Source organism: Mauremys mutica, chromosome 13 (genome assembly GCF_020497125.1).
Source record: "Mauremys mutica isolate MM-2020 ecotype Southern chromosome 13, ASM2049712v1, whole genome shotgun sequence".
Lineage (NCBI taxonomy): Eukaryota > Metazoa > Chordata > Testudines > Geoemydidae > Mauremys > Mauremys mutica.
This window is the reverse complement of record NC_059084.1, coordinates 39,324,931-39,397,019: the sequence shown is the minus strand read 5'-3', so window position 1 is coordinate 39,397,019 and position 72,089 is coordinate 39,324,931. Positions and strand designations below refer to the sequence as shown.

The 72,089-nt window shown below is 44.7% G+C and overlaps 3 protein-coding genes across 3 annotated transcripts; 2 read left to right on the top strand and 1 right to left on the bottom strand.

The window, feature by feature from the left end:
* Nucleotides 1–12,896: 12,896 nt before the first annotated feature.
* LOC123348399 (olfactory receptor 2G3-like) lies at nucleotides 12,897–13,853 on the bottom strand. Its single transcript, XM_044985919.1, has one exon. The coding sequence runs from the start codon at nucleotides 13,851–13,853 to the stop codon at nucleotides 12,897–12,899; it is 957 nt and encodes a 318-aa protein (XP_044841854.1).
* A 19,081-nt stretch (nucleotides 13,854–32,934) lies between these two features.
* Nucleotides 32,935–33,888, top strand: LOC123348398 (olfactory receptor 6C74-like). The gene has a single exon (XM_044985918.1). It carries the CDS (start codon nucleotides 32,935–32,937, stop codon nucleotides 33,886–33,888), a length of 954 nt encoding a protein of 317 aa, XP_044841853.1.
* Nucleotides 33,889–49,317: 15,429 nt separating this feature from the next.
* LOC123348397 (olfactory receptor 4D2-like) lies at nucleotides 49,318–50,265 on the top strand. Its single transcript, XM_044985917.1, has one exon. It carries the CDS (start codon nucleotides 49,318–49,320, stop codon nucleotides 50,263–50,265), a length of 948 nt encoding a protein of 315 aa, XP_044841852.1.
* Nucleotides 50,266–72,089: the final 21,824 nt, after the last annotated feature.

Genomic DNA, 72,089 nt, shown 5'->3' with positions numbered 1-72,089 from the left:
TGGGTGTGCTTGTCCTGGCTTGTTCTTCCAAAGTTCTGTAATAAGGTTATTTTAGTGAAAGGGTATATGTGGCATACATTGAATGATAATACTTCTGTACTGTATGACAGTACTGTTTATGTGTTCATGATATGAAAAAGGTGTATAATTGAAGAGTAAAAGTTTCCTTTGTAGGTTAAAAAAGCCAAGTAGAGAATGGCTAACATGCGCTGGCCCCAGTCAAGGACACCGCTTGGCTGCCTACCAAGAGAAGGGGGGGGGGGAATGCTTGCTGCAGTTACACGAGATTGGTGTGCAGCCCACTCTCCTCCTTGGGACCTTTTGTAAATATTCAGATTGATTTTATTTAAATGTCTAAATGTTGTGGTTATGAATATGTATTAGTTTTAGTTGATGTATTTACCACTTGGGTTGAAGCTTTTCCCTGCAGGACAGTAGATGTCTTTGCTTACAGATTTTGTACCATGTTTTGGCATCCCTGTGACTATCAACAGTGGTCGTGGAACTCACTTTACTGGACAGATTGTAAAGGAGTTATGTGCAACTCACTGCCCTCACCACCCACAGTCTGCTGGGACAGTGGAAGGCCGGAACGGGACTTAAAAAAAATGAACTGGCCAAGATTTGTGCTGAGACACACTTAAAGTGGCCAGATGCCCTTCCTTTGGCACTGATGTGTATGAGAGCCATTCCCAATCGCACGACTGGACTCAGCCCTCATGAAATTTGACAGAACACCCAATGCTGACTACCAACTGCACCCCCACTAACCCCAGCTCAGATGGACATTCATTTGCTGGATAACATAATGCTTAAATATTGTCAGGCACTAATGAAATGTGTTAAGTCTTTTTATACACAGGTGATGGAAGCACTACCAAAGGATCCTGTGCAACCTTGCCACTCGTTGGAACCAGGAGCCTGGGTCTACATAAAGATCCATCAGCGAAAGACTGCCTTGGCTCCATGCTGGAAAGGCCCTTTCCAAGTCCTGCTGACTACCGACACCGCTGTGAAGTGCCACAGACTGACTGCTTGGACCCAGGATTCTCACTGCAAAAAGACCCCTCCACATCAGAAGAATTTTCCTATTGATGATTAGCCTATTCTTTCTTCTAGTTCTACTGTGCTTCTGGACAGCAGGGAAAAAGCTCCCTTGTCCACTGACAGACCAACTGTGCCTTTAGACTTTTCTAGAAAAAGCACAGCTATTACAGGGTGATATGTGCTGGAAACCTCTCCCCTGTAGGATGCTAAACCTTGATTGTTTTGGGAAAGAAGAAGAAGCACTCACTCCACTGACATTGCCAAAGTCCAGGAATTCCTGACTGAAAAGGACATTGAGAACTGACCCTGGTGAAGAAACAAAGAATTACATACTGGCAGGAAGAAATTTGTGGGACCCATGCTTGGGACTGTGGTATTAATTGGATTTTGGGGTTTATTCTACAGGCTGCGCCCTGTGTTCTGGATAAATCCTTCAGTATGTATTGCCCTCCCTAATTGGATTTTAACTGACATTGCCCTTATCCAGTTTTCTACATACCCAGATTGCTCACAAGGGGCTGCCATTAGATTAGCACAATAAAAGGCATGGGTTATTTCCTCTGGACAAAAAGGGAATTGACCAGATCCCTGTGGGCTGGAGCCAATAGTGTAGTAGCCATTTGGACTATTCTTAAAGGCCAAGAACATGATAAGAAATTGGGGCAACTAGAAAAGGCCACTAGTCTTATTTTTGGAGCTCAGCTATCTTAAGTACAGGCTGAAGTTGGTGAGTTACATGTCATTTCCACCCTTAGTTCTATGACCCAGAAGGATACTGACAGAGATGGTATTGAATATCACTGAGGCTGGGAAGGCATTGCAGTGGGATCTGGACCAGACTTGGCCCACTGCCCTTACAGACACGTCAGGAGTACCATCTGATCTGTGGTCATGAAGACATACTTGGACACTTTCTGGATGGAAGTGTGGACATTCACAGTGCTCCTTCCAAGCATATGGACCAGTTAGGGGGTGTGGGCTCCCACATACCGAATCCTGCTGGGTCCATGGGGAGGATGCATGTGGAACTGAATTATTTACCGAGACATCTGGGAAATTAGACCACCTGGTATACCTACATGATTTATAGACAGTACCCCTAGAATAACACCTGACAAGATATACATATTGATCTTACCACTGCTGCAGGCAATTATATCATTTACTGGCCTGCAGATAGAATATAGATAGAATACAGATAGAATGCAGATAGAATACAGATAGAAAGCGAGAACTGAGTTTTTCTTCGACAGTAATCTCAAACTGCTTTAACATTTTATATTTACTTATTGCTTCATTGATTTTAAAATAAAAGGTCTTGATTGACTAGGTCTGTCTCAGTGTAATTTCCTGTCAGATATATCCCAATCTCCTTGTATAAATTCTGTGAAGCCTGATTCAAGACGAACTGTATCTTCTGATCACACATATTAGTGAGCCATACCCATATTATAATATCTATTAATTATTATTAATATTATTAATTAATTAGAAAATTAATTATTAAATAAAACTAAATTAAGTGGATAAAATCCACTGTCCCTACTAACCCTCCCCAAATCAGGCTACAACTTGATATTGCTGCTGATGTTGCACAATTTGTGGGGGTTCAGAAGGTTTCAGCAGATCAAAGCAAGTGTGCAGCTGTCGTCCCATCATTAGAAAGGCCGGGGATGCCTGGGTCGTAGCATGAGTTCTGTTTCTGTAGGAAAGTAAGAAGGTATCCAGACACTTTTGAATGGAGTGTTGTCCCCTTGCTGATTTCAAAGCGTGTTTCATTGTCTGCACAAATCTTTCAGCTAATCCGTTGGTGGATGGATGATATGGTGCTGACGTGATGTGGTGTATCCCATTTGCCTTCATAAAATTTTGAAACTCCTGAGAGACGAACTGCGGTTCGTTGTCGCTCACAAGTTGTTCTGGCAGACCAAAACGACTAAAGAGTCCTCGTAGTTTTTGGATAGTACTCTCTGCAGTAGTGGACTGCATTATAGAGACTTCTGGCCATTTAGAATGGGCATCTACTGCCACCAAGAACATACTTCCTTCAAGGGGGCCAGCGAAATCAATGTGAATAAGTTGCCACGGGTTTTCAGGCCAGTCCCATGGGTGTAGGGGTGCCCACTGCGGTGCATTCCTCACACCCTGACACGACATACAAGCTTTTGCCTTCTCTTCAATAGCACTGTCCAATCCAGGCCACCAAAAATAGCTTAGTGCAATTTCCTTCATGCGCACTATTCCACAGTGACCGGAATGTAGCTGTTCTAACATCTGTGATCTCAGTGGTGGTGGAATAATGACACGTCTCCCCCACAACAAACAACCAGATTGGACCGATAACTCCATCCTCCTGGACATGTAGGTAACAAGGTCGGGTGAGACCGGAGAGGTTTGTCGAGATTTTCCATGCATCACCAGGTCCATAACTTGGGAGAATACAGTGTCAACGCGAGTTGCCTTCTTTATCTGAGTAGCAGTGATGGGTGTATTCTCTACCTGTTCAAAGTAGAAGATTTCCTTTTGGGCACTATCTTGATATTTGACCAGCAAAGGCAACCTTGAGAGGCCATCTGCACTGCTGTGCAGAGTGGATTTCCGATATTTGATTTCATATGTGTGTGCTGAAAGTAACAATGCCCAACATTGCATACAACTAGCAGCTAATGGGGGAATGCCTGTGTAGGGTCCAAAAATTGACGTCAGAGGTCGATGGTCTGTGAGAAGAGTAAACTTTCGCCCAAACAGGTACTAATGAAATTTCCGAATTCCAAAAACAATTCCTAATGCCTCACGTTCGATTTGGGCGTAGTTAGTTTCTGCTTTGCTTAGAGTGTGTGAAGCAAAAGCAATAGGTCTCTCTTCTCCCGAAGGCATAATGTGTGACACGACTGCTCCCACTCCATAAGGGGAGGCATCGCAGGCCAATTGTAGGGGTAAGGATATTTCAAAATGCGTTAGAACTTCAGAATTTAGCAATGCATCCTTAGCTTTGCTAAATGCAATATCACAGGCTTCAGTCCACTTCTAGGCCTTGTTCTGCCCAAGGAGCTCATGAAGTGGTTTTAGCAGTGTGGCTAACTGTGAGATGAACTTTCCATAATAGTTCAGTAGTCCTAGAAATGAGCGCAGCTGGCTTACATTTCGAGGTGGGGGAGCCTCCACAATAGCTTTAACTTTTGCAGGGGCCTTATGAAGACCTGCAGAATCAATGATGTATCCCAAATATTCAACAGAGGGCTTGAAGAATTCACACTTGTCTTTGTGAACTTGTAGGCCATACTCTTCCAGTCTTTGTAGGGTAGCCTCTAAATTCTTTAAGTGATCCTCTTCATTTCTTCCAGTGACCAGGATATCATCCAGATTGCACTTAATTCCTGACAAGCCACACAAGATCTGGTCCATAGCCCTCTGGAACAGGGCGGGAGCAGACATTATTCCGAAGGGTAGGTGACAGTATCTATATAGCCCCTTATGAGTCACAATAGTTAACAGCACTTGGGACTTTTCATCAACGTGCATCTGTAAATATGTTTGACTCAGATCAATCTTACTGAACTTTTGTCCCCCAGCCAGGCCTGCGAAGAGGTCATCGATGCGGGGAAGCGGGTATTGCTCTGCACACAACACTGGGTTGACAGTGACTTTAAAATCACCGCAAATCCGGAGAGAGCCATCTTTCTTCACTATTGGAATGATAGGAGTGGCCCATGAGCTATGGGTAATTGGTATTAGGACTCCATTGGTGACCAGGCGCTCCAGGTCTGCTTCAACTTTTGGCCTGATGGCATATGGCACAGTTCGGGCTTTCAGATATTTTGGTGGACTGCCAGGTTTAATGTTCAATGTCACAGTGATTCTCTTCATACTTCCCAAATCATCTCCAAAAACAGCAGCATGTTTCCTTAGTATAGGGGTTAGACTGGTTTCTTCTTTAGTCATCCGGTGCACTTCTGCCCAGTTCAGTTGAATCTTCCCAAGCCATGACCTACCCATTAAGGCTGGGTAGTTACCTCTCACCACAAACAGTGGCAATTTAGCAGCCTGTCCATTAAGCTCCACCTTAACATCAATAGTGCCCAACATGGGCACAGCTTCTCCCGTATACGTCTTCAGAACATTTTTTGTTGCCTTAAGCGGAAGATGCTGTAGCTTTTCTTTATACACAGTCTCGGAGACCAGCGAGACGGCGGCACCGGTGTCCAGTTCCATGCGTATAGGATTGCCATCCAAAAACAGGGTTACCCAGTATTCATGTGAGCCCACTGCCAAAGACAAAACATGCAGTGGCACTTCCTCTTGCGATGAGGTGTCACCTTGATCATCCTGTGTCTGCTCTAGGGTATGCAGGGTTCCTCTTTTTGTCGGCCAGACCACAGGCCTCTTTTTCTTTTGTTTACAGGCACACTCAAGGTGTCCCTTTTTGCCACAGTGTCAACACACCAGGTCCATACACCAGCATTCTGATGCCTGGTGTCCCGGCTTACCACAGCGGTAACATTCTTGACTCTGCACAGTTTTGTGGGTCGGTTCTTGTGACACTTTTTGCACCCTAGGGGATGCACCGATGTATTGCACCTCCCTTGTAGCCAGTTCCATGGAGACAGCAATATCAACAGCCTTCTGTAATGTAAGCTGAGCCTTTGTCAGTAGGTGCTTCCGTATAGCTTCACTGTAGAGGCCACACACTAACCTGTCACGCAGGGCATCATTTAACATCTCTTTAAATTTACAGTGTTCTGCTAGCTTTTTTAAAATTGCTACAAATTGTACAACTGTTTCATCTTCCTTTTGGTCTCTTTTGTGGAACCTATATCTTTCAGCAGTTACCAGTGGTTTTGGGGAAAAATGGGACCCCAGGATTTCCACAATATTACTGTAAGATTTAGTCTCAGGCTTAACAGGGTGTAGTAAGCTGCATAGCAGGGAGTAGGTTTTAGCCCCTACAACACTTAAGAATATTGGCACCTTCTTCGCTTCTGTAATGTCATTTGCAATAACAAAAAGCTCAAAACGCTCAGTATACACATGCCACTGCTCTATACTCTCATCAAAAGGTTCCAGTGGCCTGGTCAGAGTAGCCATGATTTTTAGTTTCACTTTCACAGTCAGTACAAACAAGCAGTATTTTTGTTTGTTTGTTCTTTACCTTGACTTCTACTTCCTTCTGTTACTGGAGCAGCACCAGGATCCCATCCATTGTCGCCACTTGTTATATCCTTGGGGGCAGCCGGTTTAGGAAGAAATCACTTGAGGCCAGACAGCAGACAGGTAACAAAACTACCATTTTATTTACAGACACAGAGCTCACTCAACCGGCCGAAGCTGGCTGGGCTATCCCCTAATAATATAACTCAGTTGCCATAGGAACAAAAACCATGACAACCAAATACACAACAGTAATAGAAATGCTTCATCGTGAATAGGAAGAGGGGGCAGATTAGACTGTAAACTCTTGGAGACAGGGACTGGTTTTTTATTCTGTTTTTGTACAGCATCTACAGCAATGTGGGTTCATTAGGTTGAATGAGGTTGGTTTCATTACATTGGTCAGGGATGTAAAAAATCCACTCTGTGGAGCAGCATTATTAAACCAGCCTCAGTCCCCATGTAGACAGCACAAGATTAATGGAAGAATTGTTCAGTCAATGTAGTTGCCTTCACTCGGGGAGTTGGATTACCTAGGAGGATGGGAGAATACCTCCCAGCAGTGTAGTGGTTACACTGAAGTGGTACAGCTACAGCAGCACAGCTCTGCCACTGTAGCATTTTAAGTGGAGACAAGCCCATAGACTATGTTCAGGGCTGGGTTTAAAAAAATGAATAAAATAAAATACCAAAAAAATCTGATTTTTTTCTCCCCTTAATTTTGAAATGTCATTGAAATGTTGAAGTCTGAACATTTTCTACGAGCCCTTTCCTGCTGCTTTACTCATTGAAACAAATGGCAAAGGTGTTGGTGAATTTCACCTGTATGCAGAGAAACCTCAAAACGCCTATGCACCACTTTTGTCTCCTTTTGATGATTAAATCTAACAGAAGTGTTATTTTGAGGATTTTACACTGATTGAACTGTTGAGTTGCCCAGCTGCAAAGAAGCAAATTTAATCCTCTGTAGATTCACTAGGAACAAGGCATGTGGGGAGGCAGCAGGGAGAAGGGATGATCGGGGGGAGATCCCGGAGAGGCAGAGAGAGTCAGGGATGATGGTGGGGGGAGCCTCGGGAGGCAGCAGGGGCCAGCAACACCAAAATACAAGTTCACGAAGGGTGCCATTTTCCCTAAGGCCTGCTCAGCCACTGCCCCTCACTCACAAACAGTTCACAAACACCTACAACTCCCCAACAGACCACACTGTAAATTTTAAGCAAGCTAAAAGAAAAAACAAATAGGCAAACAAGCTCACCCATTCACCCCAAGAATTAGTGCTTGCTCCTTCTTCAGCAGGGGATCTCCCTCTCAAACTCCCTTGAAACAATTGGCTGAAAAATGCCAGATAAATTATTGTTTTTCAGCAAAACACTTACAAGTAAACAAATAAAAATCAGTTGTTTCAGCTACACATTTTCAAATTTGGAATTATGGGATGTCTGAGGAAAAACTGAAAACATTAATGGCAAATGCAATTGAATTGAAAACCCAAATTTGTCTGTTGAAAAAAATCTTGCATAGCTGTGGAAAAGTATTTCTTTCTGGTCATGTATTGAGAAGCCATGTGTGTGTGTATATGGGAGCGGGGGTGGGGACTGGACTATGAAGCCCATCTATTCCCCACACAATTCAGGGAGCTCCTATCATTGAACCTGCCTATTGTTTCTTGCCTATTTCCCAGTGTCACAATCCTGTGCAGCAGAACATACCTAAGAGCCTTGAACACCTGGAAGATGACAGACCCTGCTGTAGACTTGCCAGCATCCAAACTAGTGGCCCCCTGACTAATAGCAATCCAAGGTTGCAAGATTCCAGAGCACGCTCAGCACCCATTTCTCTGCTGTCAAACAGCCCTTATTTTGGTGTCCGAGCTCTGCAGAGCTGTGGCAGGCTGGACACACAACTACAGGAAAGTGGCCTTCCACATCTAAAACTTCTGCAGCCACTGCTGGCCACCACAGCTTTGCATCTTGATGCCATCCCACCAATCACTGCTGATTAAACAGGCCCAGAAGCCCATGTGAATGCCACCTGGAGATTTTGCATTCTCTGCCCCCATCATTCATTTCTTCTCCCGCCTTTCAGTTTCCTTATTTTTGCTGCTGTGGTAGCTGCTGAAGTTCCCCAGTACAAAAGAATCAGGCACCCTGTCTGCAAAACAGATAAGAGAGCTCTGGAGAGCTGTTTGGTATCTGTGCTTCTGCCTGTAGTGTGGTGGAGATAGAAAACAGCATGATGAACTGTAGGTATTTTTTTTAATAAACTGAAAAAAAATGATTATGGGATGGAGCAGAGGGAATTGTGGGAACTTAACCCCAGCCTCCCACAATTTGCTGGGGAGAGCACAGGTAGCCTACAATGCACTTCAAAATATCCCACAAGGCAGTGTGCTGGATGGTGTCGTAGGACACCCTGGGATGTCAACCCACAGCTATGCAGTGTGTCTTTTGCCAGTGCAACATCTCAGAGTGGAGAGGCAGCAACAACAGAGGCAGCCAAGTGTGCACGTGTTATAGTGACATTACAGTGTCAACAGCTGTATGCTCATAAAAACCAGGGCTGGCTCTAGGCATCAGCAAAGCAAGCAGGTGCTTGGGGCGGCACATTTTCAGGGGCAGCAGGGATCCAGCATGGGAGCTGAGAACGAACAGTGGGCCCTGAGAGCTGTAGTTCCTTGGTTATCTCCCTGCCTATAGAGCCAGCCCTGGAGCAGAGAAAGAACTACATTTCCCAGCATTCCCTTGGCAGCTATAAACAGGAAAGGGAGGGGCAGGGAGTGAGGTGCTGCCGCTTGCTGTGCATGGACAGCTCACTGCTAGAATGGGGTGGCACTGGGAACAGTAGGGATACCATATTGTAACATTCAAAAAAGAAGACATTCCATTGGGGGTAGCCCCGCCCCCTATCCACTCCCTCTCACATCCCATACCCTGACTTCCCCCCACAGAAACCCCAACCCATCCAACCCCGCCTCCTCCTTGTCCCCTGATCGCCACTTTCTGGGACCCCTGCCCCTAACTGCCCCCCTGGACCCCACCCCCATCCAAGCCTCCCATCTCCTTGTCCCCAACTGCCCCCTCCTGAGACCCCCTGACCCTAACTGACCCCCTAGGACCTCACCCCCCTACCTGTCCCCTGGCTGCCCTGACTCCTATCCACACCCCTGCCCCCTGACAGACACCTGGGCTCCCATGCCTATCAAACCGCTGCCTGTCCCCTGACTGCCCCCCAATAACCCCTAACCCATGTAACCCCCACTGCTCCTCGCCCCAGACTGCCCCCTGAACATCTGCCCCATCCAACCCCCCCACTCCCTGTCCCCTGACTGCCCCACCCCCTCTATACACCCCTGCCTCTGACAGCCCCCCCAGAACCCTCAACCCATCCAACCCCCTGCTCCCTGTCCCTTGACTGCCCCAACCCCAGGGGAAGGCAGGGGAAACCCAGAGAGAAAGGGGTTACTGCTAGGGGGCAGCACCCCATGTAAGAGGGCACCGGGTCAAGGGAGGGACACGGGGGGCCTGAAGACAGGTGAATCACTGGCCTGAAGAGGGCGCTCTGGACTGGAACTGAGCTAATTCCCAGAGTCACCAGCAGAAGGCGCTGCAGGGGTGAGTCCGACCCATCTACACGTGGTGGAGAATGCGGGTATAGCAGTCCGCCCCTGATACAAGGGGCCAGGGCAAGGACTGTGGACTATTGCCTGAACTGGAGTGACCCAGGGGATGATGGATCCTGGGTACACAGGGGTCTTCTATGCAGAGGCCCCAGATGCAGTCCCTGGTTGGGGCCCGATGTCAGTGCCCTCGAGAAAGGGGACTGATCACCTGCAGGGGATCCGGGAGGCCCAACAGGACATGTGGGAGGTGCAGGAGGCCCTCCGGGAACAGTTGGGCCAGCTGGTACAGGAACAGCGGGCCCTGGTAAACATCCTCAGGATGGAGTTCCAGAGGCATGGTGGAAACAGATTGGAGAGGCGGAGAACCAGGACCAGGAGGCCCGCGGCTGAGCGCCGGACATGTTATGCCTGTTTAAGGCAAGGACATATAAAGAGGGACTGTCCCTACTGGGTTGGAAGCAAGGTGCCTCACCCAGAGAAGGGGCAGCGGCAGGTCCCTCGGGCAGTATGCCGGGTGAGGGAACCCAGGCAGCTGCCAGCGTGTTGGACCTGTGGGCAGACGGGCCACTTCTGGAGGGACTGTCCAGGCCCAGAGAACATGGCGCAGGGCAGCCCAGGGAGGGCTAGTCCCACGAAGGGACGGAGAAGGCCCAAGGCAGCGAGGAGGCAAGAAGCCTGCTGGGGCTGCCAGAAGCCGGGCCACATTAGGAGGCACTGCCCCCTCAAGAGAGTTGAGGGTCGGCCAAGGGAGGTGTCTGGAGGTCCGGAAGGGGCCATGCTGGATCCAGAGAAGGTGACACCGGTGGAGATGGCAATTGTGGTGACCCCGCAGGAGGCTGGGACCCAGACCATCACCCCACAAGTCTTGGAGACAGGGACCCAGACGGAGTGGGCCCAGCAAGAGGCTGGGGCCCAGGAGAGACAGGTCCAAGAGACAAAATGGACCCAGGTGGTTGTGGGACAGGCCACCAAGGGAACCCAGACCCTGAGGGAAGAGGGCCTGGGGGACTCAAATCTGCGTTCACGGCTTGAAGCCACGGAGCGGGCCCTCCGCGAGTCTGAAGCGAGAGGGGTGGAACTCGCTAAGGACTATGCGGCCGTTTTGGAGGAGGAGGTCTGCTTGAGGAAGCTGTTGCAGGAATCGGAAAAGAAGCGAGTGGCACTGGAGGCACATGGGCGGCTGAGCCAGGCCAAGAAACCTCCCTATCCCCAGGGGTGGGGGTTTTAAGGGGGGAGGTGTGTAGCAGGGTGGACCTCTGCTCCTGGTTTTAAGGGTTTTGAAAGCGGCTTGGCAGGGCTTGAGAGCTGCTACTCTAAAAGCTGGGCTGATTGAGGGAGTGGCTGCAGCTGGGCCACACCCCAATCAGGCCACAGCTGGCCCCTATAAAAGGCTGTAAGCCAGAAGCCCAGACAGTCTCTCTCTGCCTTCAGAGAGACAAGGGCCTAGCTGCAGGGAGCTTGAGACTGGATACCTGAGTGAAGTAGGGCTGGGGAAAGGCTGAGGAGCTGGGGAGCTCCAGTCTGGAAAGCCCCAGGCTGCGGCCTAGCAGTGGGCCAACAGGTACTAGGGGTTGCAGAGGGCAGCCCAGGTGTTGGTGTCACTAGGCCTAAGTAAACCAAAGTTGTGACTGCAGGCCTGAGTGAACCAGAGGTCTTCCATGCTGTGAACTTTAACCAGCCTAAGATGCTAACAGACTGCAATCAAAATATGTAACTATCAGCTGTCTCAGCTTGCAAATGTAGGAGTTTAAAACAGCAGAAGCGGCGGGGAGGAGGGGGAGAGGGGGGAGGAAAATCTGTATGCGTTTGTGCTGTGAAGGCCATAGATAAGCTTGCGAATGGGAACTTTTCTAACATGCTGAGATGTAATGTTTAAAGTAACTGCTCTTGGGAAGGGAGGGGTGAGGGGGGAAAAACCAAACAAAAGGCTTACACAAACAACGGGGGTATAAATGCTGGGACCCCGCCTGCGCGCGGGTGTGCAGGATTTGAGAATGCTTTTTCTCCCTGGCACCTTATTTGGGCTCAAATAAACCTGGTTTTGCTTCTCCACCCTGGTGTGTCAATCAGTGCTACGCACACCGGGCAACGAACCCTGCTGTTGCTCCGCCTCAGGCTCTTTGAGCCGGCAGCCTAGGGGTAGGCCAAGGCAGCAGATCCAAACCCCTTTGCCTGTGATGAGTAGGCTGATACTGCAGACTGCCCCAGAGTGTGGGGCTAAACAATGACTGGCAGTAGCCAATACTGAGGCAAGGTGGGGCTAGAGGGTGGGGGTCCCCCAAGGAGGGGAGACCCAGAGAGAAAGGGGTTACTGCCAGGGGCAGCACCCCATGTAAAAGGGCACCGGGTCCAGGGTGGGTCACGGGGGCCTGAAGACAGGCGGATCACCAGCCTGCAGAGGGTGCTCCAGTGCTGGAAAACGAGCTAATTCCCGGAGTCACCAGCAGGAGGCGCCGCAGGGATGAGTCCGACCCGTCTACAATCCCATATATACTGATCCACTGTAACTTGCTGTAGAAAAAGTAGGATAAAATTGAGCAAGAAATGCTTCCCAGTGGTTATTAGGACTGGAATTACTATTTTCAACAGCCATTGCTTCTTTTTTTTTTTTTACGTTTTATTTGTTTAAAAGGAAGACAGCGATATTGCATTGGCAAATTCCCTATAGACACAAAGAGTGGAACAAAAGAATAATAAAGGCACCTCAACTTTTCCTCAAATATGTAGGGCAGTCTAATAATATGAATCCAGATATCCTTCAATCACACAAGCTGAAAATAGTTCCACTTCACTGCAGTTCTGTAGCCATATGGGAACCAATCCTGTCTGTGTTCTGTGTACATCCAAAATTCCTGCTGAATGACCCGCCCTAGGAGCGAGTTACCAGTGACCCAGGGCTGGGGTGGCAGGAGGGTGCAGTTATGCTGGGGAGCCCAGGGCTGAGGTGAGCGGGGGGCAGCCAAAAATCTAGAGCCAGCCTAGATAAAAACCCTACTGGTAAAACTTCCTAGTGTAAATGTGTTCATAGGAATTTAGGTGTAACTCCAATGAAGTCAAAGCAGTGTTCATCAGGCCTCAGCTAAGCAGTGGTTGGTTGCTTGCAGTTTAGGATTATAGAATTTTGAAGTATCATTCTCCTCAGGGCTTTATGGATATCTTTGCTTCTCAGGCTGTAGATGATGGGGTTCAATGTCGGGGTCACCACAGAGTAAAACAGAGCCAGATATTTATCCCTTTCGGGGGCATAGCTGGATTTGGGTCGCAGATACATGGCGCTGGCGGAGCCATAGAATAGAGTGATGACTATAAGGTGGGAGGAGCAGGTGGAGAAAGCTTTGTGTCTCTGCTGGGCTGATGTGATCTTCAGGACAGTAGAGACGATTTTACTGTAGGACACAAGGATCAGCATAGAAGGGATGAGCACTATTAAGACACAGGCTGCAGATACAGCGATTTCGTTCATGGACGTGTCTCCGCAGGCCAGGCTCAAGAGGGGAGTCACGTCACAGAAGAAATGGTTGAGCCGGTTGTCCCCACAGAAGGGCAGGGTGACTATCAGTGAGGTCTGCACCAAGGACAGCAGCAAACCACTGACCCATGAGCCAGTCACCAGCTGGACACACCGTCGATTGTTCATTACAATGACATAGCGCAAGGGATGGCAGATGGCTTTGAAGCGGTCGTAAGCCATGGCGGCAAGGAGGAAGCATTCAGTTGGCCCCAGGGCCATAAGAAAATACAGCTGGGCAGCACAGCCAGTGAATGAGATGGTTCTGTCCTCTGAAAGCAGGTTCACCAGCATCTTGGGGATGGTGACTGAGGTGTAACAGAGATCAACCAAAGACAGATTGGAGATGAAGTAGTACATGGGGCTGTGAAGGGCAGGACTGAGCCTAACTATTATGCCTATGAGGATATTCCCCATCAGAGATGTGATGTACATGATTGAAATCACCACAAAGAGCAAGCCCTGCAGCCTGGGTTGGTTGGAAATTGTCACAAAGACAAACTCAGTGGTTTGGTTTTTATCTGCCATGTGCACTGGACTCTCCGCCTGTGGAGATAACAAACAATGAGATATCAGTGGTGTGATCATGGGGCATGATTAGCTCAGACCCAAGCTCCATCTAACTCTGCATCCAGCCTTCAACAGTGGCTGGGACTGGACACTTCAGATGAAAGTGTAATAAACTCCAGAGTGGAAGATTACAAAATATTCTGCTCAAAGGAGAAGTTTCTTCCTAACTCGCCCACGAGTTAGAATTTATATTATGCCCGGAGGCCAGGGCCAGCTCCAGGCACCAGCATTCCAAGCAGGTGCTTGGGGCGGCAATCTGCAAGGGGTGCAATCCGTGTGTTTTTGCCCCCAAGGAGTGCACGGAATTGCTGCCATGGACGGCGGGGGCAGTCCATGTGCCATTAGGGTGGCACGCATGTTTCCGCAGCGGTGGCAATTCGGCGGCAGCTTCTATGTTCAGCTGTCCATGGCTGCGCAGCTTCTGTCTTCCGGCTGAAGACAGAAGCTGCCGCCAAATTGTCACCGCCACGGAAACGTGCTTGCTACCCTAACGGCACATGGACTGCCCCCGCCATCCATGGTGGCAATTTGGTGCGCTGCTTGGGGCGGTGAAAACAGTAGAGCCAGCCCTGGCAGAGGCATGGAGATTTATGGGCTCTATCCAAACACAATATCACAAATGAAGTGAATGGTGAGACACTGGGTATGTCCTTATTGCCACTCTATATCTATCTCTTGTAAATATGGGTATTCTCATTGTGCATCCCCATTTCTAAGAGATTTTTGAATTCCTACTGAATTCTTTATCACATGGATATCAAGCTGATTAGCTGAATGATTTATTAGTTATTGATTTAATTTTCATGTTTTAGAACAGTAATACACTGTGTCAAGCAGCTGCATGGGCCACCAAATAATTTACAGATTACAATCATAGCACCACAGCTCTATGTGTGGAAGAAAAAAAAGGAGGAGGAAGAGGAAGAGAAGGAGAAGAATTCACACTTTTTTTCCTGTCACATGTTGTGGAAGAGGTGAAACCCAAAGAAAGGTCTAGGTTCATTCACCTACACTTTGACTAAGTAATTAGGTGCTCAGATGATACCTCAAAAAATAGCTCTTCAGTGTTCTAGGCACTTTTGATATATGTTAAAAATAAAACACATGGAAATATCAATGAACCCTAGAGCTTGTCCTCACCCACCTCATTTAAACTAATGATGCAGAGGAACAAAGAATTGACATTGCTCCACATATACAATAACGATGGCAAACTCCTCCCATTCATTTCCATCATCACTCACTCCGCTATCTTGGGGGAAAAGACTGGGTTTGCCATGGGCTCTAAAGATCAGACCAAGTGCTCAATCCTGCATAGGGCTGAAAATCCAGAACCTGACCACCAAAGAACATTCAAGCTTTTAAGTACATGAGTAGCCTCATTGACTTCAGGATTGAGTCCCAAGTGTGGGTTGTGACTTCCAAAGTTAAGGGCATCTCAAGAGGAATGTCCTGTCTTCATTAAACTGAGGGCAAACCAGCCTTACTCTCAGTGGTTATCACAACAGAGCAGTGTGGCACAGAGTGCAGTCATGGACACTTCAGCTGCTGAGGATGCCCAAACCACTCCTAGAAATATGGGGGGGGAGAGATGCTTGCATATTTTTAACCTTTTAATTTCCATTTTCTCCCAAATTTGATTTTTTTTCAATGTTGAAATTAGTCACAATTTGAAATTCTAAAATGGAAAAAAGAGGCTGACTTCACCTCAGTGTGCCTGAGCATTATATCTGATGAAGGCAGAAAGCATTCTTCCAACGACTGGACCCAGAGAGGTTCTGCAAATTAGCAGCTCCCATTATAGTCCATGACCTCAGTAGTATCTCAACCCTACAACAACTGAAATCAGTGAGTTCTTTGCTCACCATGGCAACAAAGTGGTCAAGGATAGGATCCTTCAAATGCAATATCAACCAAAATGGCATTGCCATGCCTTATATCATATTTGTATTTAACCTTTATGACACAAACAATACAGATGGGCACAAGTTTGCTGTATTAGTTTGCTTAAAGTGACAAAGAAAATCTAGTGTATTTGAAAAAATCTACTCCATCTACTTTTATCGTGTGGGAGTGAAAATCACCTAGTTGTATACATGTAACAAAAAGGCATTTGCTTGTCACATTAATGGCAAGAAAGCAATGCAAGGGGATGATTATTCTGTCAGTTACACTGACCTTACATTGGAGGTAGATAGCTTGATCGATCGATCCCATACTTTAAGATGACATATTGAACAAATTAGACTAATCTACAAAATTGTTAATTCACATGGATTGATTAGTAATTACTATTACTGATGACTATTTTTGGTAACATAAATGCAATATTTTTTTTTTACTCCATTAAGCATATTGGTGTTATAGCTTCATATAATTAAGGAAAGGATTTTCATAAGGAGAACTGGAATGTTACATATTTTGTCACATGAACATAGAAGCAAAACATTCTATCTACCCACCCCTCCATTCTTAACACTGCCTCTACCTCTCCATTCACTCATTTGTCTATTCACCACTTCATAGATATTTTTCCATTGTTCATATATTTATATATAGCAAGAGGAAGCTTTATGATAGACAGATAGATAGATAGATAGATAGATAGATAGATAGATAGATAGATAGATAGATAGATAGATAGATAGATAGATAGATAGATATGGACAAAGAAACAGCGATAAATATATCTGGTGAAAATGCCCAGTATTTCAGCTTTTCAGCTAATAACCCTTTCCCATAATACCGTTAATGTATCTGGCCAAGGAATCTCCATGAAGTGCTTTGAAACACACACGGGGGCTCCGGTTCACTTAGAGCTATGTTTAGTCTTGTATTGGAGATATTTGTCACCTACCTTCCAAGTTTCCAAGAGGGTCAGCATCTCACTGGCTTCCTGAATGCAGCTCTTGCATGTGGAGTATACATTCAGGTCCCTTTAATGACAGCTGGGTGAAAAACCCTTAAATAGATGTCTTTGAATATTCATTGGGGGAAGATAACAATTCAGGCAGTTCCAGTGATGAGCTATAGCACAGGAACACACCTATGGGAGCAGGTTTCAACCAATTGCATCATATCTGCTGCTAATTTTTTGTACAAAGAACTGAGTGTTATATAGACCGTTAGCTTTATATGCAGCGCGGGGAATCCATTGTGCTGAAGGAATATGGGGAAAGCATTTCCCACTCTGATATAGATAACTTGGTCTAAACTGAGAATTTCAAAAGCACAAAAAGCATTTAGGGTACGTCTACACTGCAAAGAAATAACCTGTGGCACTGAGTCTCAGAGCCTGGGTCAATTGACTTGGGCTCATGGGGCTTGGGTTAGGAGGCTAAAAATCTATGTTGCTATTTTTAGACCCACAGCCTGAGCTGTGGGTCTAAAAAATGACCCACCTGAGTCAATTGACCCAGTCTCTGACACTCGGGTCAGGCCTACAGTACAGAATTAGGTTGATGCAAGGCAGCATATGTTGACCTAACTATGGAAGTGTCTACACTTAAATTTCACTCTTGCCAATGTAAGTGCCCTACTATGCTAAATTAATAACTCCACCTCCACAAGGGGCACAGAGTCAAGGTCAATGTAGTTAGGTTGACGTAGAGTCAGCATAGACACCATCTTGCTTATGTCGACTGTTACTGGCTGTCAGAAGCCTTCCCACAATGGCCCTGCCCATACTGACACTACAATCAATTCAACATTTCTGGCAAGGATGTGCACTGCCAAAACCAGGAGCAAAGTGTAGACACGCAAAAGTGATGTAATTACTGCGACAACTGTCTGTTGACGTAAGTTAGGTCGACTTAATTTTGTAGTGTACACGTGGCCCCAGTGCAATGCGTGTTTCTTTGCAGAGTAGACTAGATTCACGAAGGGACTTAGGCATTGTGATGCTTAATATCACCATACCTAACTTCTAGTCCCCTAGAAAAATCACTGAGGGCCAGGAAGCCTGATGTAGTTCCCTGTATGGTGAATGGGGAATGTGATGCATCTCGGAATCGAATCCACAAAAGAGGATTTATCCTTCTATCTATTCCCATACATAATCTGTTGCCCCACTCTCTTGATTCTTCTCTATTCTAACCATACTCATCATCCTGACATCTGAGTAATTTGCAGGGCTACTGTCATCTCCCCTACATGGGGGTATTTATTTATAGTTCCCTTTGAACAGACCAAATATTATTATTACCTCTCTTTGGTAAGAAAGCTCTGAAAAATCTGCACAAGGCCTGCCTTCTCCCAGGGTGGTGCTAAAGCATTTTTGTGTCTTATTTTTCTTACTGCCTTTGAGATGCTTTGGAGTCAGATGCATGTTGCCAAGAAGATAAACATTCACTCTGTGTATTGGTTCCAAGTCCACATCTCTGGGTAACAATTTTGCCTTTCTCCAAGGTACATGAGAGAAGACAATTGGCTTTGGAATATCTACAGGTGGTGTATTTATGGATAGTTATAAGTTGCTGCACAAGCCTGCTTAGGAGCCAACTGTTGAGTTCCTTATAAGTATTTAATCAATCAAAACTAAAAATTTGTCCCACTGTGAATTTTCCCTGAGTAGGGACTGAATTAAAAACTCACCAGTTTTGCAGTGTGGCCTGGTATAATAGAATGGAGAATATAGCCTATATGATGGAAAGGTTTCATTTCTTAAAAAATGCTCTGGTTATTATTTCTTTGTCATGTACAAGGTTTGAATGAGAACTGTGCACAGTGCAGATCTCTGCTTTAATGTTTTAGGAAAACAATACTAATAGCTACTTGTTATTGTCTTGTTGATGCAATGCCATTTCTGTTGCTATCCCTATAAATAGGCTCGGAAGGATTCGATTTTTATCACAAAATGTTGGCAAAGGTCAATTTCACTGTACACGCACAAACCAACAAAAATATTTCCATCACTAATAATCAAAATTTACAGATAAGCAAAATAAGAAAAACGCTGCCTGATAGCTTATTAAAGTTTGATTTAAGGCTATTTACTTTGTATATTTTAATATGCTGAGAAATTGGGCTTTAATGGTATATAGCTTTAATTTTTTGAATCTCAATATGTACTGACATTAAATAATTATTGTCTGACCCCCTCCATAATTTCCCACAAATGTGAACATTTAAATTGATAAAAATTGAAATAAAATGCTTAATAATAATCGATATTATCTGTTAAAATGATATATAAAATGGTATTGCCTATTGTCAGCTTTTTTGTCTGTATTTTATTTAGAAAAGTGGTATCTAAAGTTGATTTGAAACAATAAATGTAAGCCCCAGTTCAGCAAGGTACTAAACACATCCCCAGTTTTAAACTTTTGAGCAATGAGGTGTAACACAGACAGATATAGGGACAAAAGAATAAATAAAGAGCTAATGACACAGAGCTGAAGTCAGTTCTAATCTCATTGACATCCTCTATGTCCTTCGCAGGGATAGGAGAGACAGGCTTTGGCTGGGGGCTTCAATTCTCTGTACTAGTATGTTTAATACCAATGCTGTTTGCTGCCAACTTTGCTGCTTACTAAATTTTATGAATCACCAAGTATCCCTTTGAAACAGAAATAAACATCATTGCAAGAGAGTGACTGGGTTCAAATTTTACTATTATTGGACAGTATCAATGTTCCCACTCTTGCTTACATATAAGTTTCCAATCTGGTGTATTCATACATTTTCTGTTAACAGCTACAGGGCCATCTGCTGAAACCTGTTCCTAATTCACTCAAACTAAATAAAATAAAAACTATAAATAAGCCATTTAACCCAAAATAGGAATGTTTACACATGCACATTTGCTATGGTTTATAGAAATTGGTTTAGAATCACAGTTTGAAAGTTGAAAAGGCCTCACCCACTGAACTGTGTATCAGAAGCAACTCCACTGTAGGCATTGTAAAGCCAGAATGACTCCATTGCAGTCAATGGCTGTCAAATATATTGGTGTGTCCAGAGCATATCCAGATATACCAATGGACTTGCACCAGTTTTACAGTCAGTGATAATAGAATCAAAGATGTAAATGACTCCTTGAGTCTGCAGAGATAAGTGTTTGGGCCTTGGAAAATCTTACCCCTTAGGGCAATTAGGTGCCCAACTGTCAGTTTCATGTGATTTGGGTGCCTAAATGCTTTGGGCATCAGATGACTGTAGGATAGTTAATGTGATACCAATATTTTAAAGAGGCTCCAGAGGTGATCCTGGTGATTACAGGCTGGAAAGCCTAACTTCAGTACCAGGCAAATTAGTTGAAACTATGGTAAAGAAGAGAATAATCAAACACATAGATGAACACTATTTGTTGGGGAAGAATCAAAATGGATTTGTAAGGGAAATTCAGGCCTCACCAATCCATTAGCATTCTGGCTCTGTGGAGGGGGAAGACACAGGAAGCCCTCCACCTATCCCTTAACACTGTTCATAGTAGTCACCGATCCAGGCCAACCAAAGGAACGGCACATTAGGAAAACCATGGAGGGATCAGGAATTCAAGGTGGGTGGATGGAGCACATGCTGTATTGTTTGCAGCATGAGCACTTATAATGAAAACTCCCTGTTTCCCCTAGGCCACCCTATGTTGTTATCCTGAGGATAACAGAGGCAGCAAGGGAGCAGATGCTCCAAGAATCTGGTATCAACCTGGTCTTTATGCTGCTATGCTGCATACCGTAATGATGCCAGCAGAGCTAATACTGTAGTGGCAGTGGAAAGTGTCCTACCGGGGTGGAAGAAATAAGGCAGCCCTCCCCAGAAACCTTCTGCAAAGGATTGGAGAGTACCTCAATGAAAGTTTCTTAGAGATCTCAATGGAGGATTCACAGACCATCCCTATGTGCCCTCTGCATAGCTGGAGCAGCCATTGGGAAGCAGATACCCACATCCCCTCCTCTTTTGTTCAGAGTAAGCATAAAATAAAAGAGAATGTTACCACTTGTGACAGGGTCAGGCCAGATGGCTGCCGGAGAGTGTTCCTATTGGGAACCAGAAAGTGGGCAGGCGGAGCCTGCCTACTGCTAAAGGACCCCCTCCCCCAGGCTAAGGGCAGCAGTGGGGGGGGGCAAAGGGGGACACAGATGGACCAGGGGGCAGGCTCCATGCCACACTTCCTGTGTCCCCACAAACACAGTCCAGACCCCCACCACAAGATCACAGTTTGAAAATTACTCAGGTCTTAAGTGCCCCCTCCATGGTGGTCTTCAGAATCTCTGTGTGCTACCCCAGCAGCAGGTGGTCCTCTTCTTCTCCTCCTCAGGCCTCCAGCAACTCCCCAGCAGCAAACAGAGCAGCTCCAGGTGGTGGCCTGGTGGCCAGGCAGGAGGAACCCCACTCAGATGGTGGTAATGTCCACAGCAGCAATAGCTTGGGCTGGGGTCCCTCACTCCCCTCCTCTGGGGAGCAGGCTAGTAGCCCCCACTCCCAAGGGGCTGTAGCTGGAGCAGCAGCAGCAACTGAGGGGGGGGCTTCAGCAGCCAGCCAGAAACTGGTTAGCAGAGAAGGAGGTGGGTGGTGGTGTCTGGCCCAGCCAAGGGAGCAGCTGGAGCAGTAACAGCAAGGGCCCAGGGCCCAGCAGCAGCAGGAGCATCCCCCTGCTTTCCTCCACCCTCCAGGCCAGAGGGCAGCAGGAGTGTTAGAAAGGAGAGATCTACTCGTCCCAGATTAAGTAGATCCCTTTTCCCTGGGTAAGGTAACAGGGGTAGTTGCAGAACAAGCAGGAACTTACTGGAACCAACTAAGGTAGGCGGGCTAATTAGGACTCCTGGAGCCAATTGAGAAGAAATTGCTACAATCAATTAGGACAGGCTGGCTAATCAGGGCACCTGAGTTTAAAAAGGACCTTACTTCAGTTTGTAGTGTGCAAGCGAGGAGATGGGAGCAAGAGGCACTAGGAGTGGGAAGGCATATTGCTGGAGGATTGAGGAGTACAAGCATTATCAGACAGCAGGAGAAAGGTCCTGTGAAGAGGATAAAGAAGGTATTGGGAGGAGGCCATGGGGAAATAGCCCAGGGAGTTGTAGCTGTCGCGCAGCTGTACCAGGATGCACTATAGACAGCTGCGATCCACAGGGCCCTGGGCTGGAACCCGGAGTTGAGGGCAGGCCCGGGTTCCCCCCCCAAACCTCCCAACTCCTGATTAGACACAGGAGGAATTGATCTAGACTGGGGGTTCTACCAGAGGGGAAGGTCTCTGGGCTGTTCCCTGACCCACATGGTGAATCTCCGAGGCAAACAAAATTGCCTATAAGCACAGGACCCACTAAGATAGAGGAGGAACTTTGTCACACCTTACAGTAAGCTAAGAAATGTATACTCACCAGAGGTGCCTTCCCTGACATCGCACACGGCCTCCATGCTCTCTTGTGACTGGCTGGGCTTAAGGGTTAAAAACGGCCCCTGGCTCTAGGGAAGAATGGATCCACTGCTTGCCTGTCTCCCATTCTCCTCCTCTTCCTCTTCCTTGTCCACAATGTCCTCATTATTGTTGCCTGATGTGTCCTGGGACTCAGACTCCTGAAAGCAGCAAAGAATCCTGTGGCACCTTATAGACTAACAAAAGTTTTGCAGCATGAGCTTTCGTGGGTGAATACCCACTTCTTCGGATGCAAGCAGTGGGTATTCACCCACGAAAGCTCATGCTGCAAAACTTTTGTTAGTCTATAAGGTGCCACAGGATTCTTTGCTGCTTCTACAGAACCAGACTAACACGGCTACCCCTCTGAGACTCCTGAAAGGTATCCGTGCTGTGTTAGAGGGCCGTGGTGAGGTCGTTGCTGACAATCACATGCAGCTCGTTGTAAAAGCAACATGTCTGTGGTGCAGAACCAGAATGACTGTTTGCCTCCCAGATCTTCCGGTATGCCTGCCAAAGTTCTTTGATTTTCATGCAGCACTGATGTGTATCCTTGGTGTACTCTTTGTCCCGCATGTACCGCACAATCTTTGCATAGATGTCACTGTTTCTTCTGCTGGATCGGATCTGTGCTTGGACAAACTCTGCTCTGCACACAGCAATCAGATCCACCATCTCCTGTGTACTCCAGCTGGGCCATGTTCGAGGCATTGACTGTCCATGATCAGCTGTGCTGGTGAGCTCTCCACACTGATCAAACAGGGAATGGGAATTCAAAAGTTCCTGGGGCTTTAGTGGGGGACGGAATGTTTCCTGTGTACCTGGCTGACATGCAGTGGAATTTAAAACAGTCTCAAAGCAGCCGCAGCAGAGCATTGTGGGACACCTACTGGAGGTCAATGAAATTGAATTACGCAATGTTGCTATGAGGGGTTTCTCCTGGGGTGCCACCTGGAACTGCTGTATTACTGCTTGGGCTCCTTTTACACTGTACTGCTGTGACCATCCTGCGAAGCCCTCTCCCAGGCTCCAGCACACATACAGGTAGGGGCACACCCAGCTGCAGTACATACAGTGCTGAGTTTTGCATTGGGAGGCTACAGATAAGGAACTGCCTAGCTGCTCAATACACACACCCCTCTGGGTCTTGCACTGCACAGAGATCTGTGCAGCATAAGCTCATGAAAATCATCCCCTCCCTCAATGTGGAGAGGAATATGCAATAGCTTTCTGCCCCAAGTTATGACTCCCACATGCTGGTTTTAGACAAAGCAAAAATAAGTTTATTAACTACAAAAGATAGATTTAAAGTGATTATAAGGTATAGCAAACAGGTCAAAGCAGATTACCCAGAAAACAAGCAAAACACACAAACTAAGCTTAATATACTAAAGAGACTGGATATGAGTAGCACATTCTCACCCTAAATGATGATTCAAGCAGGCTACAGAGATTATTAAAGGGCCAGTTGCACTTGCTTACAGTTTAAAAACACCAGGTGTTCCTTTCACAGGCTAAAAATCCCTTTAGCCTGGGTCCAGCATTTCTCCCCAGTTCAGTCCTCATTCTTCAAGTCTTTCCAAGAGTCGCTTTGGGGCAGGGAGTCAGTGAAGAACCATGTTGATGTCACTCCCCTTCCTTAAACAGCTTTTGCATATAGCAGGAACTCTTTGTCTCTAAACTTGGTTCCCACGCCAGTCAGTGGTAAACCTTTTGTATTTCAAGATGGAGTCCAGTACCAGGTGACCTGGTTATATATCCCTGTAGTGCCACAGCAGCCGTTGCTCGGAGGCTGTTTGTAGCATCCTCAGGAAGATGCCCAGGTGGAGAATAAGCTTCTTCTAAGGCCTGTTGGTCTCCCTAATGGTTCATTAACATGAATGGGCCCTTCCCAGCTGGCCATCTAGACTGACAGTCTTTTGCCTAGTGGGCATTCCCCAGGTGTAATCACATTTGTAATACAAATACATAGTCATATTCCTAATTTTAGATACAAAAATGATACATACATACAAATAGAATAATCATTTTCAGTAAATCATAACCTTTCCAATGATATCTCACATGACTTATCTTGCATAACATAATCATATGATAATATCACTGTGAAGAATATGGGGTGCATTGTCACAGTTGCATCTACACTACCTCTCATTCAGCCCATCAACATTGAATTAAGTGCTATGCCGTTCTCAGAGATGGAATACAGAAGTTGACATTACAGGCAACTAAGGTTTGCAGAAGGGACCCGGTAGTGTAGATGCATTCATTATTAGGTCAACTTAAGGCAGGTGCTGTTGACCTATGTTTGTAGTGTAGACCAGGTCTCAAACTCGTAATTGTCTAGGGGTCAGTTTTTCACAACCAACTTGAGACTCCTTCAAGGGTCTTGATTTCCAGGGGGTTGGGACTTTCTGAAGATCAGGTGCCATGCTCACATATCAAGTTGGACACTCCAAAAATGAGGCAATCAACATCATCATTCACTTATGAAAATCTTGGTGCTATGCAGAAAATCACAACCAAGAGCTTTGCCTGAGTAAGAAGAGAGGAAAATCTGAATGAGGCCCTCCGTATTGCCAAGTAAACGTCTGTAGGAGTCTGTATCACTAAACAAGGAATCAATCTGCATAAGGACTTGGAATTAGAATGTAATTGCTGAGATTTTCAAACTGACTACTTTCCCCCCCCCCCCAAATTCCTTTACATGGTTTTAAGAAGAAGAAACTTGAGCAAACTCTATCAATATGGCTGACAAAACCAACTGCTCCATGAATGCTACCAACAATGTTGAATTGTTTCTTTTTATATCCCGTGGCTCCTCTTGCAGCTGTGCAAACATTTCAGATTCATGCGCCCTGTTCTTGTCATGCATATGACATTAGTGTTGACCTGTGTAGGCTCCATAGAGTTACTGGAAAGAAACTTCCAGGCCCCTTATAATACTCAAGAAATGTTGACAAAGTACGAAGCATTTTTCTTTAAAAATTGGCTTGGGTCAAAACTTGAACTTCTGCCTGAATAATCATTCAGGCAAGATTCCTTGGAATTAATTTGCCATTCTCATTCAGCTTGTACTCACTTCTTACTCAGAGGAAATTTCAACTGGCATCACTAGGAGCATTTCCTGAGTAAAGCCTGAGAAAGAATATCAGGATTTGGTCCCTACAAAAGATGCATGTGCCCAACAACTATTTAAAATATTGATTTCAAAGGAAACTTGACTGAAGAATGAGCAATATCTTAGCATGGAATTGATAGGTGCAAAGCAGTGATTTCTTGCTATGATCTCAATGAGAGTTGCTTGTGTTCTGAGGGATGACTACAAGACTTGGTACATCTTCATAAACAAATGGATTAGCAGCATCAGGCATTTGAACTGCATAGGACCAGACAGTGATTTTGGTGAGGGCTGTGCATGTGGCTGTTGCGCTTGTTACCCCAACAGAGTAAGCCAGAGTGTGTATGAAGAGAACTAGTTACCTTATAAGGCCATACCATGTGAGGTCTCATCTCCCAGAGAACTAGATAGATGGGGTGAGGGAGACCAGCACTGCCAGGACTGAGTCAATAATAACTTTTATTGCTTTGGAACGGATTTCCAGCCCAATGGTTTCCCAGAATACCATGCCTACTGGTTGTCACTCATCTTATTGGATTTTTTAAAATGATAGATCATGTCACTAACTTCATACTACTAAAGGCAGACTTCAGATCCCTCTAGACAATTTGGCCATAAACTTTAAAAATAGCCCAGTTTCTGGGTGAACCTGTTTCAAAGTTTCAAAGAAAGACAAAGGCAACTTGATCAGAAGGGATCTCATTTACCATCTGAAATAAATAACCAGATTGTCTCCTCAGAGGTCACAGTGAAATGGGTAAAATTGCCTATGGCAACAGCTACAGAAACATATTAATAGATCCCTTTGGTAGCACATGCCACAATATTTGTAAAATCCATGGAACAGGAGGGAGTGGGAAGTGGGAGGAGAGAGAGAGAGAAGTAGAATCTCTTGGGTCTTAGTGATCTGAAATAAACAATGAAAAGCCACTGGACCTCAAAGCCAAAGATTCTTTCCTGAATGAATGTTGGCAATGGACCATTCTGAGGATTTACATCATTCTGTCTGATATAATGGTGTTTGTCTTGAACATGGTTGAGTACATAATGGATGGATAGATGCTGTGTGCTTTATGAGAGAGAGTTATTACCAATGGAATATGTCTGATTACTGCTCAATACAGAATGGATGAATTATCAGTATCCACAACAGGTAATTTTTTTTCTTTGTTGATGTTTTATTTTTTGTTTAGTCTAAATTGATACTCTATTTTTTCTTTTCAAAATGTATTTTGATGGGAAATAGCTTTTAGAGGAAACACAAATTTCACCAGAGTAAATTGCTTCAATAAAAAAAAAAGTGTTCTCACCCAAAAAAAGAAAATCCAAAAAGTGGTAGGTTTGTTTGGTTTTGACAACCAACCTTTCCCTCCCGCCAAAATTGGGGGATTATTTTTTAATGAAAAATCCAAGCATTGAAATAATATTTTAGTTTTATTTTCATTTTCATCAAAATTATTTATAGGGTAGAAAATATCTTCATTGCTAGCCCTACTTAAAAGTCCCTTTTATTTCTATCTTCTCAGCAAATATTTTTTATCCATTCAATCCTTTTTTCCCCCCATCCGAATCTGAACTTCCTCTGTTTCTGTTGTATCTCATTTTGAGATGGAGACAGCCAACATTCTTAAAGAAAAGTGTTGTTATTTAGTGGTTGGAATAAAACACTGGGGGAAAAGGAGTTTAAACTAACAAACTGCCTATGCACATATTTAGTCTTAACTAAATTTACCCCTTCCTTTTTTAGTTAAAGGATAAGATGTAAACAAAGTGATATGCTTTCAGAAAGCCAAGCAGCTCCTAGGACCCAGTCTTTCTCCACTCTTGCAGGGAAAACTGAGCTTTTTAAAGCTCCCGCCCTCCCTGTGTATGTTGGGACTAGATTACATATTGCACAGTTTTGTGTTTGTAACAGGGCCCAGGTGTGAGATCTTCCTTCTGCATCTGTATTCTTTCTTCCCAGTTGGTGGGGGCATCCAGACAGCCATCTAGGACAATACCAATTTGCTTTGGTTGCTATGTCGTTTGCATAGTTAGACCCATTCAGGCTCATGGCATGCAATCATCGATCTTGTGACTGTCTAATCCCCTTCATAGACTAACATGTACAGCTCATAAATCACATTTTGGGATACAGGATCAATAATTTTTGGAGAGCTCCCTTCCACATCCATCACAGGGAAACAGCCTTCTTGCTTCTCAAAGAGTGCCATATGAATATATGTTCTGAATATGTTCATCTCACACTTATTTCCTATATAGGCTGCATCTAGCCTGTGGGTGAGGGTAGAATTATCACAAAAATAATTCTTTAGAACAGGTGGAGCATTCAATAAGGAAACCCATGAATGGCAAACCCAACTCGGAAGAATCTCATTGGTTTTTGTTTTCTTAGATGAAGAACTAAGGTTCCAGGTTCTCTTCTCCAGGTGTGTGTGTTTGTGTGTGTGCAGCTTGTATATTAATTTTGTTTGTATCCAATAACTACAAAGGCAAAACTAAACTAATTTAAATTGGAATTCAGGTGATTTTTCTAAACTCAGAGGGTAATGAAGCATTTGAATAACTTACTAGGGTGATGTCATAGTGGGAGTCTGCTATAGACCACCAGACCAGGGGGATGAGGTGGATGAGGCTTTCTTCCGGCAACTAGCAGACGTTAATAGATCGCAGGCCCTGGTTCTCATGGGAGAGGTTAATCACCCTGATATCTGCTGGGAGAAAAATACAGTGGTGCACAGACAATCCAGGAAGTTTTTGGAAAGTGTAGGGGACAATTTACACAAATGCAAGAAGCCTGGGGAACAAGCAGGGAGAACTAGAAGTCCTGGCACAGTCAAGGAATTATGATGTAATTGGAATAACAGAGACTTGGTGGGATGACTCACATGATTGGAGTACTGTCATGGATGGCTATAAACTGTTCAGGAAGGATAGGCAGGGTAGAAAAGGTGGGGGAGTTGCGTTGTATGTAAGAGAGCAGTATGACTGCTCAGAGCTCCAGTATGAAACTGCAGAAAAACCTGAGAGTCTCTGGATTAAATTTAGAAGTATGAACAACAAGGGTAATGTCGTGGTGGGAGTCTGCTACAGACCACCAGACCAGAGGGATGAGGTGGACGAGGCTTTCTTCCAGCAACTAACAGAAGTTGCTAGATCACAGGCCCTGGTTCTCATGGGTGACTTTAATCACCCCGATATCTGCTGGGAGAGCAATACAGCAGTGCACAGACAATCCAGGAAGTTTGTGGAAAGTGTAGGGGACAATTTCCTGGTGCAAGTGCTGGAGGAACCAACTAGGGGAAAAGCTCTTCTTGACCTGCTGCTCACAAACAGGGAAGAAATAGTAGAGGAAGCAATAGTAGATGGGAACCTGGGAGGCAGTGACCATGAGATGGTCGAGTTCAGGATCCTGACACAAGGAAGAAAGGAGAGCAGTAGAACAGAGACCCTGGACTTCAGAAAAGCAGACTTTGACTCCCTCAGGGAACTGATGGGCAAGGTCCCCTGGGAGAATAACATGATGGGGAAAGGAGTCGAGGAAAGCTGGCTGTATTTTAAAGAATCCTTATTGAGGTTGCAGGAACAAACCATCCCGATGTGTAGGAAGAAAAGTAAATATGGCAGGCAACCAGCTTGGCTTAACAGTGAAATCCTTGCTCGTCTTAAACACAAATAAACAGCTTACAAGAAGTGGAAGCTTGGACAAATAACCAGGGAGGAGTATAAAAGTATTGCTCAGGCATGCAAGAGTGAAATTAGGAAGGCCAAATCACACTTGGAGTTGCAGCTAGCTGGAGATGTTAGGAGTAACAAGAAGGGTTTCTTCAGGTATGTTAGCAACAAGAAGGAAGTCAAGGAAAGTGTGGGCCCCTTGCTGAATGAGGGAGGGAACCTAGTGACAGAGGATGTGGAGAAAGCTAGTGTACTCAATGCTTTTTTTGACTCTGTCTTCACAGACAAGGTCAGCTCCCAGACAGCTGCACTCTGCAGCACGGTATGGGGAGGAGGTGACCAGCTCTCTGTGGAGAAAGAAGTAGTTCGGGACTATTTAGAAAAGCTGGACGAGCACAAGTCCATGGGGCCGGATGCACTGCATCCGAGGGTGCTAAAGGAGTTGGCTGATGAGATTGCAGAGCCATTGGCCATTATCTTTGAAAAATCATGGCGATCGGGGGAGGTCCCAGATGACTGGAAAAAAGCTAATGTAGTGCCCATCTTTAAAAAAGGGAAGAAGGAAGATCCAGGGAACTACAGGCCAGTCAGTCTCACCTCAGTCCCTGGAAAAATCATGGAGCAGGAATGATTCCTCAAGGAATCTATTCTGAACCACTTAAAGGAGGGGAAAGTGATCAGGAACAGTCAGCATGGATTCACCAAGGGCAAGTCATGCCTGACTAAACTAATTGCTTTCTATGATGAGATAACCGGCTCTGTGGATGAGGGGAAAACAGTGGATGTGCTAGTTCTGGACTTTAGCAAAGCCTTTGATACAGTCTCCCACAGTGTTCTTGCCAGCAAGTTAAAGAAGTATGGGCTGGATGAATGGACGGTAAGGTGGATAGAAAACTGGCTAGATGGTCGGGCTCAACGGGTAGTGATCAATGGTTCCATGTCTAGTTGGCAGCCGGTATCAAGTGGAGTGCCCCAAGGGTCGGTGCTGGGGCCGGTTTTGTTCAATATCTTCATTAACGATCTGGAGGATGGTGTGGACTGCACCCTTAGCAAATTTGCAGATGACACTAAACTTGGAGGAGTGGTTGATACGCTGGAGGGTAGGGATAGGCTACAGAGGGACCTAGACAAATTAGAGGATTGGGCCAAAAGAAATATGATGAGGTTCAACAAGGACAAGTGCAGAGTCCTGCACTTAGGACGGAAGAATCCCATGCACTGCTACAGACTAGGGACCGAATGGCTGGGCAGCAGTTCTGCAGAAAAAGACCTAGGGGTTATGGTGAACGAAAAGCTGAATATGAGTCAACAGTGTGCCCTTGTTGCCAAGAAGGCTAATGGCATTTTGGGTTGTATAAGTAGGGGTATTTCCAGCAGATTGAGGGATGTGATCATTCCCCTCTATTCAGCACTGGTGAGGCCTCATTTGGAGTACTGTGTCCAGTTTTGGGTCCCACACTACAAGAAGGATGTGGATAAATTGGAGAGTGTCCAGCGGAGGGCAAGACAAATGATTAGGGGGCTGGAGCACATGACTTATGAGGAGAGGCTGAGGGAACTGAGATTGTTTAGCCTGCAGAAGAGAAGAATGAGGGGGGATTTGATAGCTGCTTTCAACTACCTGAAAGGGGGTTCCAAAGAGGATGGATCTAGACTGTTCTCAGTGGTAGAAGATGACAGAACAAGGAGTAATGGTCTCAAGTTGCAGAGGGTGAGGTTTAGGTTGGACATTAGGAAAAACTTTTTCACTAGGAGGATGGTGAATCACTGGAATGGGTTACCTAGGGAGGTGGTGGAATCTCCTTCCTTAGAGGTTTTTAAGGTCAGGCTTGACAAAGCCCTGGCTAGGATGATTTAGTTGGGAATTGGTCCTGCTTTGAGCAGGGGATTGGACAAAATGACCTCCTGAGGTCCCTTCCAACCCTGATATTCTATGATTCTATGATTCTACTAAGTTATAGGATGGATTTGTGTAGATAGATTTTAATGCCAGAAAGGACAATTCTGATTATTTAGTCTGAACTTGTTAGGGTTTTCTCCAGACTCTGAACTCTGGGGTACAGAGGAGGGGACCCACATGAAAGACCCCCCCGAGCTTCTTTCTACCAGCTTAGGTTAAAAAATTCCCCAAGGCACAAATTATTTCCTTGTCTTTGGATGGTATTGCTACCACCACCAAGTGAGTTAGACAAAGATTTAGGAAAAGGACCACTTAGAGTTCCTATTTCCCCAAAATACCCCCCCAAGCCCCTTCACCCCCTTTCCTGGGGAGGCTTGAGAATAATATACCAACCAATAGGTTAACCAAGTCAGCACAGAGCAGCCCCTTGGGTTTTTAGGACACTAAAAACCAATCAGGTTCTTAAAAAAAGAACTTTATTATAAAGAAAAAGGAAAAGAAGCACCTCTGTAAAATCAGGATGGAAGGTAATTTTACAGGGTATAAGATTTACATCACAGAGGAGTCCCCTATAGGCTTAACTTGAAAGTTACAAAAAACAGGAATAAACCTCCCTCTTAGCATAGGGAAAAGTCACAAGCTAAAACAAAATATAATCTAATGCATTTTCTTGCCATTACTTACAATTTTCATAAGCTTATTTTAGGTAGGGTTTTAGTAAATGTTTGTTTTCTGCCCTGGTCTCTCTCTCTCCGGGAGGGAACAAACAAAGAGAGCACAAACAAAACCTCCCCACACAGATTTGAAAGTATTTTCTTCCCTTATTGGTCCTTTTGGTCAGGTGCCAACCAGGTTATTTGAGCTTCTTAATCCCATAGAGGTAACGGAGAGATTTTATTCTACCCTTAGCTGTATGTTTATGACAGACCTCCTGTATAATACAGGCCAGAGAATTTTAAACAGTGATTCCTGCATCAAGCACATAACTTCTCATCGAATTTGAACATTAGAAAGAAACATCCAATCTCAATTTAAAGGCTAAAATCCACCACATCCCTTCGTAAATTGTTCCAATGATAATTGCTCTCACTTTAAAAAAAAATGTGTGCTTTATTTCAAATCGGACTTTGTCTAGCTTCAGCTTCCAGCCATGGAATTCTGTTATGCCTTTTTCTGCTAGATCAAACAGCTTTCTACGGCTGGAAATTTTCTCCCTGTTTAGATACATACAGACTGTGATCCAGTCACTTTTGAACATTCTCTTGTAGAAACTAAATCGACTGAGCTTCTTGAGTCCCTCTCTGTAAGGCAGATTTTTCAAACCTCTGATCATTCTCGCTGCTCTTTTTTTCAACATTTTCCAATTTTTTAACATCCTTTTTGATGTGTGGGTGCCAGAACTGGAAACAGTATCCCAGTCACTGTCTCACTTCTTGATATCTTTATAATGCTACCTCTCTATTCCTACTCAATATTCCCTTTTTTTAAAACATCCAGAGATTGACTTAACTGTCTTAGCCACACCATCACACTACAATCACAAATTCAGTTGGCTATCCACCATAGCACCCAAGCACTTTCCAGAGTAACTGTTCAGTCCTCAATCCTGTATGTGACCTCCTCTTTTATTTCTAGATATATATGACATTGTTCATTAATCAGAATGCCATGCAGTACTAAGTGAAATACCTTATAGAACTTTATTATGTCAACACAGTTACCTTTATCAACTGAGCTTGTAAATTCACCCCCACCCCTCAAAAAAAGCATCAAGTTTGAAGTCTCCAAATAAAAATTGGAATCTCTCTCTAAGAGATGTGCTATAGTTCAACCACAAGATATGGGTGTGATGCAAGAATCACTAGGTGAAGTTCTCTAGCCTGTGTTATGCTAAAGGGCAGATTAGGTGATCAAATTGGTCTCTTTTTGCCTTAAATTCTGTGACCTTAGATCAACCCTATTTTATTTTTTATTTCCCTTTAGATAACCAATGGCTGTACTAGAAAAGAGAAACCACACGCGAATCACAGAGTTCCTACTTGTAGGATTTGAAACTTTTCCAGAGCTGCAGATAACCCTCTTTGTGGTATTCTTCATCATCTACCTAGCGACCGTTGCTGGGAACCTTCTCCTCATTCTTACTGTGTGGACTGACCATCACCTGCACACGCCCATGTATTTCTTCCTCAGCAATTTATCTTTCCTGGAAACTGGCTACATCTCCAATATCATCCCCAGGCTCCTGGTGAGTCTTGCAACAGGTGACAAGACCATTTCTCTCTCAGGCTGTTTCCTTCAGTTGTTTGCTTTTAGCTTTCTGGGAGCTACTGAGTGTTTCCTCATGACTGGAATGTCCTATGACCGGTACTTGGCAATATGTGATCCACTGCATTATGCAAGTAATATGAGCCCCAGGTTTTCCTTTCTGCTGGCCTTCGCTTCTTGGGCATTAGGCTTTGTGGCTCCTTCCTTCACAGTAATTATGGCATCCCTGTTGCCTTTCTGTGGTCCTCATGAGATCAACCACTTTTTCTGTGATTTAACAGCTGTGTTGAAGCTTCCATGTACTGACACCAGCCTGATAGAGATGGCAGCTCTAATCTCCTCTTCCACAGTATTAGTGATCCCGTTTCTCCTGACCATCATGTCCTACGTCTATATCATCCTGACCATCCTGAGACTCCCATCCACCACTGGGAGGAAAAAGGCCTTTTCCACCTGCTCCTCTCACCTCATTGTTGTCTCAACTTTCTATGGGGCGCTGATCATCATGTATGTGGTCCCATCCGGAAACCAGTCTCTGGATTTCAACAAGGCGTTCTCACTGCTCTACATAGTGGTGACTCCTATGCTCAACCCCATTGTCTACAGCTTTAGGAACCAGGAGGTGAAAGATGCCTTGAGCAGATCTATCACTAAAATGTGGTATTCCATCAAAATGTAGCTTTTGCTAAATTCCTTTTTGTTTGAATGAAATTTTAAGGGAGGAGTTAAATTTACATGTCAGACTGTCCAACAATGTCTTTGTCTCAAATTTTTTATTTTTCCTCACTGTTTCAGTTATTGCCTTAAATGTGATCTGAAAATGGTTAAGAGAAGGTCATTTTATTAATGATGCATAAAGAAGGCTTAACATTTTTTTGTAACGGTTCTTGGCTGTGATTTTAAAAGGGGCCTAGTGGAGCTGGGTACCCAACTCTTGCTGAAAGTCCACACAATCTCCACAATCTTACCTTATCAAAACAATGTAGTCTGGCATTATCAAAAAGAAATGAGAAAATCGAAATAATTCCTTTCGACCCTTTCCAGTCAAAAAAAATCATATAAATTAAAACAGTATGATTAAATGTTTTGATTTTGATGAAACCGTATTTCTCAAGGAAAACTGTTCCATCAAAAACGTTTTTTTACCAGCTCTACTCAGTACTTTCTCTCCTGTTCCATTCTCAACCCATGGGCCTGTATGAGAAGTGTAGATCCAAAGCCTGCTGAACTCTGATGAAATTGGCCCTATTGACTCACTGCTCTGCATAAATAACAGTTACTATCTTCTTTCTGAAGGGTTTCAGGGGAGCCTCAGGGAGTTATGCACCCAAATTCCATTACTGTTGGGACAGCAAGGGTGGTCCGGTGGATACTACTAACGTTTGGGACATAGATGTCTGCCTCAGTCACAGATTTTCCTGTGTTACATTTAGGAAGTCACTTAAGGCCAGATTTTTAAAGTATTTAGGTACCTAGTGGGTATTCACCCACGAAAGCTCATGCTCCAATATGTTTGTTAGTCTATAAGGTGCCACAGAACTCTTTGCTGCTTTTAGGTACCTTGTGAGATTTTCAAATACACCTGGGCAACTAACATACATTGATTTCAATGGGTATTAGGTGCCTTGATGCTTTTAAAAATCCCACTGGGTTCCTCATTATATTTGAAAATCTGGTCCCAATCAACTTTCTGCATCAGGATTGCCAGGGTTCCCTCCCCATTCTGAACTCTGGGGTACAGATGTGGGGACCCGCATGAAAGACCCCCAAGCTTATTTCTACCAGCTTAGGTTAAAAAATTCCCCAAGGCACAAATCCTTCCTTGTCCTTGGACGTTATGCTGCCACCACCAAGTGAGTTATACAAAGATTTAGGAAAACAACCACTTGGAGTTCCTGTTTTCCCAAAACATCCCCCCAAGTCCCTTCACCCCCTTTCCTGGGGAGGCTTGAGAATAATACACCAACCAAATAGGTAACCAAGGTGATCACAGACCAGACCCTTGGGTTTTTTGGACACTAAAAACCCAATCAGATTATTTAAAAACAAAACTTTATTATAAAGAAAAAAATTAAAGAATCACCTCTGTAAAGTCAGGATGGAAGGTAATTTTACAAGGTAGTCAGATTCAAAACACAGAGGATTCCCTCTAGGCAAAACTTTAAAGGTACAAAAACAGGGCTAACCCTCCCTCTTAGCACAGGGAAAATTCACAAGCTAAAACAAAAGATACTCTAATGCACTTCCCTGCTATTACTTACTATATCTTTAAGTTTAGCTGTATTATTCAATAGGAGTTAGATTACTTGCTTGGTCTTTCTCTTTGTCTCTGGAGAGAACACAAAGAAAAAACCTTCCCCCACAGATTTGAAAGTATCTTCTCCCCTTATTGGTCCTTTTGGTCAGGTGCCAATCAGGTTACCTGAGCTTCTTAACCCTTTACAGGTAAAGGAGGGATTTTATGCTACCCTTAGCTGTATGTTTATGACAAGGATAGTTTACAAATGGGGGCAACGGATTTAAAGGCCAGACTGGATCATTATGATAATCTAACCTAGGCCAAAGAACCTTACCCATAATATTGCCTTACTTCACAGAAGTGTTGTATCAATAAGGGCTGGGATTTTCATAGATCCACAGATTCCAAGGCCAGAAGGGACGACTGTGATCATCCAGTCTGACCGCTGTTATAACAAAGGTCATAGAACTTCCCCCAAATAATTCTAAGAGAATATATTTTAGAAAAAAACATCCAATCTTGATTTAAAAATTGTCAGTGATATAGAATCCACCATGACCCTTGGTAAATTTTCCCAATGGTTAATTACTCTGTTAAACGTGTATACCTTATTTCCAATCTGAGTTTGTCTAGCTACAGCTTCCAGCCATTGGATCGTGTTAGATCTTCCTCTGTTAGACTAAAGGGCCCAATATTAAATATTTGTTCCCTATGTAGGCACTCATAGCCTGTAATCAAATCATTCTTAATTGTCTCTTTGTTAAGCTAAGAAGATACAGTTCTTTGAATTTATCACTAAAACGCATGTTTTCTAATCCTTTAATCATTCCCATTGCCTTTCTCTGAACTTTCTCCAATTTATCTATATCCTTCTTGAACTGTGGGCACTAGAATTGCACACAGTATTCCAGCAGTGATTACACCAGTGTAGAATACAGAGTGATAATAAGTCTCATCTCCAACTCAAGATTCCCCTGTGTATACATCCCAGGCCACTGCATTACATTGAGAGCTCATATTCAGATATTTAGACACTACAATCCACAAATCTTGTTCAGTCATTGCTTTTCAGGATAGAGTCCCCCATTCTATATGTATGGGCTACATTTGTGTTCTCATATGTATACATTTACATTTACATATTAAAATGCATATTGTTTGCTTGCACCCAGTTTACCAAGTGATCTAGATTGTACTGAATCTGTGACCTGACTCCTTCATTATTTACCACTCCCCAATTTTAGTGTCATCTGCAAATTTTAGAGTGATGATTTAATGTTTTCTTCCAGGTCACTGATGGAAATGTTAAATACAGTAGGGCCCATAATAGATCTCTGCAGGACCCCACTAGAAACATACACACTCATAGGCAGCGAGTTGCATACCCACGTGGTGCTCGGGCACCAGCAATATTCAGAACCAGGGTCCCAGCTCCAGCAATATGTGGAGCCGGGTGCCCCCTCCACCGGTGGCCCCCCCATGCCTCTCCCGAGTGTTCCGCGGCCCCGACTTGCTGCCCCTGGGCCCTGCCCCCTGCTCATCTTTCCCAGGCCTGGGAGCAGAGAATCATTGACTATCTCTTCCCTGAGCAGCTCCATGTTGCCTCCCAGCAACTGCTGCCGCAGGGTCCTAGTGCCCCTCAGCTACAGGCCAGGACAGACTGACTCTGAGCATGCCCTGCCCCCTCAAACCCTTCCCTTTTCCGGCAGGACCCTCAAGCAGCACAGGGGGGCCCCCCTCTGCCGCAGTCACCACTCCTGCCCCATGCAAGGTGGCAGCCCCATCCCTCACCCCCAGTGAGGCTACAGTGACAGTGTGCTGATGGGGGGGGGCAGGAAAGGGGGCTCCTCCCCCAGAGCTTGCTGCTGCCTGCAGGGAAAGGGCTGGGGGGAGTCCTCCTCTCTGGCCCCTCTCCCAGAGCAGCCTGCCTGCATCCCAAACTCATCCCCAGACCTGCCCCCCCCACACTGCACCCTCAACCCTCTACCCTAGTCCTGAGCCCCTCCAGCCCCACAAACACCTTATCCCCAGTCCCAGACAGAGCCCTCATCCCGCTGCACCCTGACCCTCTGCCTGAGCCCTGAGCCCCTCCAGCACCCTAAACACCTTATCCCCAGTCCCAGCCAGAGCCCTCATCCCCCACACTCCTACTCTTGCCCTGAGCCCCTCCCACACCCCAAACCCCTCATCTGCAGCCACACCCCACAGCCTTCACCCCTTCACCCCATCCCTCTGCCTGAGCCCATAGCCTCTCCAGCCCCCCAAACACCTTATCCTCAGTCCCAGCCAGAGCCCTCACCCCCTACACCCCTACTCTCGCCCTGAGCCCCTCCCACACTCCGAACCCCTCATCTGCAGCCACACCCCACACCCCACAGCCTTCACCCCTGCACCCCATCCCTCTGCACCCCTCCCATCCCCAAACTCCCTCCCAGAGCCTGCATCCTGCACCCCAATCCCCTGCCCCAGCCTAGGGTCTGCACCCCAGACCTCCTCCCTCACCCAAACTCCCACCCAGAGCCTTGGGCAGGTGGGGGACGGAGTTTGGGCGGGGGTGGGTTCTGGGCACCACCAAAATTTCTACAAACATGCCACCCATGAACACACTCAATGACAATTCCCCATTTGCAGTTATCACAGACCTATCACTATCACAGACCTGACAGTTAGCCAATATTTAATCCATTTAATGTGTGCCATGTTATATTTATATTCTAGTTTCTTAATCAAAATGTCATGTGCTGCCAATCATACATCTTACAGAAGTCTGCTACATCTTCACTATTAAGTTTAACAACCAAACTTGTAATCTCATCAAAAAAGATTGCAAGTTGGATTGATAGGATCTATTTTCTGCAATCCCATGTTGATTTGCATTAATTATATTACCTTCCTTTAGTTCTTTATTAATCAAGTCTTGAATCAGTTACTCCATTCTCTTGCCCAGGATTGATTTTAGGCTGAGAGGACTATAATTTCCCCAGTCATCCCATTTCTTCTTTTTTTAAAATGGCACATTAGATGTCTTCCAGTCTTTGAGAACTTCCCCAGTGCTCCAATGAAAATGAAATATTATTGAAATATTATTGAAAATAAATATTACGGTCCAATGAGCTCCTCAGCTAGTTCTTTTAAGGCTCTTGCTTGCAAGTTATCTGGACCTTCTGATTTTAAAATGTCTAACTTTAATAGCTTCTGTTCAATGTGCTAGTGCAATGGAACATTGTTTGCTTGCACCCAGTTTACAGACTGCTCTGTATCAGTGATCTGTCCTCTTCATTATTTACCACTCCTCCAGTTTTTGTATCATTTGCAAACTTTATCAGTGATGATTTTATGTTCTCTTCCAGGTCAGTGATAAAAATGTTAAACAGTGTAGGGCAAAGAACCGATCCCTGCTCCCCAGTGAAAGCACATTCACTTGATAACGATTGCCATTTCTAGCTACATACTGACCTATCGTTTAGCCAATATTTAATCCATTTAATGTTTTGCCATGTTCATTTTATGTTGCTTTAGTTTTTTTAATCAAAATGTCATGTGGTACCAAGTCAAACACTTTAGAGAAGACTAAATATATTACATCAGACCATAAGGAAGTCTATTATTTCAAAGGAGCCTAAGGAAGTTTGATGCCCTAATCCTGTTGCCTTTTATTGCAGATGAACACCTAACTCCAAAAATTTAACAATTGTGAGGTACTCAGATACTGTGGTGCTGAGGGCCACACATAGACAGTTTTACTGGAGTTGAGGGTTTAACTCTCCTGCCTTTGAAAACCCCAACCAACGTGAATCAAATCAAACAGTAGTAAATGCAGTTAGATTCTGATCTCAGCTAAACATACTAGTAAAGCTGCTGTAACCCAATGGAGTTATTAATTATAACTGTGATGTGAATTTTCCAACTTAAGTGTGCATGACCATCTTAACGTTGAAAATCCCCAACTCACATGTCTCTAAGGCCACAGAGACTATATTTGGTTCACTCTGCTTTGAAAATCATCAGTGCTTTAGTGCTATCGATCCCTTATTTGACATCTCACACTCATTGGACAAGCATTTCTTGCAGACTGAGGTAGGTTTAAGCATCTTTGTATCATTTCAGTCCACACACCATGTTTTACACACATTAACCAAGTGCAAATGAAGAGTAACTCCTTTGGTGTGAGACCAGAACCATTTCCTTAAAGTTAGATGTGAACAGGATGTGTTTTATGAGAAGGATTCTCAAGTGGTGCAAATTGACATAGATCCGTTGCCAGTTATGGCAATTTTTACCAGCTGTGATACTGGTGTATTTTTATGAAAGATTTCTTTTTCATTTTCCTAAGCAGCTTAAAATTGGTAATGAGAATAAGGCTGAGAAACAGTTATGCAATGAGTCAAACATTCATCCTTGATAAAATTTTCAAATTTCAAAAACCTAAATGGCTTGCGTGCTTATGTTCCATTTTCCACATTGACTTGGAAACCTAGAAGCATAAGTTTCCTTGGTAATCAGTGTGTTGACTAGTGTAATACCTTTGCCATTGGTTGAGTTTAGATCTGGTTGAAATTTTTCTACGGGAAAAATCCATTTTGGATAACAGATTTTTGTTATGAAAAAATATCTGTTTTTATAGACTAGTTTGGGGTTTTAGCTATTTGATGACCTGATTTTTTTTTTACAAAAATGAAAAAATTCATTTTCATCAATAATTTTCATGGAAAAAAATAATAATAATTTACCAACCAGCATTAAATCAGAACCAGATGAGGAGTGCCACATTCTTTACGTTCTACCTAGTTTCTTTCAGTGCAAATCTGCTGTGGTGGCTGCACTGGTTTTAATGGTGTTACTCTGGATTTATACTGATGTAAATAAGCCTGGAATATTTCCCTCCCCATCCAAATTTTTAAGATATGTTTAATTTCTTGAACCTACAGCTAAATGGAAATCAAAAGGCTGATTCTACTCTCATTTACACAGACATGAATCAGGAGTAAAGCTACTGAAATCAGTGCAATTGCACTTGTGTACAAGAGATACCAGGTTTTTGTTTTCAGCATAACACAAAGGATCAAGTTCCGAGCTGGTGTAAATTGTCCATAGCCCCACTGGAGTCAATGGGCCAGATCTCCAGTTAGTATAAATCAGCCTAGCTCCATTGAATTCATTTTACTCCGTCTGAAGATCTGATGCAAATATTTACTCTGCTTTCATTTAAAAAAAATCAGCTGGACAAAAGAGTCAAGAATATTTTGTAAATCAAAGAACATCAGAACATACATAGCTTGGAGTTGCGACACTGAATCACTCCCCTGGTCCATCTAGCCCAGTATTCTATCTCCAACAGTGGCCAGTATCAGATGCTTCAGAGGAAGGTGCAAGAACCTTGTGGAAGGCAGATGTGGGATAATCTGCTTTCCATGAGGAAATCGTCTTGATCTCTACAGTTAGAGGTTGGTTGGTGCCGGAAAGTATGAAGTGTTACATCATAAGAACATAAGAACGGCCGTACTGGGTCAGACCAAAGGTCCATCTAGCCCAGTATCTGTCTACAGACAGTGGCCAATGCCAGGTGAGCCAGAGGGAGTGAACAGAACAGGCAATGATCTAGTGATCTCTCTCCTGCCATCCATCTCCATCCTCTGACGAACAGAGGCTAGGGACACCATTCTTTACCCATCCTGGCTAATAGCCATTTATGGACTTCACCACCATGAATTTATCCAGTTCTCTTTTAAACACTGATATAGTCCTAGCCTTCACAACCTCCTCAGGTAAGGAGTTCCACAAGTTGACTGTGCGCTGTGTGAAGAAGAACTTCCTTTTATTTGTTTTAAACCTGCTGCCTATTAATTTCATTTGGTGAGCCCTAGTTCTTGTATTATGGGAATAAGTAAATAACTTTTCCTTATCCACTTTCTCAACATCACTCATGATTTTATATACATCTATCATATCCCCCCTTAGTCTCCTCTTTTCCAAGCTGAAGAGACCTAGCCTCTTTAATCTTTTCTCATATGGGACCCTCTCCAAACCCAAGGGCATTTTAGTTGCCCTTTTCTGAACCTTTTCTAGTGCTAGAATATCTTTTTTGAGGTGAGACCACACCTGTACACAGTATTCAAGATGTGGGCGTACCATGGATTTATATAAGGGCAATAATATATTCTCAGTCTTATTCTCTATCCCCTTTTTAATGATTTCTAACATCCTGTTTGCTTTTTTTGACCGCCTCTGCACACTGCGTGGACATCTTCAGAGAACTATCCACGATGACTCCAAGTTGTGAGATCTTTTTGAAGTTCTTCACAATCTGCTTTGGTCTTAACTATCTTGAGTAGTTTAGTATCATCTGCAAATTTTGCCACCTCACTGTTTACCCCTTTCTCCAGATCATTTATGAATAAATTGAATAGGATTGTTCCTAGGACTGACCCTTGGGGAACACCACTAGTTACCCCTCTCCATTCTGAGAATTTACCCTTAATTCCTACCCTTTGTTCCCTGTCTTTTAACCAGTTCTCAATCACCTGTGCATTAGCATTGTTAAAACAGATGTTAAGTTGATAAGAATGTGTTTAATGTTTAGACATATGATGTGTTTGTAGGAGGCTGCATAGTTCTGACATTACATCTGCAGCCCATGGTATAAAGTTATTTTGAGTGTTTGCATTGTAAACCATTGTAACAGTGTAATTCAGTAAAGAATCATTGATTAAGGTAACATGCTGGACACAGGAAGGCTCACTGAAAGATTGACCCTCACTCCCCTGTCCACACACCCAGGAAGAGAAAAGAGGCATCAACACTTGTTCCATCAGCTTGAACTCTTGGGGAAGGAGAAAAAAATGCCTGCCCAGAAGTAACTACATCACAGTGCTGTTTGGCATCTGGAGAGGGAAATATTTCTAAGCAAAGGACCCTCAAGCTGTTTAGCTTGGTTTACCTGGAGTGGACATAGAAAGCTTGCATATCACAGCAGCTTCTATCACCTTTTGAAACCAAACTCTGTAATTCCTTTGTGTGTGTATGGTTACCTGCTTTAACCTTGTAAATAACTCCCTGATTTCTTTTTCATAGTTAATTAATCTCTAGTTATTTTATTATAGGATTGGCTAGAAGTGGTGTCTTTGGTGTGAGGTCTAAGGTGCAATGGATCTGGGGTAGCTGACTGTTCCTTTGGGGCTGGGAATAACCTGAATATTGGTGTGATTTTGGGGGTAAAGGACTCTCTATCACAAAGGCTGGCTTGTCTGGGTGGCAAGATAGACTGGAGCGCCCAAGTCTGTGACTCCAAGCTAAGGCTGTTATACTGCTTGAAGAGTTCAAACTTGGTCCTTGGTTGGTGAAATCTAAATATAGAACACACAACCAGTTTGGGGTTTGTGCTCTGGTTTGTAATTGTGTGCCCTGAGGTTGGTGTTCATATACATGAGCCACTCCAGACAACTTGACAACATATACTCCACATATGTAAATGTATCATGTAACTTCTCATGAGAATGGGTTAATAATACTCAGAACTTGCTTTAAAAAAGAATTGGTTTTAGTTTTCTCTTCATGATGTTTCTATTTTTATCCCTAACCTCACAGGTTAAACTGAAGTTTTCTTTGCTTTGCCTTTTCTGTTAATCCTGATACAAAATTGCAATTAAAGATATAGATGGGAACCATTTTTGATTGATTTTCAGCTTATCCTTTTAATTGATAATCTAAAAGCTCATTAAATGAAAGCGGTTTAATACATTTTTGAATTATTATTTTCAAGAAAAAAATAAAAACTAGAATAAAATATTTTGATTTTCCCATATTTACTCCTTTTTTCTCCATTGGAAGGAAAGAAGGAAAGAAAGAAAATTTAAATAAAAAAGAAACACTTTTGAAATTTCCCCCCAAAAAAGAAAAACAGGTCTTTTTGAAAAAAAACTAAAAATGTGCATTTTCTAACAATATTGTGATTCCTTTTTAATTTCCCAACAAGATGTGTATTTTCAAAGTATAAGCAGTAAAAAGGGATCTCTACACTGAGAAATATTTAGGTAAAAATGAACACTTCTTCCCAAACAGATTGACAATGAATAGTTACAATGCACTTTTGGATCTGAAAATCCAATTCTGATATACTGGAGTGTAGACTCCAGGTATATCAGAATTGGCTTTTCAGATCCAAAAGTGAATTGTAACTATTCATACCCCTTAAGAATTCCTGAACAAAAGTGAGAGGCCAGCTACACTTTTTCGGGCAGTAATATCTTAAAAACATTGTCAATGAATTTCAAAGCTATTGTACCTATATATAATTAATGAAGTCAACAGGAATTTGAATTTTTTATAAAGGAATGGTATTCAGCTGCAGTGTGTGTGGGCAGAGTGTGAAGGGGATTGGTCTACACAGGGGTTACTTAACGCTTGATGTTCTCTGCAGAACGTTTGATGCTGCTATGATGAGACAGAAGATGAGTCACAGCTTCACTTTCAGATGTCAGGCTGAGCTCACAAGAACACATAGATAGAGAAATAAATTTTATTTTGTAAACTCGTGTAATGTCCAAGGAGTCCCAAGAATAGCTTTTTATAGACACATTTCAGAAAGTTGTGCAAAAGAGCCCAGAAACTGTACTCAGTTCACAGGGGGTGGGACTTTCAAAGGCATCTGATAGGTTTGAATATTTTCCCTATAATAGCCAATCATTTTTATTATTGTTGTTTTTGTTGTGTTGGTGCTTTAGTGACTATGAGCCCCAGTCCTGGACCAAAACCCCATTGTCCAAGGTGCTGTCTAAACACAGAACAAAAAGACAGTCCCTTCCCCAAGGAGTTTGTTTTACTGCCCTCTTGGAATCCAGTAGAATTGACTCCTTTCCTCCTGCTCTAACTACTTTATCACATTTCTCTCTCAGTGTGAGGAATAAAACTCACTGAGATTCCCTCTGCTTCACAGGCCACTCAAATGTCCATTTCTCTCCATGTATCCCCAATATCCCCCTCTTGTCCACCTGGCCTGGCAGGGGAATTCCAGAGCTGGTTGGGTTCGGGTGGCTAAAACAAATCAAACTGAACCACTCCAGGAATTTATTAATGATTCCCTTTGTGGCAGACTCCTGCAATCTCAAAAGAGACATCTCTCTTGATCCTGTCCAGCAAAACTGAGGGAGATTTCAGGGAGTGTTTGAACCTAGAGCCAGCCTTAGTTCATGGGTCAGATATTATATAAGAGGAAGATTTCTGGGGCTGTCTCATTTTTGGAACCAGGTCCACTTCACCTGCCTGTCAGCACAGTAGTGATCACCTATGAGATGTGACTTCCTCAGGACTTTCTTGCTTGTTTGGAGGCAGCTGGCTCTGAGACCATGCACACAGCAGGTTGTGCGAGGTATTGACTTTTGATTCCTAAACTATGCCATGTGATAGTAGGAATAGCCATTGCATGGGGGGATGCTCAGAGCCCCTGGTGGGAAGGAAGGAGAGGTCTGGTTGGAGAGATCACACTGGGCACTTGTCCTGTTTCCTGTTCGAAAGGGTTTGACAGCTATTGGCTGGGGCTCTCAGAGGAGATAAAATGAGTTTGGATTATAATAGACCCATTCTTGCTATGACCATCTGAGGCCTTCCTGTGACTAGCTCTGTTACAGTGGTGAGCTGGAGCCAGTTCACACCAGTTCACGCAAACTGGTTGTTAAATTTAGAAGCCGGTTTAGAACCAGTTGTTAAAGGGGTGGGCAAACTCCTGCCCATGGGACCCTCCTGTCTGGCCCGCCTGAGCTCCAGACTGGGGAAGCTCCCCTGGCCCCTCCCCTGCCTTCCCCCCTCTCACAGAGCCTCAGCATGCCACGCCGCCGGCGCCAGCGCTCTGGACCACTCCTGGGCAGCTCGGCAGCTCCTGCCACTTTCAGCGGCATGGTAAGGGAATGAGCTCCAGGGGGCCGCATGGCATCCATACACGCTGCCCTGAGCAGGATGGTAAGGGGGCCAGGCCGAGGCTGGGAGAAGGGGTTGGATAAGGGACAGGAGCTGTTGGAGGGGGCGGCGGTTCTGGAGGGCGATCAAGGGATGGGGAACAGGGCAGGATGGGTAGGCATGGGATTTCCAGGGGTCTGTCGGGGTGGTGGTGGATGGGGTCAGGGCAGTCAGGGGACAGGGAGCGGGGTGAGTTGGGTAGGGGCAGGGCCGGCTCCAGGCACCAGTGCAGCAAGCAGGTGCTTGGGGCGGCCAATGGAAAGGGATGGCATGTCCGGCTCTTCAGTGGCAATTCGGTGGCGGGTCCCTCAGTCCCTCTCGGAGAGAAGGACCTGCCACCGAATTGCTGCTGGAAAAGGAAGCAGCAGCGGTAGAGCTGTCACCGAAATGCCGCCGATTGCGGCTTTTTGTTGTTGTTTTTTTGCCACTTGGAGGGCCAAAAAGGCGGGAGCCAGCCCTGGGTAGGGGGTGGTGTCCTGGGTGGCAGTTAGGGAGCAGGATCTTGGTAGGGGGTGGTCAGGAGACAAGGAGTGGGGGGGGCTTGATGGGTTGTGGGTTCTGAGGGGGACAGTTGGGGGCAGGATGTGGGTGGAGGTCGGATGCGAGGGACAGGCTTTTTTGGGAGGCACATGGGGCTTGTACTCACCAGGTGGTTCCCTACCGGGTCTTCGGGAGCACTGAAGGACCTGCCGTCGACATGCCGCCGAAGACCTGGAGCGAGTGAAGGACCTGCCGCTGAAGAACTGGTAGGGAACCAGTTCTTAAGATTTTGGCAGTTCATCACTGTCTGTTACCCCAGGCTCTCCCTCAGCAGGAGCTCTGAGATGCTCAAACCTCCAGAGCAGCTTAGAGCAGGAAAACAAACCACAGAAAGAGTCCAGGGAAGGACGCACATTAGTGGATAAAACTATGGTGAGATTTCCAGAAAGGATTTCTTTATTTGCTTTTTCTTTGTATAGCCCATGTTCTGCAGTTTTCCAGCAGCTTTAGACTGGAGTCATCAATGGAGACCCATGTCAGAACTGATGATGGAGTTGGGGTATGTCTACACTACCCGCCAGATCAGTGGGCAGCGATCGACCCCCGAGCCCTCTCCTGTCAACTCCTGTACTCCAGCGCCACAAGAGGTGCAGGCGGAGTTGATGGGGGAGCTGCAGCAGTTGACTCACCGTGGTGAAAACACCATGGTAAGTCGATCTAAGTACGTCGACTTCAGCCACGTTATTCACGTGGCTGGTTTACACTGGGGTGGGGGGAATCAATCTAAGTTACGCAACTTCGACATACTTAGATTGACTTACTGTGGTATCTTCACTGCGGTGAGTCAACTGCTGCCGCTCCCCCGTCGATTCTGTATGCGCTTTTCGCGGCGGTGGAGTACAGAAGTCGACGGGAGAGCGCTCGGGGTCGATTTATCGCATCTAGACAAGATGCAATAAATCGATCTCTGCTGGATCGATCGCTACCCGCCGATCCAGGGGGTAGTGAAGACATACTCCTTTAAGAATCCTAGCCTAGGAGCCCCCAAAACACCAAAGATTCCCACTAAGGGCTGGATTCACAAAGGACTGTAGGAGCCTCACTGCTACTTTTGGTGCCCAAGTCCAACGTTTTGGTACCACCGGCATTCACAACCCCGCATTTAGCTGCCACCTGGTCCTGTGGACTCCTGAACTTACTCAGCATCTAGATTTCTGTTGTGAAAGTTCCCTCGGTGCCTAAATTTATGGCTCTGGGCACAAGCGCTGCTACCTTCCCCTAGGCATCCACCCCGAGTGTGACCCACAAATCAGGGGAAGGTGGATGGAGGAATGGCTATCCTCCTGGCAGGGCCTGGTCTGTCAGCTGAGCTGAGAGCTCCTCTGCTGGATTGGGGCCCATTCCAAATTCAGCCAGTGGAGATGACAGGTTCAATTCCTGTCTAGGGGAGAAGGGATTTGAACAGAGATTTCCCACAGCTCATGTGAAAACACTGGGCAAAATGTTATAATGTGGCTGGGGTGTCTTCTCCTTCTCTGCCATATCGTGCCAAAATTTGGCATAGACACCTAACTCCAGGAGAGGGGTCCTGGCTGTGGATCCCTGTAGCCCAGACATAAGCTCTGTGAGAAGGGTAGAGTTTAGAATGCACCCCTCTCCTTTGTGTCTCCCATCACAAATGGAGGCAGGGAGCTCTTCAGCCTGTTGGCTTTAGTGAATCCCATTCTTAGGCACCTACCTCTCCCTGTTCGATAGGGAGCCTGGCACCGAACTCAGGCTCTGTGAATATCTGGGTTTTTTTAAGTGTCTAAAAGCCAAAGTGGTGTTGTGAATCTAGTCCTCAGATCCTCAGATCAAAGGTAACATAATGTGGGTCTTTGCTCCCTTCTATTGGCTGAACCCAGTGTAGGCTTTTAAGGGTCTGCCACAGGACTTTTAAACTAAGGGCTCTGTTCCTTTAGCATGACCAGGGCTTTTAGATTACAAGGTCATGAGGACAATCCTCACAGACATCCCACTAAAACTTCTGTGCCTTGAACTGTCCAGGAGACTATGGAATGTCTGAGGTGGCATCAATGCTGCAGTGGTGGGCAATGCCCGGTCACCATGTCCGGCTGGTACCTGAGTACTTCATGATCCTTAAAGCATTTAACCATACCACACTCTTGCAAAGTAGGGAAACTTGTCACATAAAATAGAGGCAACAAGGCTGGGATATTCAAAGGATCCAGGGGGGCTCAAGACATCAAATTCCAAGTGAAGTTCTGTGTGAACTGGACACCTATCTTCCTGTCTCTTGAACATTTTAGACCAGTGGTGGGCAACCTGAGGCCTGCGGGACACACGCGGCCCTTCAGAGTAACCTGCTGGCAGACTGTTTGTTTACATTTGCACAGCCGCCTGCAGCTCCCATTGGCCAGGAAAGGTGAACCACAGCCACTGGGAGCTGCGGGCAGCCATGCAAATGTAAACAAATGGTCGGGCGACCTGCCAGCAGGTTACCCTGATGGGCCGCAGGTTGCCTACCACTGTTTTAGATGGAGTGGGGGTGTGAGTTACCTTTGGTCACAGATATTGTCCAAGGCAAGACAGAAGTGGATCCCATCACCCCACTGTCTTTGCCAATAAATGTCAACAGATTGGGGTTTGGGAAAATCTGGTTTTTTTTAACCTGTTTAAAAAAAATCATCAGAAAATTTCAGTCAAACTGATTTTTTTTTATTTTGAAACAATACTTTATTCTGTTACAAGAAATGTTGCTATCAGAAAAGAGTTATTTTTAATTGAAATATTTGATGTGAAAATGGCTTCTTTGATGAAAATTTGTGATTTTCCAGGAGAAAATGTCAAATTAATACAAAACTTTTCCTTTTCTTTTAGTCTGTCTTGTTGTAGCTGTGCTTATCCCAGGATATCAGAATGAGGTGAGGTAATATCTTTTATTGGACCAATTTTTGTTAGTGAAAGAGATAAGCTTCGAAAGCTTCTTTGTTACTAACTGAAGTTGGTGCAATAAAAGGTATTACCTCACTCACCTTGTGTCTCTCGTTTTATTTGGATTTGTTTCTTTATGTTCATATGATGAATTGTGGAAAAAGGTGGGTTTTTTTCAAACTTTCTCTCACTTTAAAAATTTCACTTCCACAGTTATACAGGACACTGTGGTGAGCAGGGGGCCCTTTTCATGAGCAGACTACTCCAATTCCCTTCCAGGACATGGGAGGGATGACTCGGGTTTGCTCAATCAGGGTTTTCCTGAAGTGGGACACAGTGGCACACTGTTAATTGAGATAAAAAAGAAAAGTTCCAAGCAAAGTGTGTTTCCTATTTTGGACTGAAAATAGATTTCATATCAATATATTAAAGGGGAAGTGGGCTAGAAAAATGTCATAATTTTTATTCTCTCAGTTCAAATTTGCAGGTATATTTTAAGGAGATTAAATGGATCAGCAGAACCTCACCACCACAGTGACTGAATTTATTTTCTTGGGCCTCACTCAGAATCATCAGTTGAAGTATTTTCTCTTTATGGTCTTCTTCATAGTTTACATGACCACCTGGGTGGGGAACTTCACTATCATCATCACAGTGATCACCGACCACCGGCTCCACAAACCCATGTACTTCCTGCTGGCCAACTTGGCTTTTATGGATGTCAGCGACTCATCGGTTAATGCTCCCAACTTGCTGTCCGGTCTCCTCTCTCAGCGTAAAACCATCTCCTTCAATGAGTGCATCCTCCAGATGTTCTTCTTCCACTTCATTGGGGGTGCAATGGCATTTTTTCTTGTGGGGATGGCTATCGATCGGTACGTGGCCATCTATAAACCACTGAGATACTTGATTATTATGAACCAAGATATGTGCGTGGGGCTCGTTGTACTGGCATGGGTGGGTGGATTGGTTCACTCTGCTGTTCAGATGGGACTGCTCCTCCAGTTTCCATTCTGTGGGCCAAACATCCTGGACAATTTCTACTGTGATGTCCCACAGGTCATCAAACTGGCCTGTGCTGACACCCATGTAGTCGAACTACAGATGGTCTTCAATGGTGGAGTTCTGCTCATAATCCTATTTATCAGTCTGTTAATTTCATACACCATCATCTTAGTCAAGATCAAGACACACGTTACAGATGCAAAGCGTAAGGCTCTCTCTACCTGTGGAACCCAGATTATTGTAGTGTGTGTACTATTCATACCCAGCATCTTCATCTATGCTCGACCATTCAAGAAGTTCACCCTGGACAAGGTGGCCTCCGTCTTTTTCACTGTCATTCCCCAAATGCTGAACCCAATGATCTACACCCTGAGAAATGCAGAGATGAAAAAGGCCATCAGGAGACTGATGAGCAGAATCCTGTTCTCACAGAGGAAATTAAAGACGTAATTTTTGAATGATAATTTCTATTACAAACCAGATCTGAACATAGACCGCTGCAGCGGCACAGGAGCCAGCAAACAGAGCTGTAAACAAGGGCGTTTCAGTGGGAGTTGTGTTGGAGGAGAAGGTTTTTGTATTTTGTGTATTGTATTTTGTAGTTATATGTGTGGAGGCTGGTAGGGGCAGTGTGCTGGGAGAGAAGCTGAGCCCTGATTAGGGGGCGGGGCGTCTCTGCTTAGAGGTCCTATAAAGGTAGCCAGAGAGTCAGGGAATGGCATAGACAGCTGCAGTGGCACAGGAGCCAGCAACATAGCTGTAAACAGGGGAGTTTCAGTGGGAGTTTGCAGGGGAGACTAAGAGAGCGAGGCAGAGGAATAGACAGGCTAGTGAAGGGAGTTGGTGGTGTTCTGCTGGTGTTTTGGTGCCCATTGGGGGTTTGTTTTGCTGTGGGTGGTGCTGGTTTGGTTTGTGGTTCCTGGACTAACAGGTTTTAGGTGGGAAGGCTATGACCGATACATAAGCAGCAGTGGAAGACACAATGAAGATGACTAGATGTGGAAGTTGCGGCATGTACATGATCCTGGAGGGAGTACCTGATAAGAGTTTTGTTTGCATGAAGTGCCACCTGATAGACCTGATGGAAGAAAAGATCCGAGGACTGGAGATGCAGGTGGAAACTCTGGTTGAGTTTAGAAGGGGGTTCAAGCGAATGATGGAGCAAAGACATAAGGAGGCTGAAGGGAAAAGCTCAGACTTGCAGATGGAAGCAGGACCAAAGAATTCTGAGGGGAGTCTGCTTGGTGAGGAAAGTTGATGGTGGAAGCATGTGACTAAGAGAACCAGGCAGAGGAAAAGATGAGCTAGTGAAGGAGAAATAGAGCTCAGGAACAGGTTTGCGGAGTTGGAAAATGAAGAAGGGACACAGCAGGTGGTCGCTGAAGGTGAGAGGGCAAGGAAGAAAAGAAGAACAGCTAGTACTATAGGAAGAGGGGAAGAGTCAATGGAGATAAGAACATCAAACATGGACCCCAGGAGGGACAATAGAAATCTAGAGGACTTGCAGCCAGAGGGAACAGGGGATAAACCGGAGAATCACACCATCACCAGGAAAAGGCAGGTCTATGTGATTGAGAACTCCTTACTGAGAAAAATAGACAGGCCTGTAATTAGAGCTGATCCGGAGAACAGAAGGGTGTGCTGTCTGCTGGGTGCTAAGATATGGGATGTGGACCTGAGGCTGAAAAGGATCCTAACGGGAGCAGGAAAGAATCCGCTTTGTCCTTCATGTGGGAACGAATGATACAGCTAGTTTCTTGCTAAAATGTATCAAGGGAGACTATGCCAGACTGGGGAAGATACTTAAGGAAATCGAGGCTCAGGTGATCTTCAGTGGGATTCTGCCTGTTCCTACAGAAGGGCAACAAAGGTGTGACAAGATTATGGCGATCAACAGATGGCTCAGGCAGTGGTGCTATAAGGAAGGCTTTGGGATGTACGACCACTGGGAAGCATTCATGGACAGAGGACTGTTCTCTCGGGATGGACTTCACCTGAGTAAGGAGGGAAATAGGCTTTTAGGATGGAGGCTGGCACAACTGATTAAGAGAACTTTAAACTAGGAATTTGGGGGAGATGGTTGGGAGATGTCCAGGTAATCTCCACGCCAGAATTTAACATTGAGAGGGAAGAAAACAAAGTAACAAAGGATACAGCCGTGGATATGAGAATGGACATAAGGAGGAAGGGTAGTGTAGATACCAGTCTAATAAGTGATACTGGTGGTGGAATGTCTGTGCCTAATCGGGTAAAGAATGTCCGCGAAGCCAAACGGCAAAAATTAAGATGTTTGTACACTAATGCGAGGAGCCTAGGTAACAAAATGGAGGAAATAGAGCTACTGGTGCAGGAAGTGAAACCAGATATTATAGGGATAACAGAAACATGGTGGAATAGTAGTCATGACTGGAGTACAGGTATTGAAGGCTATGTGCTGTTTAGGAAAGACAGAAATAAAGGCAAAGGTGGTGGTATAGCATTGTATATCAATTATGAGGTAGACTGTAAAGAAATAAAAAGGGATGGAATGGATAAGACAGAATCTGTCTGGGCAAAAATCATATTGGGAAAGAAAGCTATTAGAGCCTCCCCTGAGATAGTGACTAAATGGGACTAAATCGGGGGGCCCAGGTAATCTTCATCCAAGAATATTAAAGGAACTGGCACATGAAATTGCAAGCCCATTAGCAAGAATTTTAATGAATCTGTAAACTCAGGAGTTGTACCGTATGACTGGAGAATTGCTAACGTAGTTCCTATATTTAAGAAAGGGGGGAAAAAGGTATCCAGGCAACTACAGGCCTGTTAGTTTGACATCTGTAGTGTGCAAGGTCTTGGAAAAATTTTTGAAGGAGAAAGTAGTTAAGGACATTGAGATCCAATTTTCACTATTAAATTTCATCCTATTACTATTATTCCAGTTTACAAGGTCATCCAGATCTTCCTGTATGATATCCCGGTCCTTCTCTGTATTGGCAATACCTCCCAGCTTTGTGTCATCTGCAAAATTTATTAGCACAGTCTCACTTTTTGTGCCAAGGTCAGTAACAAAAAGATTAAATAAGATTGGTCCCAAAACTTATCCCTGGGGAACTCCACTAGTAATCTCCTTCCAGCCTAAGAGTTCACCTTTCAGTATGACATATTGTAGTTTCCCCTTTAACCAGTTCCTTATCCACCTTTCAATTTTCATATTGATCCCCATCTTTTGCAATTAGCTAATAATTCCCCATGTGGAATTGTATCGAATGCCTTACTGAAATTGAGGCAAATTACTACTACGTTTCCTTTGTCTAAAAAATCTGTTACCTTCTCAAAGAAAGAGATCGGGTTGGTTTGGCACGATCTACCTTTTGTAAAGTCATGTTGTATTTTGTCCCAATTACCATTGCCCTGAATGTCCTTAACTACTTTCTCCTTCAAATTTTTTTCCAAGATCTTGCATATGGGTTTCAGGTAGGCAAAAAGGCAAGTGAAAACAAACAAAGAGGCCACAGTGAGGTGAGGGATGCAGGTGAAGAAGGCTTTATGGCATCTTTGCTCCGAAGGGATTCTTAGTACAGTTTTTGAAGAATTGAACATATGACACAATTATAAAAACAAAGCAGCTTACAGTTAAACACCCACTAAAGGCAATAACCCCAACTTCTCTAAAGCTAGAGTCGGCTGTCAAGTACATGTAAATGTGAAGTATTTTCATTGAAAGCAGTGGAATTACTCTGCATTTACATTGTTGTACATGGAAGTAGCATCTACCTCAGAGGTGAAAGGGCTCACTCACGGTTACACAATGACCCAGCTATAGAGTTGGGAACACAACCTAGGAGGAGTCCCAAATCCCAGTTGGCTGTTCTAGTCATGACCAATCACTCACAATAAAAAAACAGAATAAAAGATCCCCAGTATTCTGAGTGCTTTCGCACTTCTCTATCCCAGTAGACCCCACTCCTCTCCAAGAGCTGGGACCAGAACCCCACAACATGGGTGCTGTACTTTCCCCTAATTACTGGGTGTGACATTGTTGACATGAACTGTGACCATATAGATCATTGTTGCAACCAGGGTCCTATGGTTGAACTAGGTCTTGTAGAGAGGAGGTCAAGTGGGGTGTCTATGGAATGGTTGTTGTTTGCTGGTTATGATTATGCTGTCTGTATGTATGTATCATTTTTGTATTCAAAGTTATGAATATTGGCTATGTACTTGTATGTCAATGAGTTTGATTCTAAATAGCCTCAGTGAAGCTTTTGGTCAGCTTCTTGAGAAAGGACTATGCTCAGTAGGTGTCCAGTCAAGAAACAACTGAAAATGGACTTTGAGAGATGCCAGTCCACATCTGAGCTTTCCTGGGAATGTTCAAACTAACATATAAACAATGGCGTCTGCCTGCAAAAGGCTGAATCATTCATGGACATGTGGTTTGCCCAGGTGGCTACAAACTCCATCATATTGCTATGATTTTGCACAGAGAACAAATGGGTTTCTGCCCACAAGAGAAAGAATATAAAAGGCCCTGGAAACCCCTCCATTTTGTCGTCAGCTGACTCAGGAGATGGCCTCTCCACCCGCAAAGGATGCCTGAAAGAAACTGGAACAAAGGACAGTAACTATGGGAGTGTGAGTGATTGCTGGACCCAGACTAGGAAGGAGTCCAGTCTGTGAAAGAAGCTTATTGGAACATCTCTGGGGGTGAGATTTACCTGTAATCAGTTTTCTTACTCTATTAGGTTAGATATGCGTGTTTTATTTTATTTTGCTTGGTAATTCACTTTGTTCTGTCTGTTACCACTTGGAACCACTTGAATCGTACTTTCTGTATTTGATAAGATCATTTTTTACTTATTAATTAACCTGGAATATGTATTAATACCTGGGGTGGGGGAAACAGCTGTGCATACCTTTCTATCAGTGTTATAGAGGGCGAACAATTTATGAGTTTATTTGGGTATTAGACCCCATTGAGAATTGGGCATCTGAGTGTTAAAGACAAGAACACTTCTGTAAGCTGCTTTCAGTTAAGCCTGGAGCTGTTTGGGGCAAGTAATTCATACCCTGGGTCTGTGTTGGAGCAGACGGGTGTGTCTGGCTCAGCAAGAAGGGATGCTGGTGTCCCGAGCTTGCAGGGAAAGCCAGGGGCAGAAGTAGTCTTGGTACATCACTTGGCAATTCCCAAGGGAGTTTCTGTGATCCAACCCGTCACACATGCCATGAAAGGTATCGTGGGAAAGGCTATGATCTACTGAAATCCATTGTTCTATCTACATATGTATACCATTAGTGCATATGAAGTTACGAGACTATGTTTTATGGTTGTGTGACAAAGTTCCTCCTCTACCATGGTGGATCCTGAGCTTATTGGCGGATTTGCTCGCCTCATAGATTCACCCTGTGGGTCGGGAAACAGCCAGAGACCTTCCCCTCTGGTAGAAGCCACAGTCCAGGTCAATTTCTCCTATGTTTGATCAGGAGTTGGGAGTTTTGGGGGGAACCCGGGCCCGCCCTCTACTCCAGGTTCCAGCCCAGGGCCCTGTGGACCGCAGCTGTCTAGAGTGCCTCCTGGTACAGTTGTGTGACAGCTACAATTCCCTGGGCTACTTCCCCATGGCCTCCTCCCAACACCTTCTTTGTCCTCACCACCAGACTTTCCTCCTGATGTCTGATAATGCTTGTACTCCTCAGTCCTCCAGCAGTGTGCCTACTCACTCTCAGCGTCTTGCATGCCTCTTGCTCCCAGTTCCTCGCACACAATTCCTCTCCTGTGGCTCCCTGTGGCCTGACTGGAGCGAGCCCTTTTATAGCATCAGAGGGGCCTCAGAGTGAGGTGCTTAACTGCCTCACCTGACTCTTAGCAAGTTAATTGGAGTCAGGTGTTCTCATTAGCCTGGAGCAGCCCCTGCTCTGGTCACTCAGGGAACAGACACTTGCTTCTCCAGTGGCCAGTATATCTCCCTTCTACTATTCTGCTGTTCCCAACTGGCCTGGGACTATCACAATTGTCATTAAAATATGTTGTGAGTTGGGAAACCCGCCCAGATATTAGATCCCCAGAGAAAAGAATAAGAGAGCTAAGCAACACCCAGGCGGGTGTCGAACAACCATCAACAGCCATTGTCCAGCAAGGGCATTACAGTTTAATGACTCACCTGGACAAGGCCAGACCAGGGGAATTGCTCAATCTTGCCTGATGACTCAGCAATGCCCACCGACATGTCTGGACTTATGTTGTCTAAGCACATGGACTAAGGATATAAAACAGAACACAGTGGCCCCACACTTCATCCTTTCTCTTTTCCCCTACCTACGCTGAAGGTAACGAGAATGCTGGAGCTGAAGAGACAGGTCCCGAGGCTAGGAGGGAAAAGCCTGCATATGAAAGACAGTAACCAACCTGCAGTATCCAGTGGGATGAGAAAAACTGCTTAATATAGATGTTGCCCAGTCTAACAGGGTTGAGAATTTAGACTGTGTGCTCATATTATATATTTTTTCAGTAACCACTATGACTTTTTGCCTACCACTTATAATCACTAAACTCTATCTTTTGTAATCAATAATCAATAAACTTGTTTTACTGTTTATCAGCGAGTTTGCCTGAAGTGGTAAATCTGCTCAGGTCACAAACTCCTATGTATGCCTACTTTCCATTGATGAAGTGGTGAACCAATTTATAAACTTGTATTGCTCAAGAAAGGGTCTTGAGCTGTGCAAGACAGTATATTCCTGTGGTACAAGTCTGGGAGCTGAGGGGATTTGGCTGGTGCCTTTCTGTGTATGATTCCTGAGTGACTCTGAGAGCATTCATATAATCTAGCTGGGTGTGGGGTTCCTCGTGCGGCAATATGGAGTGTTAGAAGAACCTGGTGCGTTTTGCTGCTTGTTACCAGGAAGGCATTGTGAGACACAAACCAGATTAGGGAGTTAAGGAGGCACAGCAGTCCCCAGGTTGTACCCAGGGGATCCCATCACAACATTCATGGAGGATAGGGCCATCAATGGCTCTTAGCCCAGATGGGCAGGGATACAACCCTATGCTCCAGGTGTTTCTAAACCTCTGTCTGTCAGGTGCTGGGACTGGACAACAGGGGATGTCTCTTTCAATGCCTAATAGGTCAAGCACAGCACCTGAAATTCCACACTGACATTACTAGGAAGCCAGGGTAGAGCCCCTCAGGTGAGTCCCCTAAGCAGTGGACTGTAGAGTGGGTCTCATTCTTTCTGTAGCCCATGCATATTTAATTATTTATTTAATACAAAATGGACCTGCCTCAATGGGATGTTCTGAGAGAGACCCCAACACTGGTCAGGGCAGTCACCATAGAGATAACAGATCCTTATTCAAATCCCTTGAGGATTTCTTCTTCTACTAATTATTATTATTATTAGGCTGGGATTTTCAAAGGATCCCAAGGGGGTTAGGTGCCTATTGCCATTGCTGTTCATAGAATCATAAAATATCAGGGTTGGAAGAGACCTCAGGAGGTCATCTAGTCCAACCCCCTGCTCAAAGCAGGACCAATTCCCAACTAAATCATCCCAGCCAGGGCTTTGTCAAGTCTGACCTTAAAAACCTCCAAGAAAGGAGGTTCCACCATCTCCCTAGGTAACCCATTCCAGTGTTTCATCACCCTCCTAGTGAATTTTTTTTCCCTAATATCCAACCAAAACCTCCTCTACTGCAACTTGAAACCATTACTCCTTGTTCTGTCATCTCCTACCACTGAGAACAGTCTATATCCATCCTCTTTGGAAACCTCTTTCAGGTAGTTGAAAGCAGCTATCAAATCCCCCCTCATTCTTCTCTTCTGCAGACTAAACAATCCCAATCCATTCAGCCTCTCCTCATAAGTCATGTGCTCCAGACCCCTAATCATTTTTGTTGCCCTCCACTGGACTCTCTCCAATTTTTCCACATCCTTCTTGTAGTGTGGGGCTCAAAACTGGACACAGTACTCTAGATGAGGCCTCACCAACATCGAACAGAGGGGAATGATCACGTCCCTCGATCTGCTGGCAATGCCCCTCCTTATAAAGCCCAAAATACCATTAGCCTTCTTGGCAACTAGGGCACACTGTTGACTCATATCCAGCTTCTCATCCACTTTAACCCCTAGGGCCTTTTCTGCAGAACTGCTTCCTAGCCATTCTGTCCCTAGTCTGTAAGAATGAATGGGATTCTTCCGTCCTAAGTGCAGGACTCTGCACTTGTCCTTGTTGAACCTCATCAGGTTTCTTTTGGCCCAATCCTCTAATTTGTCTAGGTCCCTCTGTATGTGTAGCAGGGTGGACCTCTGCTCCTGCCCTGAGGGGTTTAAAAGCGGCCTGGCAGGGCTTGAGAGCGGCTGCTCTCAAGGCTGGGTTGATTGACGAAGTGGCTGCAGGTGAGGCCACGCCCCAAACTGAGCGACAGCTGGCCCCTATAAAAGGCCAGCAAAGCCAGAAACGGACAGTTTCTCTCTGCTTTCAGAGAGAGAAGGGTCTGGCTGCAGGGAACTAGACCAGGTACCTGAGTGGAGCAGGGCTGGGGAAAGGCTGAGGAGCTGGGGAGCTCCAGCCTGGAAAGCCCCAGGTTGCGGCCCAGCAGAGGACTAACAGGTACTAGAGGTTACAGAGGGCAGCCCAGGGGTAGGCCAAAGCAGCAGGTCCAAACCCAACCTTGCCAGTGATGAGTGGCTGACACTGCAGTCTGCCCTAGGGTGTGGGGCTAGACAATGACTGACAGTAGCCATATACTGAGGGAAGGTGGGGATAGAGGGTGAGGGTTCCTGGGAAGGGGAGACCCTGAGAGAAAGGGGTTACTGCCAGGGGGCAGCACCCCATGTAAAAGGGCACCGGGTCCAGGGAGGGACACGGGGGCCTGAGGACAGGTGGATCACCAGCCTGCCGAGGGTGCTCTGTGCTGGAACAGAGCTAATTCCCAGAGTCACCAGCAGGAGGTGCCGTGGGGGTGAGTCCAGCCCGTCTACAGTATGCTATCCCTACCCTCCAGCGTAACTACCACTCTGGACAGTTTAGTGTCATCTGCAATCTTGCTGAGAGTGCAGTCCATGCCATCCTCCAGATCATTAATGAAGATATTGAAGAAAACTGGCCCCAGGACTGACCCTTGGGGTGCTCCGCTTGAAAGAATGGTGTCCCTAGCCTCTGTTCTTCAGAGGATGGAGATGGATGGCAGGAGAGAGATCACTTGATCATTGCCTGTTAGATTCACTCCCTCTGGTGCACCTGGCATTGGCCACTGTCGGTAGACAGATACTGGGCTAGATGGACCTTTGGTCTGACCCGGTACGGCCTTTCTTATGTTCTTATGAAACTGGCTGCCAACTAGACATGGAGATGTTGATCACTACCCCTTGAGCCCGACGATCTAGCCAGCTTTCTATCCACCTTATAGTCCATTCATCCAGCCCATCCTTCTTTAACTTGCCGGCAAGAATACTGTGGGAGACCATATCAAAAGCTTTGCTAAAATCAAGATTTATCACATCCACTGCTTTCCCCTCATCCACAGACCCAGTTATCTCCTCATAGAGGGCACTTAGGTTAGTGAGGCATGACTTACCCTTGGTGAATCCATGCTGACTGATTCTGATCACTTTCCTCTCCTTTAAGTGTTTCAGAATTGATTCCTTGAGGACCTGCTCCATGACTTTTCCAGGGACTGAGATGAGGCTGATTGACCTATAGTTCCCTGGATCCTCCTTCATCCCTTTTTTTAAAGATGGGCACTACATTAGCTTTTTTCCAATCATCTGGGACCTCCCCCAAATCGCCATGAGTTTTCAAAGATAATGGTCAATGGCTCTGCAATCACATCCGCCAACTCCTTTAGCACCCTTGGATGCAGTGCTTGTGCTCATCCAGTTTTTCTAAATAGTCCCAAACCACTTCTTTCTCCACAAAGGGCTGGTCACCTTCTCCCCATACTGTGCTGCCCAGTGCAGCAGTCTGGGTGCTGACCTTGTTTGTGACGACAGAGGCAAAAAAAGCATTGAGTACATTAGCTTTTTCCACATCCTCTGCCGCTAGGTTGCCTCCCTCATTCAGTAAGGGGCCCACACTTTCCTTGATTTTCTTCTTGTTGCTAACATACCTGAAGAAACCCTTCTTGTTACTCTTAACATCTCTTGCTAGCTGCAACTCCAAGTGGGATTTGGCCTTCCTGATTTCACACCTGCATGCCTGAGCAATATTTTTATACTCCTCCCTGGTCATTTGTCCAATCTTCCACTTCTTGTAAGCTTCTTTTTTGCATTTAAGATCAGCAAGGATTTCACTGTTAAGCCAAGCTGGTAGCCTGCTGCATTTACTGTTCTTTCTATACATCGGGATGGTTTGTTCCTGCAACCTCAATAAGGATTCTTTAAAATACAGCAAGCTCTCCTGTACTCCTTTCCCTCTTATGTTATTCTCCCAGGAGATCCTGGCCATCAGTTCTCTGAGGGAGTCAAAGTCTGCTTTCCTGAAGTCCAGGGTCCATATTCTGCTGCTCTCCTTTCTTCCTTGCGTCAGGATCCTGAACTCGACCATCTCATGGTCACTGCCTCTCAGGTTCCCATCCACTTTTGCTCCCCCTACTAATTCTTCCCAGTTTGTGAGCGGCAGGTCAAGAAGAGCTCTGCCCCTAGTTGGTTCCTCCAGCACTTGCACCAGGAAATTGTCCCTTACACTTTCCAAAAACATCCTGGATTGTCCATGCACCACTGTATTGCTCTCCTAGCAGATATCAGGGTGATTAAAGTCTTCCATGAGAACTAGGGCCTGCGATCTAGTAACTTCTGCTAGTTGCCGGAAGAAAGCCTCGTCCACCTCATCCCCCTGGTCTGGTGGTCTATAGCAGACTCCCACCACGACATCACCCTTGTTGCTCACACTTCTAAACTTAATCCAGAGACTCTCAGGTTTTATCTGCAGTTTCATACCGGAGCTCTGAGCAGTCATACTCTCCCCAACCTTTTATGCCTTGCCTGTCCTTCCTGAACAGTTTATATCCATCCATGACAGTACTCCAGTCATGTGAGTTATCCCATCAAGTCTCTGTTATTCCAATCACGTCATAGTTCCTTGACTGAGCCAGGACTTCCAGTTCTCCCTGCTTGTTTCCCAGGCTTCTTGCATTTGTGTATAGGCACTTAAGATAACTAGCTGATTGTCCCGCTTTTCAGTCTGAGACAGGAGTCCTTCCCTCTTGCACTCCTCTGCTCGTGCTTCCTCCCAGTATCCCATTTCCCCACTTACCTCAGGACTTTGGTCTCCTTCCCCTAGTAAACCTAGTTTAAAGCCCTCCTCACTAGGTTAGCCAGTCTGCTGGCGAAGATGCTTTTCCCTTTCTTCATTAGGTGGAGCCCATCTCTGCATAGCACTCCTCCTTCTTAGAATACCATCCCATGGTCGAAGAATCCAAAGCCTTCTCTTCGACACCACCTGTGTAGCCATTCATTGACTTCCACATTTCGACGGTCTCTACCCAGGCCTTTTCCCTGCAAAGGGAGGATGGATGAGAACACCACTTGCACCTCAAGCTCCTTTATCCTTCTTCCTAGAATCATGTAGTCTGCAGTGACCTGCTCAAGGTCACTCTTGGCATTATCATTGGTGCCCACATGGCAGGCAGGGGTAGCGATCTGAGGGCTTGTTGAGTCTTGGCAGTCTCTCCGTCACATCATGAATCCTAGCTCCTGCCAAGCAGAAGACCTTTCGGCAGATAGATGACTCAGTCCCTCTGAGGAGAGAGTATCCACCACCACCCGCCACCCATCTTGAGATATAAAAAGGAGCCTCTAAGGGAATGTTTTTGTCCAGCTTAGGTGGAAATAGAAAGTCTCACCATTCACCGAGTCATGTCCATTGTCACAGGCATACATGTGTTAATGCACCCGTAAGCATATATCACGTTGGTAGATGTGCAGGTGAATGAGCCCCTGATGGTTATTATAACTGATTATAACTTGTCTTAATTAATTAGCCTCTTAGAGGTGGTATGGTTACTCCCACCTTTTCATGTTCTGTCTGTATATATATAGTCTTACTATATGTTCCATTCTATGCATCTGATGAAGTGGGCTGTAGCCCACAAAATCTTATGCTCAAATAAATTTGTTAGTCTTTAAGGTGCCACAAGTAGTCCTGCATTCTAAGGTGTTGTAGTCCTTGAAATGTAAAAAGTACCATTTAGTTCTTCATGTAATTATTATTAGAGGTAAAGAAAAGGAAGTGTGCCCCTGACCAAAAATCCAATGGGAAGGTAGAACTTTTTAAAATTGGGAAAGTAACTTTCTCTTTGTCTATTGTTCTCTGGGCTGCACGGGCACTGAATAGAAATGCTATAAGCAGAAATGCTGTGTAAGGTTTGAACCAGGTATGAAAAAGTATTTTCCAAACTTAGAAGAAATAATTTGGATTGGGAATGTTGAGTTAGACTCTATGAGGTTTATATTTTATTTTGGCTTTTGCATCTCCTCTGTGCTAATCCCTGATGCTTTTGTTTTCTTGTAGTCTTTTAGCTGAACCCCTAAGAAAGCTATTTGGGGTGCTTAATTTTTGTAATTGTTTTATTTTTTTTAAGATCTAGCAAGAAGCCTATGTTCCGGATGTATTTTTTCTCTTTTTGTTTTTAATAAAATTTACCTTTTTTAAGAACAGGATTGGATTTTTGGTGTTCTAAGAGATTTGTGCATGTTGTCTGATTAGCTGGTAGCTACAGCTAATTTCCTTTGTTTTCTTTATCAGCTCTTCCCTGGAGGGGTGGTGAAAGGGCTTGAGGGTACCCCATAGGGAGGGATTCCCAAGTTCTCCTTCCTGGGTTCAAAGGTTGTTGTTGTTGTTGTTGTTGTTTTGCATTTGGGTGGTGGCAGCATTTACCAAGCCAAGATCAGAGAAAACTTGTAACCTTGGGAGTTTAATACAAGCCTGGAGTGGCAAGTGTTCATTTTTAGAATCCTTGTGGAGTCTGACTTTCTGCACTCAGAGGCAGCATGGGGATTTAGCCTTGACAACACCGAGTCTCAGAGCCTGGGGCAATAGACTGGTGCCAGCAGGGCTCGGGCTAAGGGGCTCAATATAGCCGTGTAGCGGTCTGGGCTTGGGCTGCAGCCTGGGCTCTGAGATGCACCCCCACTGCAGGGTTTCAGAGCCTGGGCTCCAGCCCAAATGTCTACCCTGCCGTTTTTACCCCTGTGGCCTAAATCCCCCCAAGCTCAAGTTAGATAACTTGGGCCCACCACGGCCTTGCCTTGGGTCTTTTATTTCAATGTAGATGTTCCCACATCACTGCCCAAGTCTGGATGTGGGTTCCACTGGCTAGAATGGCGTTAGAAGTGAGGCATTGCAATGTCTAAGTCCCTTTGTAGATCCAGCTTTAAGTCACTATTTTACATGCAGACTTTGTTTTAGTCTATGGAATTCACTAAAATAGTATCTACCCACCTCCAGCAAGGAAAATACAGCACAGTTTTATTCCAAACACAAAGATCCTCATTCCGATTGATCTTACAGATAAATCTTTGCACACCCTCATATGTTATAAGCTCACAGTTCCAAAGACCTAGAATGAAATAATGGGCTACACAAGATCTAAGCATTAAACTGTAAATCAGCTGCACTCATTATTGTTTTGTCTTGCAAAAACTGCAGTAGCAATTCTGAAGTCTTCTAAAATCTACACATTCACTGAAAAATTTTCTCTGTGCCTCTTTCACCTCTGTGTTTCTCAGGCTGTATATGAAGGGATTGGCCAGAGGAGTCAGAATTGTGTAGCAGACAGAGAACACTTTGTTGAGGTCACTGAGTGTATTGTTTTTTGGTAGCAGATACACAATGATCAGGGTCCCATAGAAAATTGTCACCACAATGAGGTGAGAGGAGCAGGTGGAAAAGGCCTTTTGCCTTCCAGTGGTGGAAGGGATTTGCAGGATAGTGGAGATGATACAAACATAGGACATCACAGTTAAAGCAAATGGGGGCAATGTGAATAAAACAGACATAATGGTAAGTACAAGTTCCAACTGGTAGATATCACTGCAGCAGTGATTTATTATTTGTGTAACTTCACAGAAGAAATGATCAATTTCATTGGGACCGCAGAAAGTCAATTGTAATAACATACCTGTTACTATGGAACTAGCCAATAACCCACTTACCCAAGACCCAGCTGCTAGCTGGAGGCAGAAACTGCCATTCATAAGAGCTGCATAATTCAGTGGTTTGCATATTGCTAGATATCGGTCATAAGACATCACTGCTAGGAGATAACTCTCAGTGGCAGCAAAGAAACCAGCAAAGTAACATTGTGTGATGCAGCCACCAATGGAAATGATTTTGTCCCCAGTCAGGAGACCGGCCAGCATCCTTGGCAGGATGGTGGAGGTGTAACAGGTCTCCAAGCAGGACAAGTTCCCCAAGAAGAAGTACATGGGGGTGTGAAGGTGTTGATCAGCCACAACTAGAGCAATTATGAGGATGTTCCCAGCCATAGTCACAATGTAAATCCCAAGGAGCAGCAGGAAGGGAAGGGTCTGCAGTTTGAGGATAGACCCAAATCCCAGGAGGATGAACTCTGTGAAGGAGGTTTGATTTCCTTGTTCCGTGTTTGCCATGGGGAAATTAACCAAACCCTGCAATAGAACGAGAACATTTATTAAACATTAATATCACATTAGCAATTTAAATGCATTAATGTTCAAAAGCTCCCTCTCCTTCAGGCCACCAACCCAAATACTGAGCTCAGCACACAGGCAGACATACACACACACATACAACATACATGGAGGTAAACAGTATTGGAGACTGAGTGGGAAAAACTGACACACAAACGAGCTGCTGAAGCAAGCTCAGATTTGTGTAAAGACCCTAATTTATCTGACTGACAACACATTAAGCCTTGCTTCCTTTATTCTGCTCCAAAGAACCGACACTAGTGGTTTGCAGTGAGTAAACGAGTTCACCAGGTGGAGCTTGGCAAATGAAGTTGTAGGCACTGGATTCAGGGCTGCCCGGGGGGGGCAAGTGGGGCAATTTGCCCCAGGCCTCGGGCCCCACAGGGGCCCGCACGAGAATGTCGGAGGTTCCCCCCCGCCCCTACTTCCACCTCCGCCTTCCCCAATCCCCCGGCGCCTCAGCGCGCCGCGTCCAGTAGTGGCCCTGGACAGCACTACAGCAGCGGGACCTGAGCTCCTCCTGCTCAGAGCCGCGTGGTAAGGGGGCGGGGCTGCGAGCTCAGGTCCCGCCGGAGCCCCACCCCCTTACCACGCAGCTCTGAGTGGGAGGAGCTCAGGTCCCAGCGCTGTCCAGGGCCGCTCCTGGACGTGGCGCGCTGAGGCTCCAGGAGAGGTCGGAGTAAGCAGCATGGTAAGCCCCTCTGAGCCGGACACCCCCCCCGGCCCCATCCCCTCATAGCCCTGATCCCAACTCTGAGCACAGCCCCTCTAAGCCAGGCACCCCCTGACCCAGAGCCCAGCTCCCCACCCAGCCCTGGGCAACAGCAGCGCCGCCCCCAGGCAGCGACAGCCCATTGGCACCAACCATCACCATCACCCAGCAACAGCCCATTATGTAATTGCAAATGTATTAAAGCATTTAATGTTTTTAAATAATGTATTTTGTGTATATTCAAATGATTAAAAATTAATTTTTGAATGTATTTCACTGGCTATTTTTTACATTTCTAAATACATGTTACTATAGTATTGCAACTTTTTTTATGGAAGGGGCCCCCGAAATTGCTTTGCCCAGACCCCCTGAATCCTCTGGGCGGCCCTGACTGGATTCCCTGAATTCAGCAAGCCTTGTTTGGGCTGATAAAACACCCCACAGTTTTGCTGGCTGAGAATTGGCTTGGTTTAAACTTCAGAAGTTTCCCTTGTCCCCAACAGAAACCAAGGCTCCGTGAATGTGGTTGTGCCCTACGCCTTTTTAGGTAGTCATTTGATTTCATTTGTACTGTATCACGTCGAACAGTTTTTATGCTGCTTTGTGATCATTCCATCACAACTTTTGGATTTCTCTACCAAGGGATATTGTTGATTCAAACTGCTCAGTGACATTCTGATAATTGAATGATAAAAATTTCTATTGACATCTATGCTAGTAAATCTGTACATTTACAAGAGATCTAAACTAACATGATTGAAAAAATATGCCATCCTTCATCTCTGAGGAATTTTATTTTTGACCACCATTCCTTTTTATCCCCCGCTCACATTTCCCATTCTGAATTGCCACAACTTTGAAAAAGTTACTGAAAGGTAAAAGGAAAAATGAATGTCTGTCCCCTTGCCATGCGTTAATTTTTTTTAAAAAATAAAAAAACCGAGGATTTCTTTTTAAATATACTGTATGGCAAAAGGAAAAAAAAGAATAAGCTCAGAGGAAGATCAGGGAGAAATGTCACTGTTCATTTTACTGCACCCAGTAGTAAACAGGAAAAAAAAGAGAGAAGCAAAAGGCAAAAAAAATTAATGTCATGTATTCATTTTTTTAAGTAAGCAAAAGTTTGAAAAAATGTAAACTGCTTCTTGATAAATGGAAAAAAATTACACATGTAAACATTTATCATTAAATTGAATTTCCATTTTTCAACTAATTCTAATGACTATTGGAAATATGTAAATAGAAACTAGTTGTCATGATTAACAAAACAAAGATAGAATAAAGGGAAAAAATAAAGAAAGGGAAAATTTAGGGTTAACATTATGTAATATATCCTGACAGTAAGAAGCTTCAGGCTGTGAAACTGCCTTGCTTGGAAGCCAATAATTAGACAGTGGAACTCATTGCCACAAGAAATTTTGGGGACAAGAACTTAATATGTTTCAAAAAGGAGCTTAACTTTTATATGAAAAATAGGAATGTTTTCTTTTCTTGAAAAAAGACTGACAGGATAGCTGAAAACAGTCTTCAAATATGTGAAGGGTTACTATAAAGAGGATGGTAATTAATTTTTCTCCATATTTACTGAAGGAAGGATAAGAAATTAGAGCTTAATCTGCCATGAGGAAGAGTTTATTATTCTCTCCGGAGTTTAACAACAGTTCTGGAAGGGATCTTACACCTTGGAGTTAAGGGTTTATGTCCATCTCTGACTATTAAAGATCAGGATGAAACCTGATTTGGGGGAGGGGAGAGGCAGATCATTCCACAAGTGTTGCTGCAAAGTTCTTACACATTTCTCTGCAGCCTCTGGGACTGAAACTGTCAGAGAGAGGAGACTGGGCTAAACAGACCTGGGACTTGTCCAGTCTGGAAAGCTCTGATCCTCTTGTTGGGCTATTTAAAAGTAAAGTAGAGCAGACACTAATAAATGTACTCTTGGGGCCAGTCCTAGCAAAGAGATGGATTGGAGGAGACAGAGTTTTCCTTTCTTGTCTCTAGATTTTATCATTCTGTTCTAGGTTCTGCCAATGATGGTGAGAAATAGCATGACTTTTGCCCTCTCTCTGCCTCAGTCTCCCTATTGGTTACATGGTGATATTATCACTGATGGACATATCGGGGGGAAGGCAAGACTGAATCAACTGACTGCACAGGCCTTTAATGGACAGGTTCTGTCTGAGCGTGTGGCAGCAGCAGTACAAGGGACAACACTCACCTTCAACCGCATGAGATTCAGCCTCCAGTTTAGCTTGGATCTCTCTGGTTTTGGTGACCAGGATTTAGGTTCTTCTCTCTTGTTTGGACCATGTCCTCGTTCCTCTGTTGATAGGGTGTGGTTTCCTCCTCATAGAATCATAGAAATGTAGCACAAGAGGTCATCTCTGAGAGGGGTTTGTCTAACCTGCTCTTAAAAACCTGCAAAGATGAGGATTCCACACCGTCTCTTGCTAACCAGTTCCAGTGCTTAACTATCCGTAGAGTTAGAAAACTTTTCCTAATATCTGCTTGATGCAGTATGAACCAATTCCTTCTTTCTCTTCCATATTTGTATTCTTTGCTAGAGAAGGCTGTGTGTCCCCTGATGCCACTTCTGAGTGGGTTTTCCATTGGCTGACTCTGGGGAGTTCCTGCTGTTTTCACAACACAGAATTGGCAGAAACACCTGTCCTGATGAAATCAGCCTGCTTAGCTCAAAGGAGTTCTTTCCTCACTGTGGGATAACTTAATTGCATTACTGAACGGTTCTGATGTACCTAGCAAGGTCCTGATCCTACTATCCCAAAGCAGATCAATAATCCTTTCTTATGAGAGCAGTCCTGTCCCCTTCAATGAGACAATATGCCCCCATATGTGTTGTCCAAATGAGTCAGGTATGATGGACAGTAAGACTTCCCTGATTCCCTTCTATGATGAGATAAGGTTCTGTGGATGTGTGGAAACCGGTGGATGTGATAAATCTTGACTTTAGCACAGGTTTTGATATGGTCTCCTACAGCAAGTTAAAAAAGTGTGGATTGGATGAATGAACTATAAGGTGGATAGAAATCTGGCTAGATCGTCAGGCTCAACCAGTAGTGATCAATGGCTCAATGTATAGTTGGCAGCCAGTATCATGCAGAGTGCCCCAGGGATTGGTCCTGGGGCGGTTTTTTTTCAACATCTTTATTAATGATCTGGATGATGGGATGGATTGCACCCTCAGCAAGTTCACAGATGACACTAAGCTGGGGGGAGAGGTTGATACGCTGGAGAGTAGAGATAGGCTCCAGAGAAATCTAGACATATTGGAGGATTGGGACAAAAGACTAATAGACTTTAAGGTCAGAAGGGTCAGAAGGGACCATTATGATCATCTAGTCTGACCTCAAAAAGCTGATGGGGTTCAAGAAGGACAAGTGCAGAGTCCTACTCTTGGGAAGGAAGAATCCCATGCACCGCTACAGTCTGGGGACCAACTGGCTAAGCAGCAGTTCTGCAGAAAAGGACTTGGCAATTACAGTGGATGAGAAGCTGGATACGAATCAGGTGTGCCCTTGTTGCCAAGAAGGCTAACAACATATTGGGCTACATTAGTAGGATCATTGCCAGCAGATCGGGGAAATGATTATTCCCCACTATTCGGTATTGGTGAGGCCACATCTGGAGTAGTTGTAGCAGTTAATAGCATAAATGGGCTAGACAGGACTGAGGAATTTGGATTTGATCTTGTGGACATTTCTTGGAGTCCCCAGGCACAGGAGGATAGCTGGCCTCTGGAATCTTGTTGTTTGAGAACTTGAGACCCTTGCAGACCATGGGTTACTATTGTTTGGGTATGCTGTATAATCTACTGTGTTTGTACAAGCTTGAGACTAAATAAAGCAGAGACTTTGAATAAAGGCATTCTGGTGAGACTGCTTTAGACTAATAAAGAGAAGTCTTTAAGTACAGTATTTGATTTTATATGATTTATGCCAGCCATATAGCAGACGGAGCTGCTGCATCTCCCTTGGTTTATTTCCTGATACCGCCTCACAGAGAGTAAAGTTACCAAGTTAGGGAACTCCGGGTAACAGTCACAGCAGGGCTTGGTCCAGATAACAGCAATAAAGATCTTCCTGTTGATGTGTCCAGAGGTCACTGCTAGGGCCTATCAGTTTGGATCTGGCTCATGGGATTGTAGTGAACAGTAGTTAGTTTGCAGTGCCTAGATAATGGGCATGCAAATAGCATTACTTCAGGTGTAGCAGATTATGTTGAACCTAGAGTCATTTTTGGCCCAAATATTAATTTTGATTTAAAATGACGTTTTTGTTTCATAGAAATAAACATGGAATAAACATGGAAACATGGAAACATGTTGACTCCTAGTTAAACCACCATAATAGGAAAAAAGTAAGCCTACCTCCCACCCTGATCCTTCTCCTCAGTTGGACGACACAGACTTGAGCTCCAGCTGGCTTCTCCATTGTGTCTTTAGCAGCATAGGATGTAAAGGAGACTTGAGGAGCTCGGTTTGTTTTCCTTAACCAAAAGAAGGTTGAGAGGAGATATGATTGCTCTCTTTAAATATATCAGAGGGATAAATATCAGGGAGGGAGAGGAATTATTTCAGCTCAGTACTAATGTGGACACGAGAACAAATGGATATAAATTGGCAGTCAGGAAGTTTAGGCTTGAAATTAGACGAAGGTTTCTAACCATCAGGGGAGTGAAATTCTGGAATAGCCTACCAAGGGAAACAGTGGGGGCGAAGGACCTCTCTGGCTTTAAGATTAAGCTTGATACATTTATGGAGGGAATGGTTTGATAGGATAACGTGATTTAGTCAATAGGTCAATAACGTGCCACCACTGGTAATTAGTACCGAGGGTCAATGTTGGGATATTGAAAGTCTTTTTCCTGAGTGTCTGGCTGGAGAGTCTTGCCTGCATGCTCGGGGTTCAGCTGATCGCCATATTTGGGGTCAGGAAGGAATTTTCCTCCAGGGTAGATTGGCAGTGGCCCTGGAGGTTTTTCCCCTTCCTCCGCAGAATGGGGCAGGGGTCGCTTGCTGGAGGATTACCTGCTACTTGAAGTCTTTAAATCAGGATTTGGGGACTTCAACAGCTGAGTCAAGGGAGAGAATTATTTCAGGAGTGGGTGGGTCAGCTTTTGTGGCCTGCATTTTGCGTGAGGTCAGACTAGATGATCATAATGGTCCCTTCTGATCTTAAGTTCTATGATTCTATAATTCTATAATTTGTACAACAAACCTTATGATAATATCATGCTTTATTCTAAACTAAATGGAAGGATAAACAAAAATAGATCTGTGACTAGGGTTCTTGGTTTCAAAAGGGTAACTTTAAAAAATTATGGAAATTAGTTAGGGAAGAGGATTGGGCTGAAGAACCTGCGGTAGAGAGATGATTAAGAAAACGCAGAAAGTCTACAAGGGGTAGAAGATGGGAGTGATCCGCAAGGAAAGCTACCTTACTGAGGTCAGAACATGTAGGGACAAAGTAAGAAAGGCCAAAAGCCATGTAGAGCTGGACCTTGAAAAGAGAATTAAAACCAATAGTAAAAGGTTCTATAGCCATATAAATAAGAAGAGAACAAAGAAAGCAGAAGTGGGACCGCTAAACACTGAGGATGGAGTAGAGGTTAAGGATAATCTAGGCATGGCCCAATATCTAAACAAATACTTTGCATCAGTCTTTAATGAGGCTAATGAGGAGTTTAGGAATAGTGGTAGGATGACAAATGGGAGGAAGATATTACCACATCTGAGGTAGAAGCCAAACTCAAACAGATTAATGGGACTAAATTGGGCGGCCCAGATAATCTTCATCCAAGAATATTAAAGGAACTGGCACATGAAATTGCAAGCCCATTAGCAAGAATTTTTAATGAATCTGTAGACTCAGGAGTTGTACCAGTTGACTGAAGAATTGCTAACATAGTTCCTATCTTTAAAAAGGGGGGGAAAGGGGATCCGGGCAACTACAGGCCTGTTAGTTTGACATCTGTAGTGTGTAAGGTCTTGGAAATTTTTTTGAAGGAGAAAGTAGTTAAGGACATTGAGGTCAATGGTAATTGGGACAAAATACAACATGGTTTTACAAAAGGTAGATCGTGCCAAACCAACCTGATCTTCTTTGAGAAGGTATCAGATTTTTTAGCCAAAGGAAACGCAGTGGATCTAATTTACCTCAATTTCAGTAAGGCATTTGATACAGTTACACATGTGGAATTATTAGCTAAATTGGAAAAGATGGGGAGCATTATGAAAATTGAAAGGTGGATAAGGAACTGATTAAAGGGGAGACTACAATGGGTCATACTGAAAGGTGAACTGTCAGGCTGGAAGGAGGTTACTAGTGGAGTTCCTCAGGGATAAGTTTTGGGACTAATCTTATTAATCTTTTTATTGCTGATTTTTGCACAAAAAGTGGGAATATGCTAATAAATTTTGCAGATGACACAAAGCTGGGAGGTATTGCCAATACAGAGAAGGATTGGGATATCATACAGGAAGATCTGGATGACCTTGTAAACTGGAGTAATAGTAATAGGATGAAATTTAATAGTGAAAAGTGCAAGGTCATGCATTTAGAGATTAATAACAAGAAGTATTGTTATAAGATGGGGACACATCAGTTGGAAGAAACAGAGGTGAAGAAGAACCTCGGAAGGATGAATTCAAACTGGAATAGGTACAGAGAAGGGCTCCTAGGATGATCTGAGGAATGGAAAACCTATTTTATGAAAGGAGACTCAAAGAGCTTGGGTTGTTTAGCCTAACCAAAAGAAGGTTGAGGGGGGATATGATTGCTGTTTATAAATATATCAGAGGGATTAATATTAGGAAGGGAGAGGAATTATTTAAGCTTAGTACCAATGTGGACACAAGAAGAAATGGATATAAACTGGACACTAGGAAGTTT

Excerpts from the sequence above, each read along its gene's own strand:
- LOC123348399 (XM_044985919.1), bottom strand. The coding sequence starts at position 13,853 with ATGGCAGATAAAAACCAAACCACTGAGTTTGTCTTTGTGACAATTTCC.
- LOC123348398 (XM_044985918.1), top strand. The coding sequence starts at position 32,935 with ATGGCTGTACTAGAAAAGAGAAACCACACGCGAATCACAGAGTTCCTA.
- LOC123348397 (XM_044985917.1), top strand. The coding sequence starts at position 49,318 with ATGGATCAGCAGAACCTCACCACCACAGTGACTGAATTTATTTTCTTG.